This window comes from Lactuca sativa, chromosome 4 (genome assembly GCF_002870075.4).
Source record: "Lactuca sativa cultivar Salinas chromosome 4, Lsat_Salinas_v11, whole genome shotgun sequence".
NCBI lineage: Eukaryota > Viridiplantae > Streptophyta > Magnoliopsida > Asterales > Asteraceae > Lactuca > Lactuca sativa.
This window is the reverse complement of record NC_056626.2, coordinates 232456030-232528118: the sequence shown is the minus strand read 5'-3', so window position 1 is coordinate 232528118 and position 72089 is coordinate 232456030. Positions and strand designations below refer to the sequence as shown.

Genomic DNA, 72089 nt, shown 5'->3' with positions numbered 1-72089 from the left:
ATACTACTTATGTTTTTATGTATTTTTCAGGTATTTCAAGTGGTGCAGTACTCGGGAACCAGTTTGGATGCATTTTTGGAGCTTAATGGAGCTAAAACAGAAAGCTAGAACCTAGGCTTAATTTGCTTAACCTGAAGAATTTGAGTCTGAAACGTGCATTTACGGATTTACACGATCGTCTTTTTCATACCTGGATTTTATTTTCACTTTGCAACATTTTTTGACCACTCTGGACACCATTTGAGCCTCTAATACATGATCATATACCCAAAAACACCATCGTGTTTTAGGTCGTGATTCTGTTATGCAACTTTTCAGAACCGAAAATTGTATTTTGAGACCTGGAAGGAAAAACACGATCAAAATCATCGCGTTTCAACAAAAGGGATGTATTTTTTTTGTCCGGAAGTCATAAAATGACATCCGACTTCATAAAAAGTCAATCTGGAGCATTTTCGAATTTTTTTCGTATTTTTCGTGTTTTCGAAGATTCGGCTGTGTAAGCCGTAAAATTCTTATCTGAAAATACATTCTACCTAAAATACCCTTCCAAAATTCCATATCAGAGGAGACTTCCATCGAAACAAAATCAGACAAATTTCTAACGTTTTTCGGTGAATATGACGTTTACCGGCAAGCTACGAAGATCTGAAGATTGTGATTCGACAAGTTAGTCCAGCTAGTTTAGTTTTCTTATTTAATTTACTTTTTATTGTTCTAGATATAATTTTATCCATATTTAGCTAAACCCCTAGATTTCAATTCTGCAATATATGATTACTTTTTACGTATTTAATCATTAGATTTAATTTTAGCTTGTGATTATATTTAGTTGTTTCAGTTTTGTGCTTAATGAATGTTTGATTATTATTTTTTTTAACCTAATCAATTAATTTAGGATTAAATCAATCTATTTAATCGGTTATTAAAATGCATAAATGTTTTGAATCACCGGTAATAAGTAACAAGTGATAAATCAGTTCTGCGTTTGGATTTGTAAACTAAAATTTCATATTTTTATGCTTCCGGGCCTGTGAGTAGTATTGAATATTGCTAGGAATTTTACACAAATCGTAATACTGCTTTTCTGACTTAATTAAGACTTGCTTAATTAGGTTCGTAAAAAATTATGATTAACTGAAGAGCTTGTGACAACCCAAGAGAGACCCCCCTAACCGCCATCGACACACAACGTCAAAACGTGATAATATGATCTTCTAAATGCCAAAAAAATTCAACCATCACTCTTATTAACGTCAAACCATAGGCTCAATATTAAGTGCGCAAAAAGTCGTGTCACTTTGCAAGAAGGTTAACATATTGAGATTCTACACGCTACCGACATTCCAGAAATATAAATTTTGCAAGAAGCTGACAAACAGTATGAGCGAGATATGACATTTATAGTAAATAAATATATGTTGTACTTAGAAAATTAAAACGACAAAAAACTACAGAGAGATTGGTTGGCTTTTGGAGAAAGTCGCTAACTAGACAAACATTGTACTACTTAAAGTAGGAATTATGGAGGGAAGAACACTTAAAACGGAAATTATATGAGGGAGATATGATTTTTAACAATAATAAAAACTAGTTGAAAACGAAAACTGAAACTAGACAAAACGACTAAAAGGAAAGTTGTAGAGATCAATGAGATCTACAAGGATATATAAAAAAAATATAAAAAAACAGAGTTCGTATGTGAGAGTTATAGAATTCCATAGTTTAATACTCCCATCACACGCGCTCGCACGCAATGTGTCACGTGTACTTCACACTTGATACGCCGAGATACAGAATGACATGACACGCTGCGATGAGGAAATGTGGCATCATCGTACAGTTCATGGGAGTTTGTGCGGCATAAACTGCATGGCTTGCAGCTCAAAACTCCTATAAATAGCAGGTCTCGACTGATCCTTTCTCACACCTCAACACCTCTCTCTCTCTCTTAAAAATTTGTTTCAATCACTCCTAAATGTCTCTCTGGTGCTATACTTGTGGATCTTCAACCCTACATCAATGGCTTCATAACTCACATATGAGTTTCACAGCCCATAGTAACGTTACTTGTCTAAAATGCAACTTTACATAGTTATCAATAATTATATTTAGATAACTATATCCATAGCATTAGGTTAATATTAGGCCTAGTAGTTCTTATGCCCAAACTCTTTAGCTAATATTATGCCTAGTTGTTATGTTGAACCACTATGATCAATAGGATCATACCTAGTAGTCATGATGGCCAGTTTTCAGGAAACGCAGAAACTAGTTATTATAGCCACTCTTTGGATAAGCTTAGTACCTAGTGTTACTCTGCCTAAATACTTGGCTACGCAAAACACACTAATATAAATATGTATTAGATAAATAATATATAATAAGTATATCATATAAATACAACGCGAATAAAAAACGACCGACCAACGGAGGCCCCCACGACAAGAGTTAGATGACACATAATTCATCAACACACTGATAGATTTTCAGCTAGCACCCGACCTATAATCGCTAACTCTTAAGTGCACAAGAGAGATATGTATAGATCTATATGTGATTGACAATCCCCCCCTGTGGTTGTTGGCTACAACCCAACGACAAGTAGAAGCAGGCATAACTTTCTAAACACAGTGATGCCCGATGAAGTGTCGTAGTATTTTCAGGATCAACAGTTATAGATAGATTATAGGAACTCATCATAACTTTGTCAAACTAAACCGAGATATCATAAAGTACTAATAAGAATTAATTAAGTAGTCATAGTACACACAAACTCAGGAAAGTGAGTTTAGGTCAAACTAAAACTAAACTATCATGAACTACCAATACTATATGTAATGATAGTTCACATAAACTCGAGGAAACGAGTTCGAATATAACATCCAGTATTCTTAAGGAACGTATCGAGAATCGGTTCTTACAACACAATAAAAAGAAACATTAGGAGATTATTATCAAAACACTAACCTTGAGATAAGGTAACAAGTAAAATATACATCTTCTATCCAAATTAGGATTCAGATTTAGTCACTAAACTATTTGAATCCTAGTACCAAAGCACTAGAAATTACGCTAACACATGGACATAGGTGGATATTGCAACGAGTGCTAACTTAAGAACATCAACAAAGTATTTTCGCACTTACCGAACTTGTGAACTCACCAACTTTATGTTGACCCTCTCAAAATCTCATATATTCCCAAGTAAACCCACAAATTTAAAATACTAACCACAGAGTATAGACAACTATCAAACTATCAAAGGAGATGAAATCTCAACATGAAGGCCTCTTTCATAAAGCCAACAGTTCGAAAGTGGCGTAGCTCGGTATTTCACCCACCAGGTTGAGGTTGTGACAGATTGGAATCAGAGCTTTAGGCTTATAGCTAATTACTAATTCTTTAGGAAATACAACCATAACCTAAGGACATATACTCTATAAAGATATGTCCTCAGATCAACAACTAAAAGTATTATTAAAGTACACTGTCGATAGAGTATTTACGGGGGAGGTAACTAGTTTGATGTATCGCTTGGGTACTTCTCACCTAGCTGATCCTTATTTGATAGTATTGAAGTACAAAACCAAAACTTAATACACAAGAAATCAAGATTTTAGGTTAAGCACCCTAAATAAGTTTAATGGAACATTGGCCAAGCCAAGACTAGAAATAGAACTTATTAGCTATGTTTGATTTTTGGATAGGTCTAATTCACTACTAAACCTAAATATGTAATTAGCAAAGTAAAAGACTAAGCAATCCAAAAAGGTGAAAAACAAATACAACAACGAATCGATAACAATGTAAAATATATATACAATGCCAAAAATCTACATAGATACACTGTAGGGTTGTTTCCCAAAAATGGAGCGTATACGCCCACACATTACCTCTAAACAATACAACAATAAGAGAAATCTACATACCCAAAAACTAAAAACAAATAAACATAACAAGCCAATATACTCCTCTTCATCCCCGTCACCACCATAGTCACCATCGTCATCATCATCATCATTATCATTATCGTCGTCATGATGCGTCCCTGATGTGCCTTCCCCATCACCTGGTCACTAGTAAGGGGATAAACATATACCTAAAAAGAAAACCAATCGCTCATAGCCCTCGCCATCCACTGCTGGCAGTGACAGACATCATGAACCTCCTTACTCAACTCATCCATGCACCTAAAAAGATGGGTTAACATTCATCTCAGGTTGCGATCACCATTAATCAGCAGGGGGAAGCATGTTGGAGACACTGCTGATGATAACCCTGTGCAAACTCCCTCTCCTCTTTGTGCTTCAGTTCCACCTGACAGATGGGCACTACAACATCGTTATGGGAAATCCTTAAAAGCTTATCTGGCCTACAAACATCCGCTCGCAGTCATATTAGATTCGCCCTGTCCAACTATAGAAGGGGATAATTTGTAATCCCATGATTATCAACCCCATAGGACCAAGCCAAGTGGAAGATAAAATGGCCACCACAGATCTTGCTTTGTGGCTGAGATCCCAGAGCTAGACTGGAGGAAAGGAAGGAAGCAATGGTGTAACGAATATGGAGGTCAACATCGACATGAAGGAGGTGCCATATCGAAAAAAGGTCCCTGAAGGGACCTTACCGTGCTCCTCATGATGATGAATAGTGGAGATGATAATGTGGTACATGAACTTGTAACGCCCCGATTCTTAGGTATTGCTTAAATAAGATTTATTGGCTTAATCTCTACTCGACGAGTTGGTTGACCTACTCGTCGAGTAGCAGCAGGGTGAGATCGCGTGTTAAGTGACCTACTCGACGAGTCCATGTTAGGACTCGGGGAGTAGGATCTGGCAGTGGAAACCCTAAATCGCAGGGTTTGCACCTCTATTTAAAGGAGCCTTAGCCTCCTTTGGCCACTTTACAATCTTTGAGAGCCCCTTAAAACCCTAATCTGTGTGTGTGTGCCTTGGTGTGGTGTTGAAGCTTGGAAAATAGAATATTTGAGGAACAAAGCTAAGAGTGCAAAGGAAATTGAAGAAAGGAAGGAGTGGGAAGCATGATTTACCTCAGCTAGCATCCTTTGGAGGTATCAAAGTGCCATCCTTACTTCCCTTTTTCCCTTTTGTTGAGTTTCTAGGGTTTTTATGGATTTTCAAGTTGGTATGATGAGCTATGGGCTAGATCTGAAGTTGTAACTTGAGATCTGGACCGTCCATGAATTCTAGAAGCATAAAGTCACAATCTTGGTTGTGATTAAGGTCCCTCTTGAGCATGAAGTTCCATTGAACTTAAAATAGGCAATTGGAGCCTTTATAGCCATGCATGCATGTAAAGTTTGTAAATTTATGTGATAAGCATGCCCTAGAAGCATGGATCTATGAGTTGGAACCGTTGCATGGCTCAAAATGAGTATGTGTGGAAAAAAGGACTAAATGGACTCAGTGAGTCGCAAGGTTGACTCAGCGAGTCACATGAAGATGGTCGTGAACTCGACGAGTTGGATGAACAACGCAGCGAGTCCGATGAAGATCGCCATCAGACTCGACGAGTTGAAGAACAACTCGGAGAGTCGGATGAGTTTTCTTTTGGATGTATATGAAGGTGTATCCGTCAAGTTACAAGGAAGGAACTCGACGGGTGGCCTTAAAGCTTGATCGAGAATCAAAGGAACTCGACGAGTTGGAATGTACTTCAGGGAACTCGGCGAGTAGCCGAGGGTACTCGGCGAGTTAAGGTCAACATGGACTGTTGACCTTGACTGAGGAGTTTGGCTTTGACCAGGGGTTGACTAGTGGGTTGTGGAGTACCTTATAAGGTTAAGGACTTATGAGTATGGCGTACTATGATGATAGGTGGTGGAGACTGTGTCAAGTGATCCGAGAGTTGGAGTTTACCTTTCGTGTGGACATCTGCAAGGTGAGTTATCCTCACTATATGGATAGGGTCTATGGCACCAAGGCCTATCCTTTTGTTGTTATTGTTATGGTATGCTACTTGTGGTTATGATATGTTAGATTGGTATCCAGATGGACAGTATGTTGTCATGCTCTTATGATCCGTTAGGATTGATATGTTAGTGACCTGGTTAGGTCGGTGTTTTGGTTATGGGAGATTACTATGATCGATGATCTGTGAGATAGTTATATCTGATATTTGTATATGTACAGGTTGATGTGCTTATTGATCTAATTAGATCGGCGTCCTGGTAATTAGGACATTATTATGTTAGTGACCTGGTTTAGCTCGGTATCCTGGTATATAGGATGATGCTATGTTAGTGACCGGTTAGGTCGGTATCCTGGTTAGGATGTTGCTATGCCTTGCGATCTGCTAGATAGATTTGTTTGTCTATGGACTGTTATGTGATTACCTATTATATGTGCACATGGTTGTTTGCTTGTGGTGGGGTTGAGGTAGTCCTACTTTGTGCTGAAGGCCAATATACCCTATGAGCCGACCGGGGAGACTGTAGGCCCACGTGGCAGACCATTCATGCCGAAGGCTCGGGATAGATTCAGACAGACTGTAGGCCTGGTAGGTCGGTCCAGTCAGGTCGATGGCCCAGTATGCATGTTGATTGATTGATTATTACTAATATGGTATTGTCAGTGTGGTATTGGTATTTTGGGGGTAGCTCACTAAGCCCTCGGGCTTACATTTTCAGTTTACTGTTTCAGGTACTTTAGGAGGTAATGGAAAGGCGAAGTCGTGACCGTACCGCTCCTTATCCTTATGTTATGATTGTTGGGACACTCTGATGGGAAATGATTTGAAAACATTTGTAAACAATGCTGTTTGGTTTTTATTTATGATTTAAAAAGTTTAAATTTGGTGTAAAATTTATGGTTGTTACAAGTTGGTATCAGAGCCTTGGTTTGAGTGAATTGGAAGAACACTCTTGTGAATCCAGTCTCAAATCAAGGAGATTTTCAGAAAATAAGTTTTAAAATGGTTTTCAAAATAAAGGATGGAGGATGCAGAGGGTACGATCAGCCAGAGCCTGTAAGTAAACCCTAAAATACCATGTAGTTATTTGATATTCTGATATGTTAGAACAGCATGCAAGTGCTAGGCTAGGGATCTTCGCGAATCACATGATTGATTTGCCTGATTGCATGATGCCTATTAGCCTAGGGTTTCTTGTATGTGGAATTGACATCATAACTGTAGATGTCTAGTGTATGCATCGCGGCTGTGCATAATAAAGACCTTATAGCCTGAGAATGTTGATTCGGCCTTCGGGTAGGATTGGATATTCGAAAGTCTATTGGGTCCAGCGTTATGTGCAGCTAGCATGCACTAGCACTGCATGGGATGATGGAAGTTTCATGGATGTGTGAGTCGTGATAAGTGGTGAGACTAGATGCGAGATATTTGGTATTCCCCTAGTTTATAACTATCTTGAATCGAAAATAGTTTGCATTAGCTTTCAAGTGGAACTATCACTTTATGAAAGTAATGGGAAAATGTAAGTACACAGTTGTCTTTTAAATTGACATCCTGACGTACTGATTACCTTAAAACATGTATGTTTTATTTAGGTCATAATGTGATGAATAGTACCCATACTATACGCTCTCCCTGCAAGAGATTTTGGGCACCAAACACGACTTCCGCAAAACAAATTGCAAGGCCGCGTAAATTCACATTAAAGTTATGTGATCATGTATACCAAATTTAACTATCACCTTTTGTTTATAACAATGAATTAGTGATTCATTGGTATAATTAGATCATGTGGTTGTTCCATCCTATAGCAACTTAGTATGTTCGTTTTGTTATAGTATCTTAGTATATTCTTCCTGTTATCGTGTATTGTATCTAGTATGAACTGAACCTCTAAACTGTACCCCTTATACTTTACTAATGTTTTACTTGAACTGTTATTGAAAAGACTCATTTTACTACTAAGTTATGCTTGTACCTTAAAAATGGTTTTTTGTTAAACTATAAAGCAACATAACTTAAAAAGAGTTTTTGAAATGTTTTGATCACTTATACAAGACATAAGCAATATTTTGAAATATCTTTATAACAAACATTTACACAATTATCATTGTGTTCAACTTGTATCCCTCCCCCCTTAAAAGCGTTTAAAACAGTTAAAAGATTCATTACGGTGTATGAACTCACCTGACATGGGTGATTTAAACGAGTATGCGCGTAAGGATGAGAAGTTCCACGAATGAAGTCCTGAGACTTAAGAGTCCTAAATGACATATAATGGAATATATTGACATAAATATAGTGTTTAGAAGCAACCAAATGCAAGGAAAAAACTCGCATGACTAGGAAACACTTTGACCAAGTGTTAGAATCACATGTGATTCACTAAAAATGAGTGTACGGCTACTATGAGGAGTGTGCGGCCATGGGTGTACGGCCAGGGAGTGTATAGCCATCCACTCGTGGTACTAAGTGCACAAAAACCTTTTCCAAGGGTAGGAATGCTTGTGGGAGAATTGCTCTTCAAGTGGTGAAGCTAGGAATGCACTTTGAAGCCCATTTAAGGGTGTTTTGAGGAGTGTATGGCCACACATGGATGTACGGCCGTACACACCTCATGTTCATAAGTTCTAGGCATTTACCAAGTGTAGGGAAGGAGTACTTACGATATGAAGGCTCAAAAGGGCTCACAATCACCAAGAACAAGTGGGTGTTCTTGGTGTTCTTGGTGAGATTTGAAGATCTAGTCAAAAGATGATTTCCAATGGATGGAATCAAAGGGTGTTACTAGGTTAAGAGGAATAACAACAAATCAAAATGGAAGAAAGCTTACATTCTTGAAGATCGGGTGAAAGACTCGATGATAGTTAAGAGAGAAATCGATGTTCTTGACTTGGAAACTGATCAAATGGCTTGGAAATGGGAGGGTAAAACTCTTATGGAGGGGGTGTATGGCAAACATGGGTGTATGGCCGCACACACATGTGTGTACGGCCATACACTCATGTGTACGACCGTACACTCCCTCAAATGGAGTGTCGGGCTTGATTTTGGTGCTAGAAGTGTACGCGACCCAATCCTATACTCAATGCTTGAATGTACTGAGCTTTAAACCTTTGAACAGAATCTAAACAAGGCTAAATGATAGCAGAAACGAGTCTGACACTTAGTTGAGTTGACTGGCTGGGATTTACAAGGCAAGAATTTTCGGTTTGTCACATCATACATTAACAATTAACTATAAGTTTCTTATATGGAAACTTGAAATTGTTTATCTGGACTTACAAATCTATTAGATGTCTCTTATCTCCCTATTCTCGCATAGATAGCATGGCTGGATTTCATCTACCGGGAGATCCGTATTTTCCCAATCAAGGGAATGGGGGATGGCACAATGTTGAACCAGATGATGATCCTGCAGATCCAATAGAAGAGGATTTTCCTGAAGATTCTGACTCAGAATCAGGAGCCTATAACCCACCTCAAGTTGCCTAAAATCCTATTCCTCGACAAAATTTTTATGGTCTGACACCTCAGTGGGCAGTGAACTTACATAGGTGGAGTCATAAGCAGGGCCCGGATCGTCCTTATAATGGAGACCGAAGCTTTTACAATCTTGATGAAGGAGGCTCGGCAGACAGATCCCTTCTTATGTTAGTTCGTCAGATTGCGCGTAATGATGAACAAGGAAGATCTGCTATCGACGAAGTCGTACAAGTTAGTGCTACCACAAGAGTTAACATAATTCGTCTTCACCTCTTGATTTGAAACCATGGGACAACCAGGAATATTACCGAAACCTTACGAAGGGAACTAGCGGTAAGCCAAACTGATGTTAGAGAACTTCGAGAACCTCAAGCGACACTAGAAAGGCGTATGTATGCCACAGAACGCCAATTAGCTAGGTTCAAGGCTGAATATAGTATGAATCTGAACTGTACTCCTCACAAGTAGAGCATACTCTACTCACTCTTTTGGGATGTAGTCTAAATCCTAGTATATGCACTAGTGATATTTTCATGTACATAGTACAACCTTAAATTTTCAATTTTGATAGGTCAATATGTTGTCAAATTTTCAGTTAAGTTGTTATATTGTAGACCTATTACAAGGTCAAATTTTCCGATTTCTATGTATCTAATATACCAATATATGACAGACATCTTATTTCCTTTGAAAAATCACTATCCAATATCACATTATCATTTAACAAGTTATTTCTTGTAATGGACTACTACGTAAACTTTTCTGAATACATGTAGAACTAATGTAATTAGTTCAAAGACATTTGATTTTATTATCACTATCGATGTCTTAATACATTTCCATTTTTATATCTTGAAGCTAAAGATGCCTCCCATAAAGAATCTGAGACATGTCAATGTCAATGAAGCACCGACACCACCTCCACCACCACCCTCTTAATACGATGCTGTTATCTTCCAAGCAGCAGTAACTGCCGCCGTGGCTGCTGCCATGATGCAAATAAATGCCAGTGGTACTAGTGGAGTTGGCAGTGGTGCTCACAATTTCAATCATAGTGAAAGTCTTGGAGACCCTCGCGAGTGTTCATGTAAATATTTTACTAATGCAAAGAACAAAACTTTTGATGGCACCGGAGATGTCATTACTCTGACACGCTGGTTCGAGAAAACAGAATCAGTGTTTGAAATCTATGCTTGTCTAGAGACAAGCAAAGTTAAGTTTGTAGCTTGTACCTTCTAAGACATATGTCACAACTAGCAATTTAGCTAGGAAATTATATTCTCATGTAATCATTCAACTATTTAAAGACATGTAATCTAAGTAAATATCATACTCAATACTCATTCCAATACATCTCATATGTTCAACTAAGGGTTTGAGACCCTAGAAATCCTGGTTCAAGTTCATTACGGACTAGGATTCTCTTATTAGGTTCTAATTGGACTCAATTCATCAATTTATAACATTTCGGGCCATTTAGGCCTAGAATGATTCATTCTACCTCCAATGGGCCATGATGAGCCATAAATGATTTAATTAGCCCTAATGGGCCATAAACCCATTCCTTTAACCATAATGGGCCAAAAAAAATGATTTTTGTGCTTCATAAATTCGAACAAGACCAAGAATGGTCTAAATCACTTCATCCTAATTTATCTTAGCCAAATCTCGGCCTAACATGTAAAAAAACAAAAAAGATTGTGCATGGGGTTAAATGCTGCCGCCTCATATTTACCTTGTGGTCTTCCATGATAATTACCCTCCATGTAATTAATCAATCCCATGTGTCAAGGCAACTAGCTTATCATAACCTATCCCTCCTCCCTTCTTCATCTCTCAGCCGAACACACCCTCCCACCACCTCCATTTTTTCATTCAAACTACTTCAAACTCTCTCTAAGAACTCCTCCCACTCCTCCATATTCTCGCAAGTTTGTGAGTGTTTCAAGAGGATTTTTCATCAAGATGATCATCCTTGGTAAGATCTCACAAACCTAAGTTGATTTACTACATCTTTAAACTCAAATCACTCCTTTTACAACCAAGTTTTCATGGAAGTGAATTCACTAGAACCATCTAAGTTAAAAAGTCACCTCAAGGAGTTGCTAGGGCCGAAAAATCACATCATCTCCTTCCATTTCTTCTTCAAACTGAGAACAACAAATCAAGGTGAGTTTATACCCCTTAATTTTCAGTTTTACTATGTTTTGGGGGAGGATACAAGTTGAAATGTGCTAGATCTATGTATTTCTGCATGCTTATGTGTGTTTTCTTGATCTAAATTGTGATTATGTGATGAAACATTATAGATCTCAAAAACTCTAACCAAAAATTATGATATTTGTAAACTAAAACACTTTACACAACTTACTATGAACATAAATGTGTTAAAAATGTGAAGATTCATAAGAAACTAAACAAAATCTTAAAAAAGGACCACTTTTGACAAATAACCAAAAAGATAAGTCCTCCTTCGCATTTTCGGTTTTTACAAGGGTCACAAGAGTCAAATTACTTTAAACAAATGGGTCATTATGATATTTATGACTTCAAAAGGGTCAAAAGTGTAATTTTTCGCATGATGGGCCACTTTATGGGCCTTACAGTTTTCTTGGGCTTAAAGTGTAAAAATTTTATTTTTTGTGGACTAAAATGTCATTTTATACAAATTCGAGTCAAGAATGTAAATTTACGGATATAGGGGCTGAAAATGTCACTTTCCTCGAATTTGGGCCAAAATTGTCATTTTTATCAAAAATGGGTTAAAAATGTAATTTTTGTATAAATGGGTTGAAAACAGTAAATTTATATATTTTGGCCAAAAAATGTTCATTTAGATGTACTTGGGTCAACAATGTTAAATTATATTTAATTGGGCCGAAATTGCAAATATTTATGAATTTTGGGCCGAAAATTTTTTTTTTAAACCAAAATGGGCCACAAATGGTCATTTTCAGAAAATATCGGATTTTCTGGCGTTTACAAACTATTCAAAACTTTTCATTCAAACATGCTTATAGATTCACCAACATTATATATGTTTACGTTTTCAAAATAACTTGTATTATGAAGGAATCGATAAGCGGAAAGGTTAGCAGGGAATGTGGAAATTATTGTATTTTTGTTATCATCGTACATTGAACTTTCTTTTTGGCATGTAACTTAAAATATTGTACTTGGTGTACACAATGTTGGTTGTATTTTGATATGTATGATGATGGTATTGTCTTGTTTCAATTATATACATTGTGATTATATTACAAGATGAAGTCACGCACAATCCCCTAGACGTTTCTGCCGTCTGGTTCAGGGGTGTGACAGATTGGTATCAGAGCATTGTTTATAGTGAGCTGGCATATCTAATCATACTTGATGTGAAACTATAAATGCAATGGGACTAAAACACTTTGAATAAAATGATACCTAGGTGTGCATTAAAATTTAATACTAAAAGGTTTCTGGAGGAAATTGAACGTTGTGATTAAACCCGGGCAGTTATGTAATCATATTGGGAATAAATATAGCCTGATCAACTATATTTATTCAAAATATGACCAACATGTGTTTGGGAGTAATCATAGGAGGAAATGGATCTAGAAGCTTACCTCGTATCCAAGAACTCTAAGGAATTCAAACTTAAAAACGATATTAAAATACTATAGGAATATTTTGAAATTTTATATACACACTCCCATTACACGCTACTCACCCCCAGCTTCTCGCGCAACTGCCATGGATGGAGCACATCAAGGCATTCTTTTCTACCAGAACCTAGTGGCCCACAAAGTAGTTGAGGAAGATCCCGTGGTGGAGGCAGACCCTAGTGTCGGACCCGAAGAATACGTGGAGACGGACTATGAGTTTGAGGAATCCGATGAGGTCACAGAGGAGGGTGGAGATGTGAATGAAGTACCTAGTGAACCCCACCCATCGGAAGTCCTATCGGATCCACGCACGATTTAGGAGAGTGATATAGACTATATATGCTCCCTTGAGGAAGAAATAATCAATCTCAAGCGGCAACTCTTTGCGGCCAAAGCTAGAGTCGTTCGAGCCGAGCAAAGGGAAGATGAAATCACCCAAGAGGTGAACGAACAAGCCGAACTTCTGATACGTCAGCTTGATGATTAAGCGTCGTCGTCACCACTACTGATAGGACTTGTTCCTCTGTTAACTATTATAAGTACTAATGTATGTAGGACCAGTTGTACCGCTTGCTAGTATTATGTATCTTTTTATGTGTTACTCTATGTATCATCGACCTTATGTTTAAGTGATTACACTACTCATAGGGTCGTCATGCTGTCGGATCATATGTTTCCCCATGTACTGTATGCCTTTTTGGCAAATTTTCATGTATTAAAAATGGTTATTATTAATGGAAATATTCTATGCTTTATCGTGACGTTATTATGTGCTTTACTTCCTTGTTTTATGCTAATACATGAAATCACTTAGATGCACAAATCGATTCACTGAGTCGGTGGCATTCTAATCTGGGAATGTGATGAGTACTCAACATCTTTCTGTTCATTGACAGAAGGATGCCTCAAAGAACCAACCATGGAAACAACGCAACACCGACCCCACCTGAAATAAACTCAATTGCATTCCAAGCAGCAGTGTCCGCTGCGGCCACTGCAGCACTTGCGTAGATCCGTAACGGAAATAACGGAGAAGGCAACGGACAGGGGACTGGAAGCACAAATCAGGGAACAAACCAAGGAACTGCAAGAACATGAACCTACAAGGACTTCACCAACGCCAAGCCTCGAACCTTCAATGGAACAGGAGGCGTGGTAGCCCTAAGACGATAGATTGAGAAGGTGGAATCAGTGTTTGAAATCTGCGGATGTCCAGAAGGGTGCAAGGTCAAGTTAGCGGCCTGCACATTCGTTGATCAAGCTCTCTCCTGGTGGAATGGTCACGTAGAGGCCATGACCCTCCCGGTGGCGAATGCAATGCCATGAGAAGAGCTTAAGGAAATGTTGTTGGCTAAATACTGTCCAAGGGGTGAAATTCAGAAGATGGAACAAGAGCTATGGAACCTCACGGTTTAAAACTCCGATATCGACGCATACATATCTAGGTTTAGTGAGCTATCTCTCTTGTGTCCCGGAATGATCACATCTGAAGGGAAGAAGATCGAGAGGTTTATCTGTGGATTGACTGCGCCAATCCAAGGGAATGTAATTAAAGCAAACCGTAAAACGTATGATAGTGCAAAGAGACTGGCCAAGAAATTATACTATCATGGCAACAAAAAGGGTGCCAAAATAGGAGAAGCAGAAACTAAGAAAGAATGAGAGAACAAGAAGGGGAAGAATAACAAACGGAAGGGACAACAAAACCAAGGATCAACAAAGAAACAAAAAACAGTAGCAGTTCATGTTGCTACTCAAGCTACCACCACATCACATGCTCCAGCCTCATCCACACCAAATAATCCCAAACAATACTCAGGGACCCTACCTAAGTGCAACAAATGCAATTTTCACCATCAGGGATAATGTAGAGAGATGCACTGCACGGGCTGCAACCGAAGGGGTCACACTGCAAGGTACTGCAGAACATATCCGCAACAAAACCAACAGTCAAACAACAACAACAACAAAAACAACAACAACAACAACAACAACAACAACAACAACAACAACAACAATAACAACAACAAAAATGACAAAAAACAACAATAACAAACACAACAACAACAACAATGTCGGGGCCAGCTACACCTGCTATGGGTATGGAGAAACCGGCCATTTCCGACGCAACTGCCCTAAAGCAAACAATCAGGGGGCAGGAGCAGCAGGAAGAGTGTTTCCAATGGGTCAGGGCGAAGCAGTGCAGGACCCCACAGTTGTTACTGGTACATTCCTACTTAACGACTCGTACGCATGCATCTTATTTGATAGCGGGGCGGAGCGAAGTTTCGTTAGTAATAAGTTCAAGCACTTACTAAATCAACAACCCCAGAAGCTCAACGAAGCCTTCACGGTGGAAATGGCTAATAGGAAAACGGAAACAACCAAAGATATCTATGTAGGGTGCACATTAACACTAAACAATCACTCCTTTCAAATAGACTTGATGCCCGTAAATATTAGGAGTTTTGATGTGATAATCGGCATGGATTGGTTAAGCTCCCACCATGCTGATATTATGTGTTGCAAGAAGGCTGTTCGCCTTCATCTCCCCACTCACAAAACCCTAATAATCTATGGCGATAAACCTGGCGCCAACCTTCGCCTTATCTCGTGCATCAAGGCACAAAAGTGCCTACACAAGAAGACTTTCGCATTCCTCGCTCATGTGGTGGATAAGACCAAAGAGGAGGTAAATGTTAAAGATATACCTGTGGCATGCAATTTCTCCGATGTATTTCCAGCAGATCTCCCAGGGATACCCCCGCAAAGACAAGTCAAGTTTCGAATTGACCTTGTACCAGGAGCCACTCCAGGAGCCAAATCACCCTACCAATTAGCTCCCGCCTAAATGCAAGAATTTTCAAGCCAGCTGAGCGAGTTGTTGAACAAAGGATTCATCCGACCAAGCTTCTCACCTTGGGGAGCTCCTGTCTTGTTTTTCAAGAAAAAGGAAGAATCCTTTAGGATGTGCATTGACAACATAGAATTAAAAAAACTCACCATCAAGAATCGGTACCCACTTCCACGAATCGATGATCTATTCGACCAACTTCAAGGAGCTAGTTATTTCTCAAAAATAGATATGAGATCTGGTTATCATCAACTTCAACTTCGGGAAGATTATACTCCCAAAACTACCTTTCGAACTTGTTACAATAATTATGAATTCGTCGTAATTCCCTTCGGTCTAACAAATGCCCCTGCTTCATTCATGGACCTCATGAATCGAGTTTGCCGCCCATTCCTTGACAACTTTGTAATTGTTTTCATCTATGATATCCTCATCTACTCCCGAAGCAAAGAAGAGCATGGTCAACACGTCTGTCAAAATCTTGGAAACCCTGCGAGCTGAAAGGTCATATGCAAAACTATCTAAGTCTGAGTTTTGGCTCTGTAGTGTAAACTTTTTGGGCCATGTTGTCAGCAAGGAAGGGATTCATGTAGATCTTTCCAAGATCAAAGCCATCAAAAGCTAGGTGATCCCAATAACACCAACATAAATCCGACAATTCTTGGGTCTCGCAGGCTACTACCGTAGGTTCATTGAAAAATTTTCCAAGATAGCCAAACCCCTCACCACATTGACACAAAAGGGTGTACTTTTCAACTGGACAAAAAACAAGAAACGCCTTCCAAAACTTAAAACGAACCCTCTGTAGTGCACCAGTGCTATCCTTACTGGATGGAATCGAGGACTTCGTAGTCTATTGCGATGCTTCGAATCAAGGCTTAGGTTGTGTCCTAATGCAACGCGGAAAGGTGATAGCTTACGCATCAAGGCAGCTAAAGACACATGAAGTAAACTACACCACTCACGATCTCGAGCTGGGAGCTATGGTCTTCGCCTTGAAGATTTGGAGGCACTACCTCTATGGTACGAAGTGAACCATCTTCACAGATCACAAAAGCCTCCAACACATCCTGAACCAAAAAGAATTAAACATGAGGCAACGGAGATGGTTTGAGCTACTAAACGATTATGAGTGCGAAATCAAGTACCACCCAAGCAAGGCTAACGTGGTGGCAGATGCCCTGAGTAAAAAAGAATACTCTAGTCACCTGGTGAGAACCCTATCCATAACCATTCAATCCCACTTAATTGCACAGATCAACGAAGCCCAATTAGATGCATTAAAGCCGGAGAATGTGGTGGGTGAACCAATGCGCGAAATGGATAAGAACTTGGAAGCTGAGGAGGACAGAGCTCGTTATTTCATGAATAGGATATGGATCCCTAAACTCAGGGGATTTAGAGAAATAATCATGAACGAGCCTCATAAGATGCGATACTCCGTCCATCCCGGTTCTGATAAAATGTACCTGGACATCAAGCAACACTATTGGTGGCCAAATATGAAGGTAGAGATCGCCACTTACGTGAGCAAGTGTCTCACTTGTACCAAGGCGAAAGTGGAATATCAAAAGCCCTTGGGACTATTACAATAGCCAGTAATACCCGAGTTGAAATGGGAAAGGATTACTATGGATTTCGTAACCAAATTTCATAAGACGACAGATGGGTTGGATGCTATATGGGTAATTGTCGATAGGTTAACTTAATCTGCTCATTTCCTGCCAATAAAAGAAACTTACAAGATGGAAAGGTTGTGTAACGACGTGAATTTTCAAAACAACTTTTCATTTTTAAAACATACATTTACTCATAAAATAATGTCAAAACATAATGTATCAAATGTTATCATCACAAACATATCCTAGGATCTCAAACCCTAAACTCCACGAGTGTTTACGGATCATGCCGATGCCTTCCTGCGATCATCACTAGGACCTGAAACACATAACACAACAACTGTAAGCATAAATGCTTAGTGAGTTCCAAAACATACCACCTACAACACATACGCCTTTCCAGGCCATAACTCTATGGGATCTTCCGATCCAAGTGTCTCAGGGGACTTTCGTCCCGAATCCCGGTAGACCTTCCAGTCCTACCCGTATCAACCTTCCGGTCTGTAAGCTCCTGACCTTCCGGTCCTTATCATACATAACATACATAACACATACATATCACATAACAACATATAGCACATACATCTCATAGCATACAATACCTTCCGGTCACACATAGGTACCCTTCCAGGTATAGTATAGTGAGAAGACTCACCTCGGATATCTCGGATAATCTCGCACACGTATACACTGATCTAGCCTCCGCCTAGACACATAAACAATTATCTCAACTCAATAATAGCCCTCCGGGCTAGACTAGTCTCTTCTATGTCCTCTATGAAGGCTAAAAGACCATTTTACCCTTCAAATGGTCGACAAGTCCAACTGTTGACCAAACCCTAAAAGTCAACAAAAGTCAACATTCAACCTTAACCAGGCTCGTCGAGTGCACGCGTGTGACTCGACGAGTCCATGCATGTCCTTTTCGCCCCTGGTCCTCACTCGACCCGTTGAGTCAACCCTACACTCAACGAGTCATCACAGGTCGCGAATTGCGGGGCAACCCGAGTCGAATTGTTGAGTCCCCTTATGGACTCGGCGAGTTCCTCCCATGAAAACACTCAAACAATCTTCTGAGGTCAGATCTGTTTCACCAACCAGTAGATCTAACCTTCTAACACTTGAAAGTCACATAAAGGTTCAAACTTTACATTCATACAATACTTATAAGACCAAAAATGGAGAAATAACCTTTAAAATGGGGTTCTACTCTCAAGGCTCACATGAAACCTCATAAAGCTGTAAGCTTGGGATCTTCTGGACCTTTCAAGTTCCAGATCTATCCTCTAAACCCAAAAAGGACATCATATGCTTCACAATCTAACTCAAAATGGTGCAAAGGAAACCCTAGATTCAACGAATCTATTAAATACATGAAATTGGAAGGAACTTGTACCTCAAAACGTGAATCTCAGTGTGAACAACACAGATCCAAGCTCCATAATCGATCTAGCTTGGATTTTCCCACTCCTTCTTGCAAGATCACACCAAAGGATGAAGAATTAGGCTCCAAAATGATCTCTAAGCTCTTTTTTCTCTCTAGGGTTTTCACAGGGGAGTAGTGGCCGCAAATGACGGCCATAAGGGCCTTTAAATAGGGCTTAGGCCCTGAGATTTAGGGTTTCACTTTACAGCGCGGACTTGTCGAGTCCACCCTCTTTGACTCGTCGAGTCCATTCATTGATCCAGTCAGAACACGCGATCCTACTCGACGAGTCCACACCTCAACTCGTCGAGTCCCTCTCTTTTACTCAAAAGAATAAATGATCAAACATATTACCTGGAAATCCGGATGTTACAGGATGCCTCGAATTTACATCAAAGAAATCGTGAGGCTTCATGGGGTACCAGTGTCTATCATCTAGGATCAAGATAGTAGATTCACTTCAAGATTTTGACAATCTCTTTAGAAAGCAATGGAAACGCAGCTTGACATGAGCACGGCTTACCACCCTCAAACTGATAGCCAAAGTGAACGAACTATATAAACACTCGAGGACATTCTACGAGCCTGTGTGATTGACTTTGGAAAATCGTGGGATACCCACTTTCCCTTTGTTTGAATTCTCATACAGCAATAATTATCACACGAGCATCAAGGTTGCTCCTTTTGAGGATCTGTATGGTCGCAAATGCAAATCGCCTCTATGCTTGAATGAGGTGGGTGACACCCAACTAGCAAAAGGACAATCACCAGACAGCACTCTTACAGGGCCAAAAATCATTTGAGAGACTACCAAAAAGATAATCCAAATCAAAGCCCGACTTCAAGCATCGCGAGACAAACAGAGAAAGCCTCTGGAATTCCATGTCGAAGACCGGTTAATATTGAAAGTCTCTCCCTATAAAGGAATGATTTGATTTGGGAAACGGGGAAAACTGAACCCGCAATACATCGAACCATTCGAGATTCTCACCCAAATTGGTATGGTAGCCTATAAGCTGCAGCTACCTTCAGAGCTCAGCAATGTACACCCCGTGTTCCACGTCTCGAATTTGAAAAAGTGCTTATCAGATGAAACTCTTATCATCCCTCTAGAAAAAATCGAAGTAAACAAGAATCTCCTGTTTATTGAAGAACCAGTCGAGATAATGGATAGGGAAGTGAAGCGTACGAAGCAGAGCCGCATTCCGATTGTGAAGGTTCAATGGAACGCCAAGCATGGACTGGAATTCACATGGGAACGCGAAGATCAGATGAAGCAAAAGTACCCTCACCTATTCTCTCATTCACGAAACTATCTTTCGAAAGAATTTCAGGACGGAATTCCCTCTAACGGGGGGATGATGTGCCAACTAGCATTTTAGCTAGGAAATTCTAATCTCATGTAATCATTCAACTATTGAAAGACATGTAATATAAGTCAATATCATACTCAATACTCATTCCAATACATCTCATATGTTCAACTAAAGGTTGTAAATCTTAGAAATCCCGGTACAAGTTCATTATGGACTTGGATTCTCTTATTGGATTCTAACTGGACTCAATTCATCAATTTATAACATTTCGGGCCATTTGGGCCTAGAATGATTCATTCTACCTCCAATGGGCCACGACGGGCCATAAATGATTTAATTAGCCCTAATGGGCCATAAACCCATTCCTTTTACCATAATGGGCCGGAAAAAAAAATGATTTTTGGGCTTCATAGATTCGAACAAGACCAAGAATGGGCTAAATCACTTCATCCTCATTTATCTTAGCCCAATCTCGGCCCAACATGTAAAAAAATAGAAAAGATTGTGCATGGGGTTAAATGGTGCCACCTCAAATTTACCTTATGGTCTTCCATGATAATTACCCTCCATGTAATTAATCAATCCCATGTCTCAAGGCAACTAGCTTATCTTAACCAATCCCTCCTCCCTTCTTCTTCTCTCGGCCGAACACACCTTCCCACCAACTCCATTTTCTCATTCAAACTACTTCAAACTCTCTCTAAGAACTCCTCCTTCTCCTCCATATTCTCGCAAGTTTCTGGGTGTTTCAAGAGGATTTTTCATCAAGATCAACATCCTTCGTAAGATCTCACAAACCTAAGTTGATTGACTACATCTTTAACCTCAAATCGCTCCTCCTATACCCATGTTTTCATGGATCATACTTCGCTAGAACCATCTAAGTTCAAAAGTCACCTCAAGGAGTTGTTAGGGCCGAAAAATCACATCATCTCCTTCCATTTCTTCTTCAAACCGAGAACTACAAAGCAAGTTGAATTCATACCCCCTGATATTCAGTTTTACTATGTTTTGGGGGAGGATACAAGTTGAAATGTGCTAGATCTATGTATTTGTGCATGCTTATGTGTGTTTTCTTGATTTAAATTGTGATTATGTGATGAAACATTATAGATCTCGAAAACTCTAACCAAAAATTATGATATTTGTAAACTAAAACACTTTACACAACTTACTATGAAGATAAATGTGTTAAAAATGTGAAGATTCATAAGAAACTAAACAAAATCTTGAAAAAGGACCATTTTTGATAAATAACAAAAAGGTAAGTCCTCCTTGGCATTTTCGATTTTTACAAGGGTCACAATAGTCAAATTACTTTAAAAATGGGTCATTATGATATTTATGACTTTAAAAGGGTCAAAAGTCTAATTTTTTGCATAATGGGCCACCTTATAGGCCTTACAGTTTCATTGGGCTTAAAGTGTAAAAATTATAGTTTTTGTGGACTAAAATATCATTTTATACAAATTTGAGTCAATAATGTAAATTTACGGATATAGGAGCTGAAAATGTCACTTTCCTTGAATTTGGGCCAAAATTGTTATTTTTATAAAAATTGGGCCGAAATTGTCATTTTAACAAAAATGGGCTGAAAATGTAATTTTTGTAGAAATTGGTTGAAAACAGCAAAATTTATATATTTGGGCCAAAAAATGTTCATTTAGATGTATTTGGGTCAAAAATGTTAAATTATATTTAATTGGGCCAAAATTGTAAATATTTATGAATTTTGGGCCGAAAATAAAATTTTAACCAAAATGGGCCATAAATGGTCATTATATTTGAATTAAGCCCGTAAATTTAAGACTCTTAGCCTCAAGGGATCTAAAGTGTCAAATTTTCCAAAAATGTAACTAAAATGTATATTTTTGGTGTAGTGGGCCAAATGTGCCACTACTACAAAAATTAGATATTTTTGGTGTTCTTGTTAAACCTCGAGCTAAAACAAACAATGAAATAATAATGAATGAATGAAATACATCGATAACAATTTTTATTGCGCCTAATACTCTCGTTACATGACCAATGGGCCTTAGGGGCCCATTTAAGTGTATATTGGGCCTAATATTTTCCATGACATGTTTATTGGGCCTTTCCGGACATTCACATGTTAATTTGGGCCTAAACTATGGATCACATGTTTATTGGGTCTTAGTGGTCCATTTACATGCCTATTGCGCCTAAATTACCCTTTTACATGTTTATTGGGCCTTAGTGGTCCATTTACATGCTAATTGGGCTTGGACTGAAAATCACATGCTTAGTGGATCTTAACTATCCCTCTACATATTTGTTGAACTTCATATATTCATATACATACTTTTGGATTTGAAAACTTAAAGCATACATGTAAACATTATACTTGGTGCAATACATTACTCGTGAACAAGTTGAGAATCTAGTGAGACTTGTCGGTTGACACTTTTAAGTGTATGATCATATCCTGTAGTTATAACCAGAGTTTCCTGGAGGGAGAGCGGGAGTTTGTGTATAGATCTATACGGGGTGACCCCCCACACCTTAGATGTTCGCTACAGCTAGACTAGGCCAGTCTAGGGCGACAAACCTTACCTAAATCAAAATTGGCGCCTGAAAACGCCAAGACAGGCGAATTAGTCATTATCAAGCATGGTTGTAACGACTCACTTAGAGACTAACTCCATCAAAGATTTTGGTATATTTATACAAATCTTGACGATACTAAAAACATACATACATCGATACTCGGTCTTGAAAATTTATGATTACGATACTTTTATAAGCAGAAAATATCAGATTTTCTAGGATAAATACACTTATACGTTATCTTCTACATATAATAGGAAATACAGGATTTTTATCTGGATTACATTTTTGGTTATCTATACATTCCTAATATAGTAAACACACATGCACTAATATTTGATCTTGATACATCACGTTCAAACAATTTTCAGAAAATATCGAATTTTTTGGTGTTTACAAACTATTAAAAACTATTCATTCAAACATTCTTATGAACTCACCAACATTATATATGTTGACATTTTCAAAATAATTTGTATTCTCAGAGGGAATCGATAAGCGGAAAGGTTAGCAGGGAATGTGGAAATTATTGTATTTTTGTTATCATCATACATTGAACTTTCTTTTTGGCATGTAACTTAAAATACTATATTTGATGTACACAATGTTGGCTGTATTTTGATATGTATGATGATGGTGTTGTCTTGTTTCATGTATATACATTGTGATGATATTACAAGATAAAGTCACGCACAAGCCCCCGAACGTTTCCGCCGTCTGGTTCGGGGGTGTTACAACAGGGCCCTTTCCTGGTGGAATGACTATGTCAAATCCTTATCCATTCCAGTCACCAATGCTATGGGACGGGAAGATTTAAAAACCCTGATGCTAGCAGAATATTATCCCTGTGGCGAAATTCAAAAGCTAGAGGAAGAACTCTGGAGTCTGACAATGAAAGACTCCGATATAATTGCATATACTGCCAAGTTCGGTGATCTGCCTGTTCTGTGTCCAGGGATGGTTCCCACCGAGAGTAAGAAAGTTGAGAGATATATCTGGGGACTCTCTCTCAGGTACAAGGAAATATCATAGTTGTTAATCCTATCACTTTTGATAGTGCCAAGCATTTGGCACAGACACTAGTAGACCATGGAGTTCGACAAAGATTTATGGTACCTATCTCGTAGAAACCCAAGGAAGGGAGCAGTAAGAAGAAGAAATTCTGGAACAAGTGAAAAGGGCAATCGTCTCAAGAGCCCTCAAAAAAGCAACAAACAGTGGCAACACACGCTGCTATTGTTCCTGTTGCTGTTCCAACCCCTGTTCCTACCACTGTGTCTATTTCTCCAGCAACTCCAAGTAGGTATGTTGGATCATTGCCAAAGTGAAATCAATGCAACTTCCATCATACAGGAGATTTCAAAGAAATGCACTGCAAGAATTGTAACAGAAAGGGGCATACTGCCCGTTTCTGTAGGGTACCAGCGCAACCTATTTCTCAAGTCCCTGCCACAGGAGTGCGTCAAGCATGTTATGAATGTGGGGAAGTAGGACAATTTCAAGAGAAATTTTCCTAAGTGAAAGAATGTTAGTGGTACTGGGAGAGTCTTGGTGATTGGCTATGAAGAAGCAGTAGCGGATCCTAATGTGGTGACAGGTACGTTCCTTCTCAACGATTCTTACGCATGCTGTCACACCCCAAAACCATGAACGGCGGAAACGTTCTAGGGTGGAGGACGTCATGTACAGTATCACAACAGTGTAAAGTAGTAAACAAGCAACAACATCATCCATTGCATTAAAAGTAAAGTTTTAATACATGTGTGTTCTTTCATTGTAATAAGACACCAAAATATACAATCAAAATAAAAGACGAGTCTTATCTGTGCTCCGTCTTCTCAAAACCTGGCCATCGTACCTGTCTACTGGTGACCTGAGAATACAAGTTATTTTGAAAGCGAGTATCAGCCTAAAGCTGGTGAATTCATAAGTATTTAAGTGTCATTGTCTTGTGTTGGAGAGTTGTTATGAATGCCATGTAAATCTTTAAATGAAACAGTTCATATAAGTTGAAAACCCTAGAAAATCCCATATTTCCTACTTGTATGAAATGTAGTCTTCTATTAAGACCCGAATGTTTTGCTATAAAAATGATAGTTTTTCCTTCCTTTTGACTATTACTAATAGTACTTAGTCTAACTCATCGTTTATGTGAATGTATCACAAAATAAAGTAATAGGAAAAATGTACTCATGTAAGTGTTATCCTTTTGTATTAGGATTAACACGACATCGCGATTAGCGAAATGTATAACCTTTGAACATCCGTAGATTGTTCAATTTTCCTCTGTAGCTACAGCAGGTTTAAGGAAGGGTTAGTCCCGTAAAGGTACTCCTAATATAAGTATTAACCGTAGGCATCTGTAGATGTTCATTTACCTCTATAGCGAACAGTAGACTAAAGGAATGGTTAGTCCCGTAAAGGTACCCCTAGTATAAGTAATAACCGTAGGCATGCATAGATGTTCATCTACCACTGTTGCTAACAGGTGGGTTTCGGAATGGTTAGTCCCGTCTAGATATCCCGTTGAACCGGGATAGGCAGGACAATTTACACATAATGTACTAATAAATCATCCTAGTGAATCGAGATACAAGTATCCATGTAAGTGTATACAGGTAAATGTATCTATGTAAAGGTATTCATGTAAGGTATTCATGTAAGGTATTCATGTAATCGTATTCATGTAACTTGTAATGTATAGTATAGACTCATGAATGAACTGACTCTGATGTGATTCCTTGTAATAGGAATTATGTTTTGTATCTCCTAACTATCCCTATAATAGTTAACTGGAAGGTAAGTGATTGCCCAAACAGGTTTATACACCCTTGCTACACAAGAGTGTGGTAAACTGAATGAAGGATGAAAAGTATAACGTCAATACATATATAAGAACATAAGTGTATAGATATAGTTTTGTTCAAGAAGGTAAAAATGGTTTTGTAAGACATCTAAGAGTTTTCAACAATAATTAACAATGACATGATGTCATTTTAATAAACATTTCAAAACAAATACATTAAGGTATTTTAAGATAGAAAACCATTTCATGCATCAAATTTTGAAGTATGTGAAATCTGCTGGATGAAAACACAGTTATAAAATACATATGAGTGATTTAATAACATACTGTTTTCTACTTGAATTCCCCCCCCCCCCCCCCCCATTAAAGCATTTAAAATCATTTAAAACATTGATTAAGGGGTATGAACTCACTTGCAGCGAGTGGATTGGATTGAAGTGTCGGATACGGTGATAGGTGACAAATGGAGACTTGTACACATGCACGAGCCTAGTTATCATATAATGAACATATATATAACTAATTAGCCAATTTATAACAAATAAATTAAGTTGGGACACTCTATAACATGAAAACACTTTGTTTCAAGTGTTAAAGATCACAAGGGTTGAATCCAAGTGTTTGTAGGGCAAAGCTAGAGTGTTTGGAGTTCAAGGGTAAACTCCTTTGGAGTTTACGGTTTCAATGACCATTACCCAAGGAGTTCATGGCAGTAAACTCAAGGGTTTACGGTCGTAACCTCTACACCTTATGACCATATGTTGTTTTGAGGTTTTACAAGTCCTTTGAAACATTTTTACTTGGTGGTTAGGCCTTAGGAAGGGACTAGGGCAACAAAACACTCCTTTGAGGAGTTTACAGCCTCATGGTCATTTCCCTTTGGGTTTACTACCTTAAACTCATGAGTTTACTACCTTAAACCCATAAGTTTGGTATTTGGGGGTTTTCAAGTCCTTAGCTCAATCATGGCAATAGTCTACGTTAGATTTAGACATAAGGAATAACCATTGGACTTTTATGGGACTTTTATGCACCTTTTGGGGTTTTTACGGTTTTGGGAGATCCCCAAACCGTAAACACATGAAAATGTAAGATTTTGGTGTTTTTTGTGTGATAAACTCATCAAGGAAGAATCTAGACATGTCCCTAAGGCAAGGTGAAGCATCTAGGCACCCTAAGGCACCACTTTGCACCATATTTGGCGTTTACGGTTTTGGGAGCCTCCAAAAACCGTGAACACCTTGATCTTGGTGTTCTTGGGACTTTTCTTTGATGTTAATATGTAATACAAGCTTATTAAGATTCAAGGATGGAAGTACTTACTATAAGGAAGCTTGAAATGAGCTAAAAGTCCAAGAACACTTAGTGTGTGTTCTTGGTGTTCTTGGTGTTTTTGGAAATCTAATAAAAACACAAAAACGGATGGATGAAAAGATGTACAAACACTAGATTAGGTGTTATACCAACTTGGAATGGCTAGAACACTTACAAGTTTGAAGATCTTGATTAAATTCTTGGATGATACTTGAGAGTGTTTTTGAGTTTACTCTTTTGGTAATTGGGCAGTAAACATAAATGACTAGTTTGGGGAGTAAACTCATGCTTATGCATGAGTTCACGGTTTTTGGATGATTTTCTGACCCAAACATAAAAGTTTGGCTGTGAACTTCTAAGACACGAGGTGTTTGCGGTTTAGAAATTTCAAGACCCGAGACGGCCCATCCGTTCACCCGTTCGTTTAAAGATTAATTATTAAAATAATCAAGTGAACTTATTTTTCCTAAAAACAAGTAAAAGTGAACTTGACTTATAATATGAAGTGATTGACGTTTAGGGTTTGACCGAATGAAAATTGCAGGTTGTCACATCATCCCCCCGTTAAAGGGAATTTCGTCCCGAAATTAAAGTCTAAACAAATAACTAAGCAAAAAGATGAGGATATTTCAGTTTCATCTGATCCTTACGCTCCCAAGTGAATTCCGGTCCTCGCTTGGCGCTCCAGTGAACCTTCACAATCGGGATGCGGCGTTGCTTCGTCTGCTTGACCTCATGGTCCATGATCTCTACCAGTTCTTCCACGAAGTTGAGGCTCTCGTTGATCTCGATCTCATCGAGTGGATTACAAGAGTCTCATCGGACAAACACTTTTTCAAGTTAGAGACGTGGAATGTAGAATGTACGTTACGAAGTTCATCGGGTAGATTGAGTTTGTAAGCTACAGGGCCGATTCTTTCAAGAATCTCGAAATGCCCTATGTACCTAGGATTTAGTTTTCCACGCTTTCCGAAGCGTATCAAGCCCTTCCAAGGTGAGACCTTCAATAGAACACGGTCACCCACATGGAATTCCAACGGTTTCCTACGCTTATCAGCGTAGCTTTTCTGTCGGTCTCTAGAAGCTTTCAATCGTTCACGGATCTGAACGATCTTCTCTGTCGTTTCCCGTATGATTTCTGGACCTGTGAGAGTGCTTTCAGGAACTCGTCCCTTAGCTAACTGGGTATCACCCACCTCAGCCCAGCACAGAGGGGATCTGCACTCTCGGCCATAGAGGGCCTCGAATGGCGCTGCCTTTATGCTCGTGTGATAACTCTTGTTGTAGGAAAATTTGACAAGGGGTAAATGGGTATCCCAAGCTTTCCCAAAGTCAATCACATAGGCTTGCAACATATCTTCTAATGTTTGGATAGTTCTCTCACTTTGTCCGTCGGTCTGTTGATGGTAGGCTGTACTCATGTCCAGCCTAGTTCCTAGGGAACTTTGTAACAACTGCCAGAACCTCAAAGTGAATCTACTATCTCTGTCCGAGATAATAGATAAGGGAACACCATGCAGTCTTACAATCTCCCTAATGTAAGATCTTGTAAGTTTCTCCATCTTGTCTATTTCTTTGATTGGCAAGAAGTGTGCAGACTTGGTCAGTCTATCGACGATGACCCATATGGAATCAAGTCCACCCGTCGTCTTGGGCAACTTGGTTATGAAGTCCATAGTGATCTGCTCCCACTTCCATTCTGGTATCTCTGGTTGTTGTAGAAGACCGGAGGGTTTCTGGTATTCGACCTTGACCTTTGCGCAAGTAAGGCATTTACTCACGAAGGTAGCAATATTTGCTTTCATGTTAGGCCACCAATATAACTTTTTGAGATCCAGATACATCTTATCTGATCCCGGGTGCACGGAATAACGAGTGTTGTGAGCCTCGGTCATGACTAAGTCTCTGAAGCCACCGTGTTTCGGTGTCCAGATCCGATCCATGAGATATAAGGCTCCGCCACCCTTGACTTCCAAGTTCTTATCCATCCCTCTAAGAGATTCACCTGCCACGTTTTCATGTTTCAAAGCGTCGAGCTGAGCCTCCTTAATTTGCGTGGACAAGTGTGAATGGATAGTTAGAGTCAAAAATTTGACTCTACGACCAGCATATTCTTTCCGAAGTAAGGCGTTAGCTACTACATTGGCTTTACCCGGATGACAACAAATTTCGCACTCATAATCATTAAGTAGCTCGACCCACCATCGTTGTCTCATGTTGAGCTCCTTCTGGTCGAAAATGTGTTGTAGACTCTTGTGTTCTGTAAAGATCGTGCTTTTTGTACCATACAGGTAATGTCTCTAGATATTCAGAGCAAACACAACTGCTCCTAGGTCAAGATCATGGGTGGTGTAGTTAACCTCATGTGTCTTCAGCTGTCTCGAGGCATAGGCTATGACTTTACCTCGCTGCATCAGAACACATCCGAGTCCTTGATTTGATGCATCGCAATAGACAACGAAGTCTTCTATCCCTTCGGGGAGGGGTAGTATTGGTGCGGTGCACAAGGCTCGTTTGAGCGTTTGGAACGCTCTCTCCTGCTTCCCTTCCCAGCCAAAGGCCACGCCCTTCTGGGTCAGTGTTGTAAGAGGTTTTGCTATGCGGGAGAAGTTCTGAATGAACCTGCGATAGTAGCCAGCGAGACCTAGAAATTGACGAATTTCTGTAGGTGTCTCCGGTTCTGACCAGTTCTCAATGGCCTTGATTTTGGAAGGGTCCACGTGTATTCCCTCTTCGCTAACAACATGGCCCAAGAATTCGACTCATCGGATCCAAAATTCGCACTTGGAGAACTTCGCATAGAGCTTCTCGCTCGCAATGTTTCTAAGACTCTACGTAGATGTTGACCATGTTCCTCCTTACTTCGAGAGTAGAAAAGTGTGTCATCAATGAAAACAATGACGAACTGATCCAAGTAAGGACGACACACCCTATTCATCAGATCCATGAATACTGCGGGCGCATTAGTTAATCCAAACGGCATCACCACAAACTCGTAGTGTCCATAACGAGTTCGGAAGGATGTCTTGGGAACATCCTCCTCTAACACTCGTACTTGGTCATATCCGGATTGTAGATCTACCTTCGAGAAGTAGTTGGCTCCTTGAAGTTGATCAAATAAATCGTCAATGCGGGGCAAAGGATAATGATTTTTATTGGTAAGCTTGTTGAGTTCTCTATAGTCGATGCACATACGAAACGATCCATCTTTCTTCTTGACGAACAAGAACGGTGCTCCCCATGGTGAGAAGCTTGGCCTAATGAATCCCTTCTTGAGAAGTTCGTTAAGCTGACTGGAAAGTTCCTGCATCTCGGCCGGTGCCAGACGATAAGGAGATTTGGCTACGGGAGTAGCTCCTGGCACTAAGTCGATTCTGAACTCGACTTGGCGTTGTGGTGGTAATTCGGGAAGTTCTTCTGGGAAGATTTGGGGAAAGTCGCCTACTTCTAGGATGTTTTGAATGTCTTTCATTCCTTGACTCGTATCGATGACGTGTGCGAGGAATGCATGATATTCCTTTCGCAAGCACTTCTGGGCTTGGATGCACGAAATGATGTGAAAGCTTGTACTAGTTTTGTTGCCATAGATAACTAAGGTTTTGTTGTTAGGAAGGTTAAGACGAAATGCTTTTTCAAAGCACATGATGTCGGCGCGAAGAAGACTCAACCAATCCATGCCGATGATAACGTCGAAACATTTAATTGGGACCGGCATGAGGTCTATCTTGAAAGTATGGCCATCTAAAGTTAAAGTACAACCTACGTATATGCAGTTAATACTCTCCGTTTTCCCGTTAGCCATTTCTACCGTGAATGAGTTATCTAATGCACATGGTTTTTGATTAAGCAGTCGTGCAAATTTATTACTTACGAAACTTTTCTCCGCTCCACTGTCGAAAAGTATGCAAGCATATGAGTTACCGAGGAGAAACGTACCAGTAACTATCATAGGATCAACTACCGCTTCCTCGTGGCCCAAGGCCATAACTCTTCTTACTCCTCCAGCCATCCCCGCTTTAGGGCAGTTTCTCTTGTAGTGGCCCACTTCGCCACAACCATAGCAAGCTTGGCCCATACCGGCGTTAGGAACCTGGGCGGCCTGAGCTGTTGGAGTCTTGCAGAAACGGGCTGTATGCCCCTTCCTGTTGCAGTTAGAGCACTGCATCTCCTTGCAAGGTCCGTGGTGGTGGAAGCTGCATTTGTTGCACTTCGGGAGAGTTCCAGCATAAGTTTTTGCTGGTAAGGGGTTTGCAAGGACAACGGGAGTTACCATGGCAGCATTGATTGCCACAAGTTGTTGTCTCTTGGAGGATTCTTGCGAAGCCCCTCTCTTCCTCTTGTTCCACCCCTTCTTCTTGTTGTTGTTGTCCTTTTGTGGTCCGGGTGCAGGGATTGTTGGGTTCTGAGGTTTCCTGTGATCTATGAGAGATTGTGCCAGCTGCTTGGCACTATTGAAAGTGACGGGCTTAGAAGCTAACACACTTGATTGGATCTGGGGCGACAGTCCCTAGATATATCTCTCTATCTTCTTGCTCTCAAGAGCAACCATATCAGGGCATAGGATTTCCAGATCACAAAACATATTTGTGTAGGTTGATATGTCGGATCCAACCATTTGTAGACCCCAGAGTTCCTGCTCGAGTTTTTGTATTTCACCTCGAGGGCAGTACTCTCTCATCAGCATGTCCTTCAAGTGTTCCCAGCTGATGGAATATGCCACCACTATAGTCAGATACTTAACATGGCCGTTCCACCATGTTAGTGATCTGTCAGAGAAGGTACAAGCTGCAAACTTGACCTTGTTGCCCTCCTGGCAAGCACAGGTTTCAAAGACTGATTCCATCTTTTCAATCCATTGTCTTAACACCATAACCCCACCAGTTCCATTGAAGCTTCGGGGTTTGGCGTTTGTGAAGTCCTTGTAGGTGCATTCCCGGGGATGTCCACGGCTTTCGCCGTGGTTTGAGGGAGGTGCACCTGTTCCCGATCCACTAGGGACAGGAGCATTGATGGCTGACACAGCAGCTGCCACTGCTGCTGTGAAGGCTGCCTGGAACATAGTGGCATCGAAAGGAGAAAGTGATTGAGGAGGTTGAGGTGGTGGTATCGGTGTTTCCTTATTTGAGTTACGCCTGGGATTCCTGCATGGCGGCATCTTTAACTATACATTTAAAAGATGACGACATGGATAAGAATAAATGAATAATGAGTGTGTCTCATGGACTAACTCTCCATAGTCCAACAACAAAATGAATAGTATAGCTAAATGAAGATGATAGCATTTGGATAATAATTTCCATATGATTAGATATCTGTCAATAATACCGGGATTACAGATGTAACAAGTTCGGGAAAAATGTCCTAGAAGTAGGCCTTACATCAACCAAGATAGGAAAATTTTAACAGAACTTTGACTAGATCAAGACCTAACGGTCTAAGATTTACAAAGATAGGAAATTAGACCAAATTTTTTACATAAACTAGGTTATATCCAAAAGACGAGTCATCGAGATTCTATTGGCGAAGAACTGCTAGCATGAGTTCTTGATCCCGACAGTAGACGTTCTATGTCCCTCATATGCCTGTCAGTTCTCACTTGTTGAACTCGAAGTTCCCTAACTTCAGCTTGAGTTTCAGCAAGTTCCCTCTGCAGAGCTGCATTGCGGACCAGAGTCCTTTCATGAGCTCTAGTTGGCGAATGCGGATGGTGTTAACGCCAGTGTTGGCATCAATCTCCAAGACTCGATTGATATTTGATTGACCCATTATCGTGTTCCTAGAAATCCTACGAACCATGATGGGTAGGACCCTGTCAGCAGAACCTCCCTCAGTGAGGTTGTAGAAACTTATGTCTCCGTTGTAGGGAATGGGTTGACCCTGTTCCTGACTCCATCTATTCAAGTTAGTGGCCCACAGAGGTGTGGGTCCTTGAAATGCAGGATGGGGGTTCAGGTTTGGGTCTTCAGCAGTTGGGGGTAGGCTGTTGACTTCAGGCTCTGAGTCAGAACTATCAGAAAAACCCTTAGCTTGGTGATCATCCAAAGGGATTGGGTGATCAACTTCTGGTTCTTCCTCTAGCCATCCAGCGTTGCCTTGGTTTGGGAAGTACGGATCGCCATGGTGAAATCCAGCCATTAAAATCTACACGAGAAAAGGGATATAAGAAATAGCTAAGCAGACGAACTGACTAAGATAATTACTGTAAGACTAAATACCCCTATGTTATTACTTTATGGTTGTGTTGGTAAGTTTTTAGACTTGTTGCTACATCACAACCATTCTTGGGCATATGCTAATCACTCCATGGACCGGCATAGTTGATCAGGCTATGCCATTCCCAAGACTGACCATATATCCCCAGGCTTACTTGTGATATTCAAAAATCGTAATACTTTTGTTCTTGTCGTTGTGACATTGATTTTAGTATGAATGCAGGCATGTATACTTACTTAAATATTTTATTATTTAGAAGTATATACTCTTAGACAGAGTGTTTTAATCCCAATGTATTTATAGTTAGTATATCTTTTATGGGTTGATATACTATATTCACTATAAACCATGCTCTGATACCAATCTGTCACACCCCAAAACCATGAACGGCAGAAACGTTCTAGGGTGTAGGACGTCATGTATAGTATCACAACAGTGTAAAGTAGTAAACAAGCAACAACATCATCCATTGCATTAAAAGTAAAGTTTTAATACATGTGTGTTCTTTCATTGTAATAAGACACCAAAATATACAATCAAAACAAAAGACGAGTCTTGTCTGTGCTCCGTCTTCTCAAAACCTGTCCATCGTACCTGTCTACTGGTGACCTGAGAATACATGTTATTATGAAAACGAGTATCAGCCTAAAGCTGGTGAATTCATAAGTATTTAAGTGTCATTGTCTTGTTTTGGAGAGCTGTTATGAATGTCATGTAAATCTTTAAATGAAACAGTTGATATAAGTATGAAAACCCTAGAAAATCTCATATTTCCTACTAGTATGAAATGTAGTCTTCTACCAAGACCCGAATGTTTTGCTATAAAAATGATAGTTTTTCCTTCCTTTTGACTATTACTAACAGTACTTAGTCTAACTCATCGTTTATGTGAATGTATCGTAAAATAAAGTAATAGGAAAAATGTACTCATGTAAGTGTTATCCTTTTGTATTAGGATTAACACGACATCGCGATTAGCGAAATGTATAACCTTTGAACATTCGTAGATTGTTCAATTTTCCTCTGTAGCTACAACAGGTTTAAGGAAGGGTTAGTCTCGTAAAGGTACTCCTAATATAAGTATTAACCGTATGCATCCGTAGATGTTCATTTACCTCTATAGCGAACAGTAGGCAAAAGGAATGGTTAGTCCCGTAAAGGTACCCCTAGTATAAGTAATAACCGTAGGCATCCGTAGATGTTCATCTACCACTGTTGCTAACAGGTGGGTTCCGGAATGGTTAGTCTCGTCTAGATATCCCGTTGAACTGGGATAGGCAGGACAATTTACACATAATGTACTAATAAATCATCCTAGTGAATCGAGGTACAAGTATCCATGTAAGTGTATACAGGTAAATGTATATATGTAAAGGTATTCATGTAAGCGTATTCATGTAACATGTAATTTATAGTATAGACTCATGAATGAACTGACTCTAATGTGATTCCTTGTAATAGGAATTATATTTTGTATCTCCTAACTATCCCTATAATAGTTAACTGGAAGGTAATTGATTGCCCAAACAGGTTTATACACCCTTGCTACACAAGAGTGTGGGAAACTGAATGAAGGATGAAAACTATAACATCAATACATATATAAGAACATAAGTGTATAGATATAGTTTTGTTCAAGAAGGTAAAAATGGTTTTGTAAGACATCTAAGAGTTTTGAACAATAATTAACAATGACTTGATGTCATTTTAATAAACATTTCAAAACAAATACATTTTCTACCAATGTATTTTAAGATAGAAAACCATTTCATGCATCACATTTTGAAGTATGTGAAATCTGCTGGATGAAAACACAGTGGAGTGATTTAATAACATACTGTTTTCTACTTCTATCCCCCCCCCCCCCCCCCCCCGCGCCATTAAAGCATTTAAAATCATTTAAAACATTGATTAAGGGGTATGAACTCACTTGCAGCAAGTGGATTGGATTGAAGTGTCAGATACGGTGCTAGGTGACAAATGGAGACTTGTACACACGCACGAGCCTAGTTATCATATAATGAACATATATATAACTAATTAGCCAATTTATAACAAATAAATTAAGTTGGGACATTTTATAACATGAAAACACTTTGTTTCAAGTGTTAAAGATCACAAGGGTTGCATCCAAGTGTTTGTAGGGCAAAGCTAGAGTGTTTGGAGTTCAAGGGTAAACTCCTTTGGAGTTTACGGTTTTAATGACCAATACCCAAGGAGTTTACAGAAATAAACTCAAGGTTTTACGGTTGTAAACTCTACACCTTATGACCATATGTTTTTTTTTGAGGTTTTACAAGTCCTTTGAAGCATTTTTACTTGGTGGTTAGGCCTTAGGAAGGGACTAGGGCAACAAAACACTCCTTTGAGGAGTTTACGGCCTCATGGTCATTTCCCTTTAGCTTTAATACCTTAAACTCATGAGTTTACTACCTAAAACCAATAAGTTTGGTATTTGGGGGTTTTCAAGTCCTTAGCTCAATCATGACAATAGTCTAGGTTAGATTTAGACATAAGGAATAACCATTGGACTTTTATAGGACTTTTATGTACCTTTTGGGGTGTTTACGGTTTTGGGAGATCCTCAAACCGTAAACACATGAAAATGTAAGATTTTGGTGTTTTTTGTGTGATAAACTCATCAAGGATGAATCTAGACAAGTCCCAAAGGCATGGTGAAGCATCTAGGCACCCTAAGGCACCACTTTGCACCATATTTTGTGTTTACGGTTTTGGAAGCCTCCCAAAACTGTGAACACCTTGATCTTGGTGTTATTGGGACTTTTCTTTGATGTTAATATGTAATACAAGCTTATTAAGACTCAAGGATGGAAGTACTTACTATAAGGAAGCTTGAAATGAGCTAAAAGTCCAAGAACACTTAGTGTGTGTTCTTGGTGTTTTTGGAAATCTAATCAAAACACAAAAACGGATGGATGAAAAGATGTACAATCACTAGATTCGGTGTTATACCAACTTGGAATGGCTAGAACACTTACAATTTTGAAGATCTTGATTAAATTCTTGGGTGATACCTGAGAGTGTTTTTGAGTTTACTCTTTTAGTAATTGGGGAGTAAACATAAATGACTAGTTTGGGGAGTAAACTCATGCTTATGCATGAGTTCACGGTTTTTGGATGATTTTCTGACCCAAACATAAAAGTTTGGCCGTGAACTTCTAAGACACGAGGTGTTTGCGGTTTAGAAATTTCGAGACCCGAGACGGCCCATCCGTTCACCCGTTCGTTTAAAGATTAATTATTAAAATAATCAAATGAACTTATTTTTCCCAAAAACAAGTAAAAGTGAACTTGACTTATAATATGAAGTGATTGAATTTTAGGGTTTGACCGAATGAAAATTTTGGGTTGTCACACATGCATTCTTTTCAATACCGATGCAGAGAAAAGTTTTGTAATTCATAAGTTCAACCCCCTTCTAAAACAAAATCCCAAAGCACTAAAAGATACATTCACCATTGAGATGGCCAACGGGAAAATCGAGAAAACTAATGACATATACATAGGATGCACCCTTACTCTAAATAACCATTCATTCTAGATTGACCTTATGTCGGTCTCAATTAAAAGTTTTGACATCATAATCGGCATGGATTGGTTAAGTCTTCACTATGCTAATATCCTGTGTTACGAGAAAGCCATCCATCTTAATCTGCCAAGTAACGAATCTCTCATTATCTATGGCAACAAATCTAGTGCAAATCTTCAAATCATTTCTTGCGTTAAGGCTTAGAAGTACCTTCGTAAAGATTATTGTGCCTTCTTATCTCACGTTGTTGATAAGACACAAGAAGTGAAAAGCATCAAGGATACCCCTGAATTTTGTGATTTACCTGATGTGTTCCCTGAAGATATCTCAGGAGTTCCTCCTAAACGCCAAGTCGAATTTCGAATCGACTTGATTCCCGGAGCTACCCCTGTAGCTAAAGCCCCGTATCATCTTGCACCCTCAGAAATGCAAGAACTGTCCAGCCAATTGAACGAACTACTCAGCAAAGGTTTCATTAGACCTAACTTCTCACCCTGGGGAGCGCTGGTCTTGTTCGTGAAAAAGAAGGACAGATCTTTTCACGTGTGCATAGATTACTGGGAATTAAACAAACTTACCGTTAAAAACCGATGCCCTTTACCACAGATAGATGACCTTTTTGATCAACTCCAAGGAGCTAGTTTCTTCTCCAAGATTGACTTGAGATCACGATACCACCAACTACGAGTCCAGGAGACAGACATTCCAAAGGTTGCTTTCAAAACTCGCTACGGTCATTACAAATTCGTAGTGATGCCCTTTGGTCTAAAGAATGCACCACAATTTCATGGACCTTATGAATCGAGTGTGTAGACCTTACATGGACAAGTTCGTCATAGTCTTCATTGACGATATACTGAGACAAGTTTTGGAAACTTTGAGGGCAGAGAAATTGTATGTGAAATTCTCCAAATGTGAATTTTGGATTCGAAAGGTGGAGTTCCTAGTTCATGTTGTCAGCAAGGATGGAATACATGTTGATCCCTCCAAGATCAATTCTATCGAAAGTTAGGCGACCCCACGAACCCTAACAGAAATTCAACAGTCTCTGGGTCTCGCTGGCTACTACAGGAGATTCATTTAGAACTTTTCCAAGATTGCAAAGCCACTCACCACCTTGACTCAAAAGGTGTGTCTTTCGAATGGGAGGAGACACAAGAAATTTCTTTCCAAACCTTAAATCAAGCCCTCTGTAGTGCACCGATCTTGTCCCTCCTAGAAGGGACGAAAGATTTTGTAGTCTATTGCGACACATCTAATCAGGGGCTAGGTTGTGTTCTTATGCAGCGAGAGAATGGTTATATCACATGCCTCGAGACAACTTAAGAACCATAGAGTCAATTATTATGACAACCCAAAATTTCCATTCGGTCAAACCCTAAAAGTCAATAGACTTTCTCACATAAAAACTTCATTAGTATAGATCTGTAGCCCGTTCTGGGTCTTTAACCGGAAGTTAGAACAGTTGCAGTAAATTTTCAGACTTTTGGAATAAGTTTGGAGTATTTCAGGATTTACACTTAAGGAGATATCAGGAGAGTGGATGCACTAGGGTTTTGTACAACTCCGTTATTCCAAAGCTCGTTGATATTAGAATTCAATGCTGAATAAAAATATTTTCTGCCAAAAATCCCAGGACTATATATAGGATTCTGAACCATATTTATTCATTAGTTACATTTCCAACTAGAGAAAAGCCATTTTCTCTCTCGCGGATCTTCGGGTTTTCATCCCAAATCGTGAGTACTTATATCTAGTTGTATTATATAGCTTAGATTGTGGTTAATAACATCAAATCATATCAAAACAGCAAGATTCGAGAGTTTACCGCCCAAGAACACCTTGGGGAGTAAACTCTTTTATAATGGTCAAATGGTGCCTAGTCCCTTCCTTAAGCCATGAAACTAGTTGGACTTGTACCCTAATGAGTTTAGGGCTAGAAATCAACCTCAAAACACCAAGGAAATGGTGTTCATGGCCCAAGATCTTCTTGGACCGTGAACACTAAAATTTAGGGCCAAAGTGTGCCCAATGTCCCTCCAAACTTTGGAACTGAACATAGAGACTACCCATGGCTTTTTTAGACATCAAAAACATTAAGAATCAAGGGCTAAAAGTGAGTTCATGGCCAAGGATGTTCTTGGGTCGTGAACTCCATTTTAAGTTGCCAAAATGCCCTAAATGCCTTCATTGAGCCAAGACACTAGCATAGCACATTACCTTGATGTGTCTAGGACCCAAAACAATCAAAATACCAACACCCATAGGTGTTCACGGCCGCAAACACATGACCAAATGGTCCATGGGCCGTAAACTCAAGTTAGGGGTGTTTTGATGCCACAAACACTTTCTAAGGCTTAGGCTTGAATTTAGAATGCTTCCTTATGACCTTTAGGACCCTCATAAACATAAATGGCCATGAGTTTACGGCAGTAAACTCATAAGGGCCGTGAACTCCTCAAAGGAGTTAAAAAGAAGCCCTAACACTCTAGTAAGCCTTGAAGCACTTCACCACGTAAGTTGTAATAGGTTTAAGCTTCATTTAGTGCCCTAATAGAGAGTTTACAGCCAGGAGTTTACTCCAATGGGCCGTAAACTCCAACACACATGGTCTTTGGACCATAAACTCCCGTAAGAGGTCTAGCACTCCTTTGTTGCAACCCATTAGCCTCCTAGCACTCAACCAAAGTGTTTTCCTCGCATTAGGATGTTTATACATGTTTAATTAGTGTTATAATCACTAATTGTTTATATACATATTTCTTCATATGTAATTAGGACCATTGTGTGTGTCTAAAGTCTTCACTTGACACCTAGTAGTCCTACCTCTTCAGTTCATCAGTACCACTCACAACAGGTGAGTTCATACCCCTTAATCAATGTTTTAAATGTTTTTAAATGGTTTATGGGGGGATACAAGTAGAATTATGCTAGTTGTTATATCAATCATATGTGATTGATAAGCATCATTCAAATGATTTACTACTCATTAACCGTTTTACCAAACAGTTTCTTTCAAATGTTTTTCATAAACACTTTATATGTTTAAAACTCCTTATTAAACTATACATTTTACTCCGTATGTTTCATTTCAAACTCATTTACAATTGTGTTTCAAACAAATGTTTCTTTATACTTAAATTGTTTTATCAAACCCATGCCTTCAAACCGTTTTATAGATTGACATCAAGTCGATCTTTTCTTAGATAATAATTATATTCAAAGGTTTTACAAAACTTATTTTATGTTTTTATATTATCAATTGCATGCCTATATATGTATAGATATATAAGAAATGTTTGAAAGACCTAGGAAGGCTATCCACCCTATTTCCTTTTTGCGCTTGAGATGTGGTCTGGTGGGACATCGGGTATCCGTCCGAAGGTCGTTTAAATATTAGTTATATATCATATATACACATATAGTCATAAAGGTCCTTCCAGTTCATCCAATGCCCTTGGGCAGCAAGGGTATACATCCATGTTCATCCGTACCAGTTAAATTACTACTAAGCTACCATATGGGTAGTTTAAGAAGATACTAGAACTATTACTAGAACGCGATATCATACAATGAGTCAGTTCATTCATGAGTCAATACTTGCTAGATAGAGAGAACATACATTACAGCTAGTACACACAGTATATTACTATACATGCTAGGTAGAGAGAGAACACACATTACAGCTAGCACACGTAGAACATTACAGTACATTACTATGCTATTACATAGATATGTTTACATGATTACATTTACATAGATACATCTAGAAAGAGAACATATACAACTATACTAGAAGAAGAACATATACAACTATACTAGAACGAGTATCAATACATTACATATACATGAATACGTTAACAAAATTGGGATCCACTGTATCGGAGCATGCCTTCAATGTCATGGCCCGAGTTGTAGCCAGAGTCTCTTGGAGGGAGAGCATGAGTTTGCGTATAGATCTATACTGGATTGACTATCATACACCTTGTTGCTAGCTACAGCCAGACCTGTAGGTCTGCGGGTGCCAAACGTCATACCTTTTTACGACCTACATTTGTCGTGTTACTTAGTCGATAGTATGGTACAATTAATCACATGATACCTTAATATAAATCCAGTTTAAGGTAGTTAGTACAGCAGTAGTTCCTATAGTACAACACTACAGTACTACATTAATTTACCCTTTACATATATTTAGTGATCATTTCACTTAAACATTAAATGTACAAACTATATTTTGTTAATGATAGTTACACTTGGGAAAATTACACACTTTTACAAGAAACGAACATTTAGAACAGTTAAGTCTTAGTAGAAGACTACATTTAGAACAGTTACGTCTTGGTAGAAGACACCCTTATATAATAGTAGGAATCATAGGGATTTATAGGGTTTTTCAAACGTTTACAGTTGTTTTACAAACATTTTCATACTTACAATTCATATACATTTTCAATACTTACAGTTCATATACAAACAATTTCTTAGATATAAATTAAGACACTAAAATACTTATGATCTCACCAACTTTAAAGTTGATACTCGCTTTCAAAATACTTGTATCCTCAGGTCATCAATAGACAGGTACCGATGCAAGGTTTAGAGAAGATGGAGCTCGTTCAAGACTCATCTTTCATTTTGTTTATACTTTAGTGTCTATTATAATTTGACAGAACACTTGTATTAAAAATATATTGTTAATGCAATGGATGATGTTGTTGCTTGTTTACTACTTTTCATTGTTGTGATACTGTACATGATGTCCTCCGCCCTAGAACGTTTCCGCCGTTCTTGGTTTTGGGGTGTGACAATTACACTATGCATGATCTTGAACTGGGAGCAGTGGTTTTTTCCTTGAAGATCTGGAGACATTATCTATATGGTACAAAGTGCACAGTCTTTACTGATCATAAAAGCTTTCAGCATATCTTTGACCAGAAATAACTCAACATGAGACAATGAAGATGGGTAGAGCTACTAAATGATTACGAATGTGAGATTTTTTATCACCCTAGCAAGGCCAATGAGGTAGCAGATGCCCGTAGTCGAAAAGAGTACTTGGGCCGCCGAGTAAAGTCTCTGACTATGACTATCCATTCCCACTTATACACACAGATCAAGGAGGCTCAGTTGGAAGCCTTGAAACATGAGAACATAACAAGTGAATCTTTAAGGGGGATGGATAAGAACTTAGAAACTAAGGGTGATGCAGTACGTTATTTCATGAATCGAATCTGGACACCAAATTTTGGTGGCTACAAAGACGTGGTCATGAATGAAGCCCATAAAACTCGATACTTTGTTCACCCGGGTTCAGACAAGATGTATGTGGACCTAACGAAACTCTATTGGTGGCCAAACATGAAAGTCGAGATAGCTACTTTTGTGGGCAAGTGCCTAACTTGCGCCAAGGTTAAAGTAGACAATCAAAAGCCCTCAGTTTTACTTCAACAACCAAAAATACCTAAGTGGAAGTGGGAGCAGATTACAATGGATTTCATAACCAAGTTACCCAGAACAACGGTTTGTCATGATACCATTTTGGTTATTGTCGATAGATTAACCAAATACGCCCACTTCCTGCCAATAAAAGAAACATATAAAATGGAGAAGTTAACAAGGATGTACATAAAAGAGATAGTACGGTTGCATGGTGTCCTAATATCTATTATCTCTGACCGAGATAGTATATTTACCTTGCGGTTCTGGCAATCATTGCAAAAGTACTTGGGAACGAATCTTGACATGAGTACATCGTACCATCCTCATATTGATGGGCAAAGCGAGAGAACAATTCAAACGCTGGAAGACATGTTAAGGGTCTGTATGATAGATTTCGGTAAAGATTAGGACACCTATTTACCACGTGTTGAATTCTCCTACAACAACATCTATCACACTAGTATTAAAGTTGCACCCTTTGAAGCTCTGTATGGCTGTAAGTGCAGATCCCCTCTGTGATGGGCTGAAGTGGGCGATACGCAACTGGCAAAGAACCAAATACTAGATTGTACCCTAACCGGTCCTAGGATTATTCATGAAACTACAGAGAGGATAGTCCAAATCCGGGAACGGTTGAAGGCTTCTCAAGATAGACAGAAGAGTTATGTGGAAAATAACAAAAATCCTTGGAATTTCAGGTTGCTGACCACGTTCTATTGAAGGTCTCACCCTGGAAAGGATTGACACGTTTTGGTAAACGTGGCAAGCTAAATCCAAGTTACATTGGACCATTCCAGATCATTGCTAGAATTTGTCCTGTTGCTTACAAACTCTATCTACCGCATGAACTCGATAACATTCTTCCCGTATTTCATGTCTCAATCTCAAAGAGTGTTTGTCCGAAGAGACTCTTGTTATCTCACTCGACGAAATCGAATTAAATAAGAGTCTCAACTTCATAGAACAACCTATAGAAATCCTAGATAGGGAAGTCAAGAAAACTAAACAAAGTCGTATCTCGATAGTGAAGGTCCGTTGGATTGCAAAATGAGGACCTGAATTCATTTGCGAGCGAGAAGATTAGATGAAACAGAAATATACACATCACTTTCCCTAATCTTATTGTATCTGTATAATCTTAAATTTCGAGACGAAATTCCTTCTAACGGGGGGATAATGTAACATCCCATTATTTTAAGTATTGTAAATGCCAACTCAAGTCAATTTCCGTCAAATAAAAGTCAAACTTAGTGATTTATTATTTTAATAAAGTTAAAATAATTATATTTGAAACATTAAAAACACTTGATAAAAGTGTTGTATAATTTAAGAAGTAAAAAACATGAAGTCTGAAGACCATTCTTTCTTTCCTTCGGGCCGCAAACCTCGCTTGAGCCGTGAACGGTTTATGGTGGTGAACCATTCCTCGGACCGCAAAACTTTGGATTTTATCACCTTGGCAAAAGGAACCTTATCACTTTGGGTTTCATTCTCGGCTGCAAACCGCCTTTAGGTCGTGATCATGCTTTGGCCGTGAACCCTCGCATGACCGTGAACCCTTCTCGGTCGTGAACCCGAGGATCTTATCTCCTCAGGATGTGTTTACTGCTGAAGAATCTTAAGTATATATAAAAATATGACTGATTTTTCCCTCATCTCACAAACTCTAACCGCAAACACTCCCATTCTCTCTCAAGTATCAAAGGCTGAAAACCTCCTCTCTCCTCAAGAACATCAAGTACTCTTCATCTTTATCAAACAATTACCTTCCCTTATTCATATCATTGGGCCAAAAACACTTGAATATTCAAGTGTTCTTCAATTCATAAAGAGTGATAGCCGAAAACCCAAGAACATCCTCACTTTATGGTCGTGAACTCAAGAACATCAAGTGTTCTTGGGCTATGAACCCCTCTTCTGGCCGTGAACAGCTAACAACTTTCAAACTTTGCTTTTAAAACTCTTATTTGTAAGTTAAACTTGCAAATTAGTTCGATTCCTTATCGTATTTGTGATTATATTCACTAAAAATATACATATATTGCATGAAATGCTTATAGGACTCGTTATATTACTCGTGGGAATAATATCCTAAATCAAACCTCCAACCGAATCACTCACAAAAGGTGAGTTCATACCCCTACATTTTTATAATTTTTAACTATTTTAGGGGGTAATACAAGTGAAACACAATAAAATTGTGTTGATATCTCAAAAGATTTTTAAATGTTTTTATTATTTCTAAATTGTTATAACTGTCAAAAATTACATATGTATATCTGTGTAAATTATTTAATTTGGATTCAGAAGATTTAGAATATGTAATTTGACCCCATTTCATGTTCCTTGTTTGGTTGTGCGCTTGGGGTAAAGTTATTTAATCGAAGATCTAATTAACCACAATTATATAAATATTACATTTATATAAATATAAAATGGTTTTCAAATTGTTTGATACTACATAGGTACAAACAGAGAATTTCATGAAATAGCAGTACTACATATTCATAATGGAAAACAAATAACTAAACTATAATAGGTATAGTTTAGAGGATTCATACATTGGTTTCAAGTTTCAAAGTACATAACAGGAAAACAGACATAGTACATCACGGAAAACAAACAGAGGACAAATGTTAGAAAACAAACATAATTACTTAACTGAAAACAAACATATAAACTATATTATATACAGTTTATGAAACTTACTTACAGTGTATTATTTATTACAAAGTAACTTTTCATTATTCTATGTGTAATCATCAATATAGCATTTATGAGACTACCTTCATGTACTTTTCTAAATACCAACCAAGTCCTGAAATTATAACCAGAGTCTCCTGGAGGGAGAGCGCGACACTTGTATATAGATCGATATGGGACTAACAATCCCACACCTGAACTACTAGCGACAGTTAGGCAGGCATGCCTGGGGTGATAAATGTCTTACCATTTACGACGCTTGAAGAACATCGTGTTCAAGCGATCCTAGGTCATCTAGTATGGTTATAATAACTCACAATTTGGTATTGAACAAAATGCTTAGTGTATGAATAAGTAACACTTCACATAGCTTTATTTAATTATAAACTATATTACAGTATTTTACAAGTATAAACATAGATTACTATTTCAATACAGAGAGAACATACTTTTCATGGTTTTTATGAGAACTAAACAACATTTTACAAACTCATAATACAGAAAGTGTCACGCCTTTTGCTTACAGAATAACATAGCATAAAATATAGGATTTTCTAGGAAAAACATGTTTACTTTATCAATGAACAAGAAAACAGATTTTCGTTGCAAACATACTTATGAACTCACCAACTTAATTGTTGACACCTTTTCAAAAACTACTTTTATTCTCAGGGAAATAGTAATACAGGTACAGCAACAACTTTTGAGAACGCGGAGATTTATAAACTCATGTCTTTTAAACTTGTACTTTTGAGTTCATATACATTATGTTTTGATCACATATGTAAAACTTATAACTTTGTAAATACAATGTTTGTTGTTGTACTTTGATTACTATTATGCATTTTTGTGATACTATACATGAAGTCCTCCACCCCTAAATGCTTTTGTCGTTCTGGTTTGGGGGTGTGACAATTCCATTTTAGGGAAAGATACAATGCAACTCTAGAGAAACTCCCACTCCATGAATCCATGCACACACCACCATACAACGAGGATAGAAAACAAAAACCAGAAGTCCATAGCACAAAGGGCCATACGGCCAGAAATTCATAGGAATCTGAATCTCGTTATAAGAAACTATTACGCATAGACTTGGTCAGGAAATATATTAGACTCGGTTATTCAAGATAACGCAAAATTATGAGGTTCACAACAAACCACTAAGTTAAGTAGATCCTCAAAATCTCAAAAGAACCCACACCGGTTAGGATTAAAACCTCGAGAAAACTCTACAAGATCCAACTAAGACAGGCCAAGTGCCCGAAGGTAAGACTAGCATAAGATAAACTGACAAGGAGAACCACCACACATAGCATAAAAAAGTTTATAAAAGAAACCGAAAGCCACAACTCGAAGCAAACACAGAAACGATGAGATCATGAAACGAAAAATAGAGGTTCAACAGAACCTTTAGCATGATTGATGATTAGAAACATTAGGTTTCCTCTTAGTGTAAAACAAAACCGAATGTATTTTCTCTTAGTGTAAAACAAAATATGAATGAATTTCGTCTTAGTGTAAAACAAAATAGGAATGGATTTCCTCTTTGTGTAAAACAAAAATAGAAGTAGGAATACACTTCCAACTACTTCACAACCTCTCAATAACCAACAAATACCCAACAAAACTCAAAACGAATCCCAACCCATTGCAAAAACAAACCTTAAGAAGAGAGAGCACTTCTCTAAGACTACGCCATATGGATAGTTTTTGAAAGCTAAAACCAATAAGATACTCTCAACCAAGTACCGTCACGTCAAGCACTACGAGTTGAATTTTGGAGATGACATTTCCTTCAACAGGGGAAGGTGTGAAAATCCATGCAAGACACCCCCAACCGTCGTCGACAACCAACGTCAAAACATAATAATACAATCTTGTAAACACCAAAAAAATTCAACCATCACTCATATTAACGTCAAACCATAAGCTCAAGATTAAGTGCGTAAAAAGTTGCGTCACTTTGCGAACAGGTTAATGTATTTAGATTCTACACACTACCAAATTTCCAGAAATATAAATTTCGTAAGAAGCCAACACAATATGAGAGAGATGTGACATTTATAGTACATAAATGTATTCCTGCCACGAGTGCTCACACGCAGTACACCGTGCGCACCTGACACTTGATACGTTGAGATATGAGATGACATGGCATGATGAGATGAGGGCATATGGCAGCATCATACGGTTCACATGCATTTACATGGCACGTAATGTGCGGCGTGCGGCTCAATACCACTATAAATAACAAGTCTCGGTTGATCCTTTCTCACACCTCAACACCCCTCTCTCTCTCTCTCCCTCTCTCTTAAAAATCCATGCCAATGACTCCCGAACATCTCTCTAGTAGTGGACTTGTGGATCTACCCTAAATCAATGGTTTCATAATTCACGTGCGAGTTTTACGGCACCATTTTCAACTCTTTTTGGGTCGCGGGGTGGGGTGGGGTGGGGGCTGGATACATGTCTAAAATACAACTTTATATAGTTATCAATAATAATAGTTAGATAATTTTGCATAGCATTAGGATGATATTAGGCCTGGTAGTTATTGTGCCCAAGCTCTTTAGCTAATATTATGCCTAGTTGTTATGCTGAACCACTATGATAGATAAGATTATACATAGTTGTCACGTTGGTCAGTTGCCAGGAAACGTTGTAACTCATTATTATAGCCACTCTTTGGATAAGCTTAGTACCTAGTGTTACTATGCCCAAACTCTCGGCTATGCAAGACATACTGTATATATATATATAGACAAAACTTCAAAAATGGTCCGTGTGGTTTTTGAAAATATCAAGTTTAATCCCTAAGTTCAAAAAACCTCACAAATGGTCCCTGTAGTTTCAAAACTTTTAACATTTGGTCCTTCCGGCTAACTCCGTTACCATTTAGCCGTTAAGTAAATAGTATTTTTGTCATTTCACTACCTAGGGACCATTTATGAGGTTTTGTATTACTTTTTTTAAAATAAATAAATAAAATTTAATATACAAGGGTCCTACCTCTCTTCTCTCTCTCTCTCTCTCTCTCTCTCTCTCTCTCTCTCTCTCTCTCTCCGATTCACCGGTGGAAGAAACAACCACTGGAGATTTATCTTCTTTGACTCAAGAACACGTAACATTGCAGGGAAGAACAACGAACTGAAGAGCTCCATCTTTCCAACTTCATCAATCATAAACAGATATGTATCTTCTTTGACCTGAAAATGAAATCGAAAATCAACTTCTTACTGAGAAATTGGAGATGAAGCTAAACGAACCTGTAACTCAGGCAAAGCTAATGATTCGAATGATGCTACATCGACTCTGTATCTTCCCACAGTAGGCTATCTAATGGACTCTACACTGTCATGGAAAACTTAATTAAAACCTAATTCGACGTTGAATGATGAAAAGATATGAAGAAATGGTTACCTGGAAATGTTAATAGAAGCAAGTGGAGCAGTGCGACCATCTAACGTAACCACCTCAAACCCTACCCTCTCGCCTTCTTGTCTGATCTCAACTGTTTTGTATCCCAAATTTCATGAGTAAACAAAGGCGAAAATCAAAACATATTTGAGCGATGGAATGGTATGGAATGATAGGGCATTACGAGTGAAAAACCCTTGTATTTTCAAATTGGGATAGGAAGTTCTGAGATTCTCCAAAACCCTAGCAATCAGAGTGGTTTTACCCACGCCCTGCGGAGTCGAAGGTATATAAAGGCGATTCAAAACAAATTCAGATTCAATTTGATTCATGAAGATATGGAATCAAATGATGAATGAGACATGGAATCTATACAACTTACAGGGGAGCCAATGACGAGAAAGAATTTTATACAACGAGGAGGTGGGAGAGAGAGAGAGAGAGGTGGGACTCTTGTATATTAAATTTTATTTATTTATTTTTAAAAAAAGTAATACAAAACCTCATAAATGGTCCCTGGCTAGTGAAATGACAAAAATACCCCTTACTTAACGGCTAAATGGTAATAGAGTTAGCCGGAAGGACCAAATGTTAAAAGTTTTGAAACCACAGGGACCATTTTTGAAGTTTTGTCATATATATATATATATATATATATATATATATATATATATAATAAGTATACCGTATATATGCAACGTGAATAACAACACGATCGACCAGGGGAGGCCCCTACCACAAGAGTTATATGAGACATAATTTATCAACACGCTGATACATTTTCAGCTAGCAGCCGGCCTATAATCGTTAATTCTTAAGTGAGCGAGAGAAATATGTGTAGATCTATACGGGGATTGACTCTCCCACCTGTGGTTGCTAGCTACAACCCGACGACTAGTCGAAGCAGGCATAACTTTCTAAACAGAACGACGTCCGATGAAGCATCGTGGTATTTTCGGAATCAATAGTCATAACTCGATTATAGGAACTCATCGTAACGTTGTCAAACTAAAACTAGCTTTCATAAACTACTAATAAGAATTAATTAAGTAGTGATAGTAAACACAAACTTAGGAAAGCAAGTTTAGGTCACACTAAAACAAAACTATCATGAACTACCAATACTCTATGTAGTGATAGTTCACATAAACTCGAGGAAACGAGTTCGAATACAACATCCACTATTCTTGAGGAGCGCCTTGAGAAGCAGTGCCTACAACACGATAAAAAGAAATATTAGGAGAGTATTACCAAAATACTAACCTTGAGATAAGGTAACAAGTAAAATATACATCATTTATCCAAATCAAGATTCAAATTTAGTCACTAAACTATCTAAATCCTACTACCAAAACACTAGAAATTACACTAACACACTAATATAGGTAGATATTGCAACTAGTGCTAACTTAAGAACATCAACAAACTATGTTCACACTTACCAAACTTGTGAACTCACCAATATTATGTTTACCCTCTCAAAATTACATGTATTCCAAGGTTAACACACAAAGATAAAAGACTAACCACGGAGTACAGACAACTATCAGACTATCAAAGGAGATAGAAACTCAACATGAAGGCCTCTTCTATAAATCCAACAGTTTTGAAAGTCGTGCCGCTTGGTGTTTCCGCCACCAAGCCGAGGGTGTGATAGAGCTTTTTTAGGTTAATTAACTAGGTAAAAGAGAACTTGCTAGAGCTTGTTAGTAGTTTTCAGTAACGGCTTAGATTGAACACATCTTAAATAACCAGGTATGATTTGATTGCATAATAGGAAAGTCGTAGGGGAACTAAAACACTTTTTATTACTGAATTTTCTTAAATTTATTTCACTATAACCTCTAGCTATTTATTCACAACAAAATCCCCTTTTATTGTTTTATGAATTTTACTAGTATGTGCCTTACACAAAGAGGCATATATTTTTAAGTTGTGTCCCTGTGGATTCGACCTTGCTTCCATGTGCTAGCCATTAGTGCAACCAAGTAGTGAAATTATTATTTGTTTAAGACGTCCACGACAACGTTTTAACACTCATCATTAGTCATGGTATTTCACTTGTGTAGGAGTTCACATAGGGGATCGAAGGTAGTTAGACCTCTTATTCTTTGGAAAAACATAAAAAGAGCGGTACCCACTCATGTGAGATATGAATAAATTTTATAGAGTAATGTGGCTAAAACCATCAAAGAGATGGCCAAAAACACAATAAGGATTGTCACACCCCAAAACCAATAACGGCGGAAACGTTCTGGGCGGAGGATGTCATGTACAGTATCACAACACAGTATAATAGTAAACAAGTAAACAACATCATCCATTGCATTAAATATATAATTTTAATACAAATGTATTCTGTAGTATATAAGACACCAAAACATGATTCAAAATATAAGATGAGTCTTGTATGCGCTCCATCTTCTCAAAAGTTGGCATCGGTACCTGTCTACTGATGACCTGAGAATACAAGTTATTTTGAAGGAGTTTATCAACATTACAGCTAGTGAGTTCATAAGTATTTAGTGTCTTTGTTGTATCAAACTGTTAGAAACAATGTTTGAAGTACGAATTTGTAAACATTTGTAGTAAAAGTATGAATATGTTTGTAAGTGTTTGAACAAGTTTGTAACTCTTAGAAAACCCTATATTTTCTACTAAAATTAGCCTTCTACCAAGGCACAACTGTTTTGTATGTTTGTTTCTTATAAAAGTGTGTAATTTTCCCAAGTGTAACTATCATTATCAAAATATAGTTTGTACATTAATGTTTAGGTGAAGTAATCACTAAATAAATGTAAAGGGTAAATTAATGTAGTACTGTAGTGTTGTATTATAGGAACTACTGCTGTACTAACTACCTTAAACCTGATTTATATTAAGGTATTATGTGATTAATTGTACCATACTATCGACTATGAAACACGACAATGTAAGTCGTCAAAAGGTATGACATTTGGCACCCGAAGACCTGTCGGTCCCACTGTAGCTAGCAATAAGGTGTAGGATACTAAATCCAGTATAGATCTATACGCAAACTCACGCTCTCCCTCCAAGAGATTCCGGTGACAACTCGGGCCATGACGATGAAGGCATGCTCCGATACAATGGATCACATTTATGTTATAGTATACTTGTATATGTAATGTATGTACTTGTGTACTGAATGTATTGTTTCTCATCATAGTATCGTTGTATATGTTCTCATCCTAGTATAGTTGTATAAGTTCTCGTCATAGTATAGTTGTATATGTTCTCATCCTAGTATATTTGTATAAGTTCTCGTCGTAGTAAGTAATGACTCATGAATGAACTGACTCTTCTATGCTTCATTGAACTAGAAGTAGTAAGTAGTATAACCCTAAACTATACCGATTATAGTTTATTAGTAGACTTGTTTGTATGAGGGAATGTATTGAACTAAGATAAAAGTCTTTATATCTATACATATATACGTAATATATAACTAAGGATTCAATGACACTCGGACAAACAACCGGGTACTTTAAGACCACAACCAAACAAGGACAGGAAGTAAAGTGGGTTATCAGTTCTAAGTCCTTCAAACCTTATTTATATAACTATATATGTATTAGACATGGTTTTAACAATATATAAGTTTGAAAACTATAAAAGAAAGGTTTAGTATACAAAAGTGAATTTGATAAAGAGTTTAACATGTAAAATAGTTTGATAAGCAGTTTGAAATCATTCGTTTGGTAAAACAGTTTAAAGTATAGAAAATCCATTTGTATGCTAGTTATTAATCACATGTGATTGATCTAATAACTAACATGATTCAACTTGTATCCCCCCCCCCCTAGAAAAGAATTTAAAAACATTTAACAACATTTCAAAGGTTAATTAAAGGGGTATAAACTCACCTATAGTGAGTGGATTGTACTGAAGTGTTGGACAAGGTGTTAGGTCTCAAGTGAGGACTTGAACACAAACAATGTTCCTAATTAACATATAATAAACATATATGTATCCAATTAGACATTTAACCACTAATTAATCAAGTTAAGACACACTAGGACATGGAAACACTTTGACTCAAGTGTTATAGGTACCAACGGGTTGCATCTGAGGGTTGTATGGCATGGAATTGGAGTTTATGGCCCAAGGACCACTCCTTATGGAGTTTACGGTCCATGACCATTTCCCCATGATTTTATGGTCGTAAACTCATGGTACTAAGTGCCAAATTGTGTTTTGAGGTCTTACAAGTCATGATTGAGCATCCGATGATCAAGTCCAAGCCTTAGGAAAGCATTAGGGGCACACTAAGACTACCTTGTAGAGTTTACGGCCTAACGACCACTTCCTTAGGTTTTTACGGCCGTAAAATCTCATGGGGACTTTTTTTGATTGTTGTTTAAGGTCCTAAACACTTCTAGGAAGGATCAAGGTTGGCATCCAAGGCTTAGGAAGGAATTAGAGTCCATTTAGCCACCTTAAGGGGGGTTCACGGCCCAAGAACATCCTTGGCCATGAACTCCTTTATTCTTATGATTCTTGATGATTTCAAAGTGTTATTAAGTTCATATTAAGCACACAAGAAGCTAGGGAAAGTGTACTTACAAGATAGAAGCTCGATTGAGTGTTTAAGGTCCAAGAACACTAGTGTGTGTTCTTGGTGTTTTGAAGATCTAAGTGAAAAACAATAATGAATGGATGAAATGATGTATAAACACTAGGTGATAGGTTATAACAACAAATCAAGTCGAGAAATACTTACGTTTTCGGAAGATCGGGTGAAGAACGGGATGATAGTTGAGAGAGAATGGGGAGTGTTCTTGAGGGTGAAACTGAGAAATGAGCCAATTGGGGAGTAAACTCATGTCTAAGCCATGAGTTCACGGCCAAGCTCCGTTCACGGCCCAAACTCTTTTTGTTTGGCCGTGAACACCTAACTAAGGTGTTGATTGTTCCATTGCTATCCCGATATTCTAGAAATCACTTCCTTTTATCCGTTTGGTTCATGAATAATTAATAAAACTTACTCAAACGGACTTTAAACCGGCTAAAAATTAGCAGATATGTAATTGACTTTTAATTGCAGTGCTTGACTTTAGAGTTTGTACGAATGTAAATTCCGGGTTGTCACAAGGATGTCTACAAGAAAGTCAAAGAGCATAGAGAATCTTTATTGTGGAGTGAGGAAGTACGAGCAAAAGTCAAGGCAAAATAATACTCCCTCTGTCCAATAATTATTGTCCATTTTTTACTTTTGAAGTCTTTATTCGTCAACTTTGACCTTAAATATTTTTATTTGTGTTATGAATTACTTGATGAAACTCATTACAATGAAAAGACATTTAAAACACAATCCATTCATATATTTTGCATCAAGTATTATATATCTCAAACGAAAATATTTAAGGTCAAAGTTGAAAAAATAAAGACTTCAAAAGTAAAAAACGGACAATAATTTTTGGGACGGAGATAGTAATTTTTTTTTATTTAAGATAATATTAACTTATTATATTGATTCATCAAAAATAAGTTTATAAAAAATTAAGTTTTATTTATATAAAAAATATAGACGTATGGCTATTAATGTTTACCCTTAGCAAGTTCCATCTACCTTCATCTTCTTTGAAGATCCATTTGCAACCCAAAATGGATAGAACCTTATGGCAAATCAAACAATACCCAAGTATTGTTCTCTAAAATTGATGATAATTCATCATAGATTTCCTTTTACCAAAATGCAACATCTCGAGTTTCATGGCCACTTTAAAGGTTTTTCAATGATGCTCAATACTATAACAATAACAGTATTAAAATCCAAGGTCGTCTCTCGATCCATTTGCAACACAAAAAGACAATCTCAAGATCAAGCAGGACCACCGCAAGGGACGCTGCCTAGGATCTTGTAATGGGAACCCCCCCCCCCCCCCCCCCCCCCCCCCTCCCCCTTTCTCATTTAGTCGAACCGAGATCAAACTCGTTTTATACAAACATGCACTCTACACCTCCTAACTTATCTAAAATCAAGAATTAAACTTTATTGGTAATCTGTAAATTTCATTATACTAAAATGACTTGATGGCATTAAAATCACCAACATTAGATGAAACTGTTAAACTTTCTCTTCTCCTCGACATAAGAAACTTATCCATGCTATCCACATGATGGTGTTATGGTTCATTTGGAAAACAAGGAACAATCAAAATCTTTAATAATAACTCATTGGTGGGTTGTGTGATTAACAAAAATCAAGGTGAACTCTTTCCTTTGGATCAAGAACAAAAGTAAAGCGAGTTGTTGCGTGTTTCCGGTGTGTACAGTATAGCACGTTTTGTGTGACTTTTGAATCCTTTTTTTCTTTCCTGCGGGGCTATGGTAGTTATATTCTTAGGATGGCTGCCATACTTTTACTCCTCGTATAGAATCAATTGCTCTTTATTTTGTTTCAACAACTTAGGGTGAGGTTTTTTTCCCCTTTCTGTTTTATGGAACTCTTTACATGTCAAGTTATAAAGTTGTTTTGAAGCTATATAGAAGTATTTCAATATTTGTCAAGGGGATAAAATTTGGATCTACATTCATTGTGATCACGTTATTGGTTGTGAAATCCTAACTGAAATAAGCCTTACTACAGATGTCATTTATAATAAGGGGTTTATTAGCTTGGTGAGTTGAAGGGTATATTTGCAAATTTTCCGTATGTGGCTTGGTTTTTTTTACCCTTTTACCCTAGTGAAGATGCCCCTGTTCAATTCTATGCAGGTGACAATTATGATGCTTTCAGATGAAGTTCAAAGGTGCTGCTCTGTTAGATGGCTTTGGTGAGAATGTTATACAGCTGAAGTAAGGTAGACCTCTTAAAATTTAAAAGTTTTCATCAAAATACTTCAAAAGATGACAAAGTACAGGAAAACAAGCAAGTAGAACTAAATGCGAAATAGACATTTATTAAATGCTTAAAAAAAAGATTACACAAATGATAAGGATAAAGTCATGAAGAGTCATGCACTTGAATACTCTTTTTTTTTAATATCTTTGTATCTCCTCATGAGAAATCTTCAAATCTTAAACTCTCAAATGCTAAAAGTCTAAAACGATCAAAGGGTTATATAAATATCAGGAAAAATAAGTTATATAAATATCAGGAAAAATAAGTTTATCGAACAAAAACTTATAGATTGCTGATATGACATGACATGATAATTGATAAAGGTTTTTCATTTCCTCTATTACCTAACCATGGATACTGACCTATAAGACAGGTCAAGTTGAAAAACTTCACAAAACTCCTTCACTAATGAATCATGAGCAATATCAATGAGTTTACCATCATCATCATCATCATCATCATCATAAAAAGATTTTAAAAAATGTTTATTAGACCCTCTCATAAGCCCCTTGATGCTTCCAACTCCTCGGTCTCGTATTCCACAAGGAATTATTTGTTCAAAAGGTGAAAGATCAGTACAAACATTCAAAGCTAACCCATGATATGTTAGCCATCGTGAAACCCGTATCCCAATCGCCGCTACCTTTTTGTCCCCTACAAAATAAATACACATTTGTTATGCGAGACTACTGATAGACTGTCAGTCTGGACAACAGACTTTCTAGGGCTATTTTTAATGATGAGAATAACCGGGTAAGGGTCGCATTCACTTTCTTTTATACATAGAATTGCATTATTTTTCTCCATCGGATGTTTTGGGTATTGGATATCAGTCTAATGTTTGTCAAACACAGTATAACTTACCAACCCAAACTCCAGTTAAACCGTCGATCCGTGAAGCCTTGAGAGAGAAGGCTGAGAAAAGTACCCGGATTACTACCTCCTCAAGTGCCCTGAGGTACCAATGAAGATCCATCTTTTGGAAACGAAGATTCAAGATCGGGTACATAACTAGCTAAAATCAAATGATTCTTTTAACACAAAAGTTATAAGTTTTAACCCTAAATAGTATCAAATCAATAAAAAATTAAAAACTGTTTCTTTTTTGTACAGAATGTTTGATCGAGTAAATCGTCTACCTGTCCTGGCCCATGATAAGTAACTTCACCACCACGTTCTGTTTGATACAATGGCAAAGGAGAATCTTTAATGTCGAAATTCAAGTTGTTTTCAGTGCTAGCAGTACCCAATGTATAAACAGGTTGATGTTGGAGTATAATCAAGGAATCAGAATCGTCTTCATTGATATCAATCAATGTCTTCCGTTTCTCAACAATCGATTGTTGCCATGACCATGCTTCCGCAAATGGAACCACCTCTTTGTACATATCGTAACATTCGCATCTATATATAACATGATTTATATAACAACATTCAAATTGAAGAAAAAAGAAAGGTGTTAGGTAATGAAGGCAAGGTGTTTGATAAAATGCTTGAATGAGTAGGATTATACCTTCTTCTGGTGGTGTGTTGGATTAATGAATCGGATTCGGCGGTGGTGATCTGCGAAACTGATGGTTGTTGTGATGTGTTTCGTCGGTTTGAATGAGAGCGGAGCTTCCATGGTGAAATCGAGAAGCTCAAAGAAGAGTGAAGTGACGCAATCATGAAATCGATGTAATGGGTATCCTAGGATGTATCTGAAACTGGGGAATATCGTAGGAAGATCAAAGCGTGTTTGATTGAACCATTGAATTGAAAAGATTTGGAATTGCGGAGTAAACAAGAGAGTATTCGGAATACATTTTATTTTGACGAAATTGGGAACGAAAAGCGTTGTCCACTGTTAAACCATTGAATCTGAGGGTTCAAATTAGAAACTAGATAGCAAGATACTTAATTGCCGCCGTCAAGAATTGATGATCAGGCGTCCGGCGGGAGGTGGTCTGGTGATGGGGCAGTATAACGGCGAAGGGCAGGGTAATTGAAATTATAGAATTCTGTCGATTGTCATGTATATTGCAAGAGTTAACAATTTATATGTATGTATTAATTTATTTGTTTAATATGATATTTGTTTATAGTTTTTTATAATTAAAAAAATCAATAATAATAGTTTATATTTCTTTTCTTGCTATGAATTTAGATTTTGAAAATCTAAAGAAAGATTGACGATTTTTTTTATTTGCATGCCATTGTTATAATCATTTTTTTTTAAATGTAATTTCATAATAAGAATTTAATAAAATTAAGTTGTAATATAAATGATAGTACAGTATTATTGACTAGTTTATAACCCGTGGAAACCACCGTTATAAAATTACTTAAATTTTTATAATAAAAAATTATAATTATTAATCAATTATTTTAAATAATTCATTTTAAATAAATTATTAATTAAAAGATATCTCAAAATTTTAAAGTTATTATAACTTCAAATTTAACATATAATTAGAAAATGTAAATTTGAATTTTAAAATGAATTGTCTAATATATCTACATGACACATGACATAATATTAACGATAAGTTGTGTTAGAATGACACTTAGAATAGGGATCTCTTATACCTTTTTCTCGAATATTAAAATTAAAGAAATGGAAAAGAATGGAAGAGAAAAAAAGAAAAAGAATAAGAATAATAACGGAAAAAGAATTTAATGTCTCTTATACCCTTTTCTCGAATATTAAAATTAAAGAAACGGAAAAATATAGAAGAGAAAAAAAAACACAAAATAATGAAGAAAAATAACCCAAAAAAAATTATTTAGTTGTGTTTTCAAATTGGCAGAAAAATTGTATATTCTCAAGTAAGAATGAATGAAAAAAAAAAAAAAAAAAAAAAAAAAAAAAAAAAAAAAAAAAAACTCTTAAAAGGTTACATACATCATGCTAAAAGTAATACGGGAGTGTTTCTTTTCAAGTTTTCATGCTAAATTTTTTTTGACAAAACTTATTTTTGATTTTTTTCTTTTTATAAAGGATTCATTTATTTCTATCTATCTCCACTTATTTCTCTCATCTAATCATTTTTTCAATCATTGTTTTTACTAATCATTTTATTTTTTTTTACTAATCATTACTACTTTTAATTATTTTAATAATTAAATAATGATTGCATAGTTATTATTAATAGTTTTTTAATATATAGTTATTTAATATTTATTAAAATATTTTTTTTTTGGTTTATTTATAGATAACTTTTTTATATATTTTTTTAAGATACATAAATATTTATAAATCTATTTACTAAAATATTTTTTCTATTTTTAATTCTATAAAGTATGATATATATATATATATATATATATATATATAAAAGTTATTAAATTAAGATATTTTATTTTATTATATATTGTGACAACCTGAAAAACTTTTGCTTGAAAGCTCAGTCAGTTAACTCAACTCGGTGACAGACTCACTCATGCTATCATTTAGCACAATTTAGAGTCTCTTTGAGTGTTCTGAGCCTAGTACACTTAAGGAATAAGTGTTAGAAAGTACCTGCTAGAGACATTGTTGAACTAATCCAGCCTTAACCTCATCAAGAAGAGTTCACGGCCTCAAGCACTTGAGTTTACGGCCGTAAACTCAAGGAGGGCTGTAAACTCCCCTTTATAGGCTCATATCCTTCAACTTTTCTTCATTCTTTCACTTCCTCCTCAAGAACACCCATTTCTCTCTCAACTATCATCCCGATCTTCATCCTTGATCTTTAAAAATCGTAAGTGTTCTTTCTCTAGTTTGTTGTTAATCCTTCTTAACTAGCATCATTTCATGATTTCATCCATGAAAATCATGTTTTCATAGATCTTCAAGTTCCACCAAGAACACCAAGAACACACACTAGTATTCTTGGCCAAGATCGACCATTTTGAGCCTCTATATCGTAAGTGCTCTTCCATACACTTGTTATCTAGTTAGGAATCATTCTTAGAGCCTTGAAAACATCAAAAACACAAGGACAAAATGTCACAATTGGCCTATTTGGCTAGGAAATTTCATTCTTAAGTAAGCAAGGACTCTTGTGAGACTTGTGCTAACACACCTAAGTGTTCAATATGAGTTCCTAAGGAGACATATAGTGTTAGAATGCAAATCTCTCCAAGTATGTGAAATCTCTCCCAAATCTCTCTAAGTATCCGAAATCTCTCTAAGAATAGTGAATCTCTCCCAAATCTCTCCAAGAATAGTGAATCTCTCCAAATCTCTCCAAGTATATGAAATCTCTCCCAAATCTCTCTAAGTATATGAAATCTCTCTAAGAATAGTGAATCTCTCCCAAATCTCTCCAAGAATAGTGAATCTCTCCCAAATCTCTCTAAGTATGTGAAATCTCTCCAAGAATAGTGAATTTCTCCAAGTATGTGAAATCTCTCCTAAATCGCTCCACAGATCTCAAATCTCTCTCAAATCTCCCTAAGCACCTTCCTTAGTCAAAAACAACTCAAAATCGGAAGAGGAAACCCCAAAAGGACCCTCTTGGTCCGAACTCCTCTTAGTCTTGAACCTCTTGGACCGGAACCCTCCTGGTCCGGAACCTCTTAGTCCGGAAGGTCTTCTAAGGAGGCCAAGAGGAAGCTCATCTCGAAAGCCTCTCATCGGATAGGTTCGCAGCTCGGGAAGTTCTTACCCCACTTCGGTTTGGAAGCACCTCTGTCCGGACCACTGATCGCTTCTGACTTCGGAACTCCGCCTGATGACGCCGGAAAGTACTGTTTACTTCGGAACTCGTTCAACACCTCCGGAACCCCCCTGCCAACCACTTCGGAACCTCGCAGACCCTCCCCTCCCCTCCGGAATTTAACTAAGGGCTTCGGAATTTGCATAAGGGCTCCGGATTTCACCTTATGACTTCGGATTTTGGATTATTCCGGACCTTTTTATCATTTTAAGATATTTTGAGGTCGGAAATTCCACCAAACTCGTGTTTTTCTTAATTGAGACCCCTAAAACCATTATTTTATGCTAAAATTAATTATTTTAAGCATACTCTTCATAAAAATAAATGGTTGGGATTTAGGAAAACCTTATCCTAACTCAAGAAAAAGACAAAGGGATTGACCTTGTGATTTGATGAAATTCCTCATTTCCCATGCAAATCACAGTATTCCAAGTTTTACCTATCAAATACCCATGCATGGACCACCAGATACGCATGTACCAAAGATTCTTCCATTTTCCTTATACTCCAAAGCAACGACAGTGAGGGAGTTTAGACTACACTTTCTCTCTCTCTCTCTCTCTCTCTCTCTCTCTCTCTCTCTCTCTCTCTCTTTTCCCCATTTTCTCTCAAAAACTCATCTTCAAGCAAGAACAAATGATCTTGCTGAAAGGAAATTTCTCAACTTCTTCCTGAGAAATTTTAAGGTAAATTCCTCCACTCATCTAATATTTTATTATATTTCAAGATGAATCCATATTATTTTATTCATAATAATATGTGATGATCATCCTTAGGAAAGCATCCCTCCCAGGGAAGTTCCTCATCTCAACAAGAGTTTAAGCTTGAGATCTTCACTCCATAACTCCAAACAACTCCTCAACCAACTCAAGGTGAGCTTCATACCCCCACCATTTTCCATGTTTTAATGTTTTTGGGGGAGAGTACAAGTCAAATATTGCCTAAACTCTTAAATGATTACATATATACGTATGTTTGTATGTGTGTGAAATATTATTAAATTATTATTTACTAATATACTCATGAACGAAGGATTTCTAAATTTCACAAAGAACAGAGGATACTTTGAACAAAAGAGCCTCCCAACTATTGAGTGTGTCCAACTTAACCCCTTTATCTATGCTTCCATGTTTAAAGATAAAAAGTTATAAAAGGGATCTTGCTAAGTGGACACCATTTCTAGTGATTTTTCGAAAATAGAAACTTTGTGACTATTTTGCAAACTATCAGGGAGTATCTTATAAATATTCAACATAAAAGTTTCTGTCAAGAAAATATACAAATAGAGTCTTTATGACAGAAACATTTGCATGTCATAAGCTGTTGTCATAAAACTTCCAAGAACATAAGTAATGTTATATATGTCATAAAACAGAAAATGCGTGTCATAACCGGCAATTATAAATTTATATAAATTATAACTTGACACTTTTTCTCTTGACTGAAATGACTTTTTTTTCAATAAACGAAAAAGAACGAACACGAGCACCTAGTTAACGAGCACAATCAATGATATGGAACGAGAACGATATTTTTATTCGATAAGTACGAGTTTCATTATTTATCTAACAAATAATGAATCTCTAACGATTGCTCAAAAGTTTGTTAATATTCTAGTCAGACAAATCTCAAAAGTACCTAAATATAAAAATATTAGTGTACGTCTAAGTCCTGTAAGGAGTTATAGCCAGAGTCTCCTACGGGGAGTGCGGGAATTTGTGTATAGATCTATATGGGGTTGACACCCCGCACCTTCGTTGTTCGCTACAGTTAGACAGGCCAGTCTAGGGTGACAAATGTCTTTTCCAAGGCGAGCGCACCTGAGAACGCCAAAACAGGCACTCCGTCATGATTAGTATGGTTATAAGGACTCACTAGAATATGTTATATTAACTAGAAATTTATGTAAGGAAAAACCTCATAAATAAATTTTGGCACGTTGTGTTGACCATCCTATACGTGATAGGTGATGGTCCGCATTTGTTGCGTTGACTGTCCTTTCTTTTCACCGTGTAAAATATCCACAATTGCCATGATTCTTTCTCCTAACAAGCATAGATTCGAAATACTGCTATTTTACAAAGTAAAAAGCGTAGGACTCTATGGAAAACGATTTTCTACGATTTCGAGAACGATAAACCAGAACTTACGATTATTTTACAGCAGAAAATATAGGATTTTCTGGAGAAAACGATTTTCTACGATTTCGATAACGATAAACCAGAACTTACGATTATTCTATAGCAGAAAATATAGGATTTTCTAGGGAAAAATGATTTTCTTACGATTTCGATAATGATAAAGTAGAACATACACTCAATTCTACTCGATAAGAGGAACAAGATTTTCAACCATATTTCTTTTTTTTAAATAAGGGACTTTTCTTGAGACGGTTGATTGTCACTATTCAAAAGAACTATTCTCGGACATAGCTCGATTTTACAAATCACATTACTTTTCAAAATCACTCCTTATAAGGATGAATAAAAGTAATGTCATGCACACATATATCCATGATTTTCAAGGCAAGACTTCAAACGATTTTATAGAAAATATATGATTTTATGAAAGTACAACGAGAATGATTCTAAACAAGTGTAAACGATTTTATACCAAAAATGCTTATGAACTCACCAACTTTTTAGTTGACACTTTTCAAAATGACTTGTATTCTCAGGGATCTAGTAAGCAGGAAACAAGGGACACTGATGCAAGATCATTTAGCTATAGTTTGGATTCTTTTCTACTTATGTATCTTTTGTGTAACTCGAAGAACAAATACAGTATGTAAACAATGTAAGTTTGTTATCTCAATGTATGATGTTTGGATTGCTCTGTTTCATGTGTATTCAATTGTTATGATACTGCACAATGAAGTCATCTGCCTCCGGACGTTTCTGCCGTCTGGTCCGGGGGTGTGACACAAAAGGAGTTTACGTCCAAGCCATCTCCCACGGTCGTAAACCCCTTTAAGGGTGCCATTTTGGCCATAAAACCTTCCTAAGGCTTGGAATTGAGGCTAGAACACTCCCTTGTGCTTTGTAAGACCTTGAATCATCACCAAACTCATCATTTAGAGAGTTTACGGCCAGGAGTAAACTCCTTTGGGCCGTAAACACCTCAACACTCTCCAATGAGTGGGTCTTTCTCATCCTCTAGTAGATCAAAAGTCCCTCAAGCTTCCCTAGTCTTCAAACACCCTCATATGCATCTTTGACCATGATTTTACGGCCGTAAACTCCCTTTTCCGTAAACACATGGCCATGAACACCAAACCATGTCCATAAACACCCTTTAGGTCAATCACATGTGATTCAACACTTCATTCCAAGTGTTTCCTAGTCCCGTGAGGTGTTTCCTTACAGTTGGTTGCTTCTAAACCCTATATTCATGTCAATATATGTCATTTAGGACTTGTTAAGTCTCGGGACATCATTCGTGGAGCTTCTCATCCTTACACGCGTATTCGTTTGATTCGCACACATCAGGTGAGTTCATACCCCGAAATCAATCTTTTAAACTGTTTTAAATGTTTTAAGGGGGGGGGGGGGGGGAATACAAGTTGAACACAATTGATAATTATGTAATTATTTGTTATAAACATCTTTCAAAAGGTTTCTTATGTCTTTATAAGTGATCAAAGCATTTCAAAAACTCTTTTTAAGTTATGTTACTTTTTAGTTTAGCAAAACTCCATTTTTAAAGTACAAGCATAACTTAGTAGTAAAACGAGTCTTTTCAACAACAGTTCAAGTTAAACACTAGTAAACTATAATGGGCATAGTTTAGAGAGTCAGTTCATACTAGATACAATACACAATAACATAAGAGAACACATAATAAAAAGAAACAGGGAGGAAGATACAATACATGATAACAGAACAAACATAATAAGGTGCTATAGCATGGAACACTTACGGGATCTAACTATACCAATGAATCACTAACGCATTGTTCTAAACAAAAGGTGATAGTTATATTAGGTATACATGATCATATAATTTTAATGTGGATGTTTACGGCTTGCAATTGATTGCAGAGGTCGCGTTTGGTTCCTAGAATCTTTTGACAGGGATACCGTTTAGTATGGGATCTAGCCATCACATTATACCTTAATAACCAATTTAAGGCAATCAGTACAGCAGTAGTACCATTTATAATACTACAATACTACATTTTCTCATTTCTTTCATAAAGTGACATTATCACTTGAAAGTCAAATACAAACTATTTTCGAGTTAAGATAGTTATAAACTAAGGAAAACTTACATTTTTACACACATACATCACATTTGATGCCTTGCTAGAAGGCTACGTTTAGTAGAAGGGGACCATAATGCTAACCTTATGATTCATTAATGTATACATCAAAGGATATATATATATATATATATATCTATATATATATATATATATATATATATATATATATATATATATATATATATATATATCAATGGGATCCGACAGATAATAGGACGTGTGTTCTCCGCTTCACTTCTTGTTCTTTATTTGGTTGTGGGCTTGGAACGGATTCACCCAGTCTATTATCTATTCGATTCTAGATACATATATGCTTCGTATACATTAAGTCATTATAAGGGTACCAGGTATGGGTCAAGTCATAGGACACTATGTCACACCCCGAAACCGGCGGCGGAAACGTTCCGGGGCGGAGGACGTCATGCGTAGTATCACAACAGTTGTATAGCAAGCATAGTAAACACAACCATTACATTAATATGAATATTTACATTGTTCAAAACTTGGTTTATACATATCATTATGTAGTAAAAGTAAAAGACGTGACTTCCAAAAATGCTCCGTCTTCTCCAAAAGTTGGCAGCAATACCTGTCTATGGTTGCCCTGAGAATACAAGCAGTTTTAGAAATATCAGCATAAAGTTGGTGAGTTCATAAGTGTTTGATTCTAGTGAAAGAAATTTTCCTTTGATTTTATGAAAAGTTGTTTCCCAAGAAAAATCCCATATTTTCTTATGAAAAAAGTTTTATTATCCATTTGTTAAACAGCCTATTTATTAAAAGTTAAGTTATCCCAGGAAAACCTATATTTTCCTTAAAAGTTAATAGTTGGTTATCGATCCTGAAATGAAGTGTACAAGTATCTACCATACTTGTATCGTTAGGTGTAGTTTCCTTGAAAAACTCTGTTACTCTCAATGAGATGCATTAGCTTTAATACACACATAAAACTAATAAGTAAGTAGTGAACTAATTCCTAAGGGTACTGCTGATACCCTCTAGTAATCAAATCGGTTATTACTTTGAGGTTGGTTCACTAGGTTCATTATTACCAAAATTAAATCTCCATTACCTAAGTTGCGAGTTCTATAACCATACATTAAACTGGATATGGCACATAACGGGGTCAGTATCTTTTATGACTTTGTCACCCGTAGACCTGTCGGTCCCACTGTAGCTAGTAGCAAGGTGCGGGGTAGTCAGTCCCGTATAGATCTATACACAATAGTCACGCTCTCCCTCCAAGAGATTCTGGCTATAGGGGTTAGTCCTACACTCGCATATTCTAGTGGAGTGTTACCAAGGATGTGTCTCCAATCTTAAGATAACAAAATTTACAAGTAATAATATAGAAAATCCTGTTTATGGTTGGTATGAATCCTTTGTAAAATATAAAATATAACATTTATGATAAGATTCACGAGTTTCCTTGCTTTAGTTTTGAAAAACTATCTCTACAAGTAGATTTCTTAATCGGTTGGTAAAATGGTTTTCTGTGTTAAAAACATGTTGAACATGTAAGTATTTCATACGAAATAATAGGTTTTGAGTACAAGTTCCCTTGTACTTTTGCTTGTATCCCCTCCCCCTGAAATCGTGAAAAACTTGGTAAAAGGTATAGGGTTATGAACTCACCTACAGTGAGTGGAGAGGATGGAAGTGCCGGGTAGGATGCTAGGTGTCAAGTGAGGACTTGAACACACCCACAGATCCTATGTAACATGTAGTGATACATAATGATATCTATTTAGTTATTTAATCGCTAATTAAGTAAGTAAAGACACTTTAATACATGAAAACACTTTGTTTCAAGTGCTAGGAGTGTTAGGGGTTGCATCTAACGAGAGTATGGCCTCACTTTGGAGTTTACTCTTCAAATGGTAGCCCTTAGGGTGTTTATGGTTTTTGAACCATTTCCCCCATGAGTTTATGGCCGTAAACTCATGGTAATGGTGTGTGTGTGCTTCAAGGTCTTATGCTTCACAAGGAAGGGTCCTAGGGTTGAATCAAAGGCTTAGGAAGTGGTTAGGGCTCGGAATGGCACACTTTTTGAAGTTTACGGTCCTTGGACCATGTTTGGGAGTTTACTACCGTAAACCCACAAGTTTACGGCCGTAAACTTACGGTTACTCCCTTTATTTCGTGTTTTGTGGTTCTTAGATCATTCATGCAAGTTCCTAGTTCATTAGCCAAGCGTTGGAAGGAGTTTGGGGCATCAAAACCCCTTTTTGGGGTGTTTACGGTTTTGAGAGGTTCCCAAACCGTAAACCCATGTTCTTGGGGGTTTTTGGTGATTTCTCTTATGGATTACAACCACACCAAGCAAATAACTAGTTAGGAAGAGTATACTTACTTAAAGGAAGCTTGCAAGAGTGTTTTAGGACCCAAAAACACTAGTGTGTTCTTGGTGTTTTGAAGATGCTTGAAGATCTAAGTAAAAATCAAAAATCCAAGGATGAAACGATGTATAAACACTAGATTTAGTGTTGTATGGACGAATTTAGGGAAGAAAACTTACATTTTTGGTGGATTTGGAAGAAATGAGTGATGATAGTTGAGAGAAAAACTAGTTGTTCTTGAGGTTCGAGGTGTGAAAAAGGTTTAGAAATGATCAAGACTCACCTTTATAGGTGAGAGTTCACGGCCTTAGTGAGTTTACGGTCGTAAACTCCATCTCATGGAGTTTAAGGCATTACTTTGTTGTTGGGGCTTTAGTGGTTTCTTTCTAATACTTGTTCCTTAAGTGTACAAGGCTCGGAATACTCAAACAGATTCTAAATTGTGCTAAATGATGGTAGAAATGAATTTAACTTTCAATGAAGTGTTAGACTGTAGAAATTATACATACGAAAAATTTGGGTTGTCACATCATCCCCCCGTTAGAGGGAATTTCGTCCCAAAATTAAAGTTTAGGATACAAATCATGGATTAGGAAAGAGATGCGGATACTTCTGTTTCATCTGGTCTTCGCGCTCCCAAGTGAATTCAGGTCCCCACTTGGCATTCCAGCGAACCTTCACTATAGGGATGTGACTTTGTTTCGTTTGTTTGACTTCCCGATCCAAGATTTCGACAGGTTCTTCAACGAAGTTGAGGTTCTCGCTGATTTCGATCTTGTCGAGAGGAATCACTAGTGTCTCATCAGACAGACATTTCTTTAGGTTCGATATGTGGAAAACAGGGTAGATGTAGCTGAGCTCTCGCGGTAATAGGAGTTTGTATGCTACGGGACCGATTCTAGCAAGGATCTCGAATGGTCCGATGTACCTTGGGTATAGCTTTCCACGCCTTCCAAAGCGTATCATGCCATTCCAGGGTGAGACTGTCAGAAGGACACAGTCACCAACCTGGAACTCCAAGGGTTTTCATCTCTTATCGACGTAGCTCTTTTTATTGTCTCGTGAAGCTTTCAGTCGTTCCCGGATTTGTACAATCTTCTCCGTTGTCTCTAGAATGATTTCAGGACCAGTGAGAGTACTGCCGGGGATTTACCCCTGGCTAGCTGCGTGTCGCCCACGTCATCCCAACACAAAGGGGATTTGCACTTGCAGCCATAGAGGGATTCAAATGGCACAACCTTGATGATGGTATGGTAGCTATTGTTGTAGGAAAATTCAATCAAAGGAAAATGAGTGTCCCATGATGCGCCGAAGTCAATGACGCAGGCTCTCAACATATCTTCAGAGGTCTTAATTGTTCTTTCACTCTGTCCATCAGTTTGCGGATGATAAGCCGTGCTCATATCCACTTTAGTTCCAAGAGCCTTTTGCAACGACTGCCAGAACCTTGATGTAAACCTGCTGTCTCGATCGAAGATGATGGATGCAGGTATACCATGAAGACGAACTATTTCTTGAAGGTAGATCCGTGTGATTCTCTCCATCTTGAAGATTTCTTTGATTAGTAGGAAGTGGGCGGACTTCGTCAACCGCTCGACAATTACCCAGATGGCATCGTGCCCACTCGTAGATCTGGGTAACTTTGTGATGAAATCCATGGTTATCCTTTCCCACTTCCACTCAGGTATTTCCGACTGCTGAAGTAGACCTGAGGGCTTCTGATATTCGACCTTCACCTTGGCACAAGTCAGGCACTTGCCCACGAAGGTAGCTATCTCTGCTTTCATGTTTGGCCACCAATAGAGTTGTTTGAGATCCAGATACATCTTATCCGAACCTGGGTGAACGGAGTATTTAGTCTTGTGAGCCTCATTCATGATAACCTCTCTGTAACCATCAAACTTTGGGGTCCAGATTCGGTTCATGAAATAGTAGGCTCCGTCTCCCTTGATCTCTAGATTCTTTTCCATTCCCCTCAAGGCTTCACTTGGCATGCTCTCTGGTTTTAAGGCTTCCAGCTGAGCTTCTCTGATCTATGCGGACAGGTGGAATTGGATGGTCACTATTAGTGCCTTCACCTTACGCCATGAATACTCCTTTCGACTGAGGGCGTCTGCTACCATATTGGCCTTGCCAGGATGGTAGCAAATTTCGTACTCGTAGTCATTAAGTAACTCGACCCATCGTCGCTATCTCATGTTTAACTCCTTCTGATTAAAGATATGTTGTAAGCTCTTATGGTCGGTGAGGATAGTGCACTTGGTTCCATAGAGGTAGTGTCTCCAGATCTTTAACGCAAAGACCACTGCTCCCAACTCCAAGTCATGAGTTGTGTAATTGGCCTCATGTGTTTTCAACTGCCTCAAGGCATATGCGATAACCTTTCCTCGTTGCATGAGCACACAACCTTGTCCCTGATTGGATGTGTCACAATAGACCACGAAATCTTCCGTCCCTTTGGGTAGAGACAGGATAGGTGCACTGCACAAGGCTCGCTTCAATGTTTGGAATGCAGTGTCTTGATTTTCACTCCAACAAAAGGATACGCCTTTCTGAGTTAGAGTAGTTAGGGGTTTGGCAATTCTGGAGAAATTTGGATGAATCTACGATAATAGCCAGCAAGACCCAAGAATTGATGGATTTCTGTGGGCGTCTTCGGTGCTGAGAAATTCTCTATCGCTTTGATTTTGGACGGATCCACATGTATGCCTTCCTCGCTCACCACGTCACCCAAGAAAGTTACCTTCCGAATCCAGAATTCACACTTGGAGAATTTCGCGTATAGCTTTTCTGTTCTTAGGGTTTCCAACACTAATCTCAAGTGTTGTTTGTGATCTTCCTCGCTTCTTGAATAGAAAAGTATATCGTCTATGAACATGATAACAAACTTGTCTAGGAAAGGACAACACACCCGGTTCATCAGGTCCATGAACACTACCGGTGCGTTGGTTAGACCGAAGGGCATTACCACGAATTCATAGTGGCCATATCGAGTCCAAAATAATGTTTTAGGAACATCACCTTCTTGGAATCGTAGTTGATGATACCCTAATCTTAAATCAATTTTTGAGAAGTAGCTGGCTCCCTGAAGTTGATCGAAGAGGTCGTCGATTCGAGGAAGAGCGTAACGGTTTTTGACTATGAGCTTATTCAGCTCTCGATAATCGATGCGCATCTGAAAGGATCCATCTTTCTTTTTCTCAAATAAAACTGGGGCTCCCCAGGGTGAGGAACTTGGTCATATGAATCCTTTGTTGAGCAGCTCATTGAGCTGGCTGGACAACTCTTGCATTTTGTTGGTGCTAGGCGATATGGGGACTTAGCTCCGGGGATTAAGTCAATGCGAAACTCGACTTGACGCTCAGGAGGAATTCCCGGAAGCTCTTCTAGAAAGACATCAGGAAAATTGCAGACTTTGGGGATGCTCTCGATGTAACACCGTAAAAATTAAGACAAATTTTCACATTTTCAAAACACATTTTCCAAATGCATTCATTAATAAAATCTCATTGTATCGTATCATTGTTCACAAAACATTTCCCAAGATCAAATCATAATAAACTTCGCGGGTGTGTGTACAGATCATGTCGGCGCCTTCCCGCGATCATCACTGGTACCTGAAACACATAACACATAACACTGTAAGCATAAAGCTTAGTGAGTTCCCCAAAATACCTCACATAACACATACTAGCCACTCGAGGCTATAACTATGTGGGCCCTTAGGCCCTAACTCTGTGGACCCTCTGGTCCTAGCTCTGTGAACCTTCCGGTTCTAACTCTGTTATACTCTGATATACACATGGCATAAATCACATAGAAATAATGCAGTGCAACACATCACATAAATAGCATACAATAACTCTGTGAAATAACTCTAATTACCACTCAAGGTAAAGTATAGTGAGAAGACTCACCTCAGATGTCTCGGTAAATCCCTGACTCGGTAGCAGTATATTCTAGCCTCTATCTAATCATATAAAGTAAAATACGCTCATAAATATAACTCTCGAGACTAGACCCAACCCTCTCTTAGCACCCTCAGATGGGTAAAAGACCATTTTACCCCTCACTTGACTCAAAGACCTGATTGTTGATCAATCCCTAAAAGTCAACAAAGTCAACGGTCAAACTTTGACCTGGCTCGTCGAGTGCACTTGGGCGACTCGGCGAGTCTACACGTGTCCACTATCTTTCTAGCCTCTCATGACACGTCGATCCTTCCCCCTGCTCGACGGGTTACACCTGGCATGAATCGCGGGGCCACCCCGACTCAACTCGTCGAGTTCAATTATGAACTCGGCGAGTTCCACCTATAATCCTCTACCCCCTTCTAAATCACTGAGTCATTCCCCTAACTTGACAAGTTACTCACTGAGTGACTTACGGGAAACCCTAGACCTACTCGCCGAGTCTGTTCTTGGGACTCGGTGAGTTCATGCCATGCTCGAGCTCAAATGAGCTCCTGAGGTCAGATCCGTTCCTCTAACTCATAGATCTGGCCTCCTAAAGCAATAAAAACACATAAAGTTGGATCTTGATGCCCATGCAAAGACCCAATGGCTCTATTTCGAGAAATGTCCTCAATATGCCATCCAAAACTCATATCTCTCCAAGACACTCAATAAAGATCAAGGATTTAAGGTCTCTGGACCTCTTTGGATCCATTTTCGAAGCCTCAACACAAGAAGGGACCAATTGCACTAACAATCATACTCTAAATGGGCTAGAAACCCTAACTCTCAAGGATTAACACCCAAAACTGAAGAAGGATCAAATATGTACCTCAAGATGAAGTCCTTAAGCTCTGAAATCCACAGCTTAGCTCCCTCTTCAGCTTCCTCTTGCCTTGGTCACCTTCTTCTTGCAAAATCACCCACACAAGGATAAAAAATGGCTTCCTTTCTTTCTCAAAACACTCACACACTCTGGGGTCTCTCTGTATCAACTGGTAGCCGCAAATGAAGGCCATATGGGCCTTTAAATAGGTACCAAACCCCGGAAATTAGGGTTTCATTAAACAGCGCGGACTCGCCGAGTCCACTAGTCGACTCGTCGAGTTCGGTCATTAACCCGGATGGAAATTCGCGACTCTACTCGGCGAGTCTAAGCATCAACTCGCCGGGTCTCTCTCAAAATCTCCAAAAATAATAAATAAATAATGTACCTGGAAATCTGGATGTTACACTCGAGGTCTTTAACTTCTTGTTTCTCATTTACAACATGAGCTAGGAATGCACTGCACTCCTTTTGCAGAAGTTTTTGGGCTTTGATACACGAAATGATACGAAGGGTGGAGTTAAGCTTATCACCATAAATCATGAGGGTTTCACCAGAGAGGAGATTGAGTCGGATAGCTTTTTCGAAACACAGGATATCAGTGTGATTGGGGCTCAACCAATCCATACCAATGATGACATCGAAGCTTTTTATGGAAACTGGCATAAGATCGATGGGAAAGGAATGATCATGTAGGGTAAGAGTGCAACCTACGTATATATCGTTAGTGCTCTCTTTCTGACCGTTTACCATCTCGACGGTAAACGTTTCGGTTAATGGTTGGGATTTATGTTTAAGAAGGTGCTTGAATGCATGACTAACAAAACTTCTTTCAGCACCAGAATCAAAAAGAATGCATG

General features: G+C 38.0%; 1 protein-coding gene and 1 pseudogene across 2 annotated transcripts; both read right to left on the bottom strand.

Moving 5' to 3' along the window:
- Window positions 1-46647: 46647 nt before the first annotated feature.
- Window positions 46648-48698, bottom strand: LOC111920672 (uncharacterized; annotated as a pseudogene).
- Window positions 48699-55355: 6657 nt separating this feature from the next.
- On the bottom strand, window positions 55356-57188 carry LOC111920662 (octanoyltransferase LIP2p, chloroplastic). 2 transcript variants are annotated; one of them, XM_023916237.3, is made up of 5 exons: window positions 56970-57188; window positions 56680-56872; window positions 56306-56570; window positions 56031-56181; window positions 55356-55820 (listed from the first exon to the last, which is right to left on the bottom strand). In XM_023916237.3, the coding sequence occupies exons 2-5, from the start codon at window positions 56832-56834 to the stop codon at window positions 55507-55509; spliced, it is 885 nt and encodes a 294-aa protein (XP_023772005.1). In that variant the 5' UTR covers window positions 56835-56872; window positions 56970-57188; the 3' UTR covers window positions 55356-55506. The 2 variants fall into 2 exon arrangements, with proteins under 2 accessions (XP_023772005.1, XP_042757262.1); XM_042901328.2 differs by having other exon boundaries at window positions 56680-57188.
- Between the last annotated feature and the right edge of the window lie 14901 nt (window positions 57189-72089).

What these genes read in the sequence shown, in the direction of transcription:
- LOC111920662 (XM_042901328.2), bottom strand. Translation starts at nt 56,834, where the DNA reads ATGATTGCGTCACTTCACTCTTCTTTGAGCTTCTCGATTTCACCATGG. An exon ending in CAACACACCACCAGAAGAAG is followed by an intron (nt 56,571 to 56,679) that starts GTATAATCCTAC and finishes TGTTATATATAG; the next exon opens with ATGCGAATGTTACGATATGT. An exon ending in CTTATCATGGGCCAGGACAG is followed by an intron (nt 56,182 to 56,305) that starts GTAGACGATTTA and finishes ATTTGATTTTAG; the next exon opens with CTAGTTATGTACCCGATCTT.